This window comes from Pan paniscus, chromosome 22 (assembly GCF_029289425.2).
Source record: "Pan paniscus chromosome 22, NHGRI_mPanPan1-v2.0_pri, whole genome shotgun sequence".
Taxonomy (NCBI): Eukaryota; Metazoa; Chordata; class Mammalia; order Primates; family Hominidae; genus Pan; species Pan paniscus.
In genome coordinates, this window is record NC_073271.2 from 10,064,316 (window position 1) to 10,136,404 (window position 72,089).

The 72,089-nt window shown below is 38.6% G+C and overlaps 1 non-coding gene and 1 pseudogene across 1 annotated transcript; both read left to right on the forward strand.

The window, feature by feature from the left end:
- The first annotated feature begins 19,333 nt into the window (after nt 1-19,333).
- LOC134729748 (POTE ankyrin domain family member B3-like) lies at nt 19,334-54,295 on the forward strand (annotated as a pseudogene).
- Nucleotides 34,163-34,269, forward strand: LOC134729759 (U6 spliceosomal RNA). Its single transcript, XR_010111167.1, has one exon. It is a non-coding gene; the product is annotated as a U6 spliceosomal RNA (small nuclear RNA).
- Nucleotides 54,296-72,089: the final 17,794 nt, after the last annotated feature.

Sequence of the window (72,089 nt, forward strand, 5' to 3'; positions counted from 1 at the left end):
GTCCATGTTTGTCTACAGAAATGTCTTTGCCCCTTACAGTGATTCAGCCTTAAATCTGTCCTGTGAATTCTCTGGCCCTTCAATACTTCAGCTGTTAGGAAATTGGACTGGCTGGCTGATTTCCAAAGACTCTCTTGTAATAAAAAATCTATTTAACATGATCAATAATATACCAAATTAGGGAGAATCATGCTATGTATTTCTTAAATTCTTTTTTTCCTTTCTTTCCATAGGTTATATTATGTTGAAAATTAGACACAAAGCTTCTTCTAAGACTAATAATATGCTGCAATATTTATTTTGGAAATGAAAAACTTATGATTAATTTAATAGCTAATATTTTTCCCAAATATTGAGTCTTGGTAGTAAATAAATTCATCATACTTATAATTTTCAGCCCGATTTTGAAAGCCAGTCAGATTTGAGTAGTTTACTGTCTATGATTTAAACTTTACAAATTATTATTTGATTATTTACTATATTAATTATGAAGTGTGATAGTGGTATAAACACCTATTAAGAAACTGTATTGTTAAATTTCTGAATCTTTGCACTGTTCTCTTATTTTCAGAGTTGACACAGAACTCAAACAACTGAACCCCTTAAATCAAGATTGTTGAACATTAACTAAAAGAATCTCTTCACAGTATAAATTTTCCCATAAAACTATTTCCAGTGTTATACTTGTTTTGTCCTACACTGCTAATTATACTTCTAAATTAATCTAAACACCATCAGAGTACCACAAGGCTGTACAGAATGGGAGTATTCTGGATTAGAAAACAGGAGATTCATATTTTATCTCAGGTTTCTTTAATTAGTCTTAATCCAAGGTATGTTTGTAGGATCCAGAGGTCTATGAAGTCCTGAATTTATGTTCACAATTTTGATGATATGTTCATTTTTCTATGAAAATCACCTTTACATTTCACCAGATTATCAAATAGACCCATAACTCAAAAGGTTTGTAAACACCGCGCTAACTTTTCGTCAAGATGTCGCACATTTCTTACCCCTGACTTCTTTTCATAAATTTAAACTAAATTATTTGAAAGGTAAATTCTAAGTTTAATTTTTTGATTGCTCTAAGAACATAACTGTTGATATTATATCTCACAAAGGAGATCGCTATTGATTGCATGAAGTATCACGGAGCAGTTTTCCCAAGACTGAAATACTGAATATTCAGTTTCTTCTTCATTGCTGTCTTCACTTCCTGGTTTCTCAAAGTATAGATAAGTGGATTCAGAAAGGGAGTGAAGATGGTATAGAAAACAGAGAGAATTTTGTCTACCAGGAAGTTTGTGGAAGGCCACACATAAATGAAAATACAGGGCCCAAAGAACATTAACACAACAATAAAATGTGCTGTACAGGTAGAAAGAGCCTTGGAGGATCCTGTGGAGTAGTCCCTGACAATATTAAGAACAATGATGTAGGAGGTGAGCAAAAGCAGAAAACTTATAAGAGCAATCACACCACTGGTTGAAATCATGGAGGTCCCAAGAACATAAATATCTATACAAGCTAACTGGATGACCAAAGGAAGATCACAGAAAAAACTGTCTACAACATTGGGAACACAGAAGGGCAAATAGAGGGAAAAACTAATTGGCTCATTGTATGTAGAAAGCCCACTGTCCAACAAGAAACTGCCACAAGCTCAACACACACTCTTTGGCTCATAATTGTTGAATAGTGGAGAGGTTTACATATGGCAATATACCTGTTAAAAGACATGGAGATCAGCAGCACAATCTCAGTCCCATTGAAGAGGTGTAAAAAAAAGAGAAATGCAGCCTTCAAAAGAGATGGTCTTACGCAGAGCAAAAAAGTCCATAATCATCTTTGGTGTGGCAAAGGAGGACAGGCACATGTCAGTGAGACAGGTTGCTGAGCAGGAAGTACATGCGAGAGTGAAGGTGTGAGGTGGATAGGACAGTGAGCAAAATCAGGTAGTTGCCCAACATGGTCATTAAATAGAAGACAGAAAACACCACAAAAAAGAATATCTGGAGTTCAGGAGAATCAGTAAGTCCAAGTAACAGGAATTCAGTTACTCTGGAATAGTTGAACCCCTCCATTCATCTGCAGACTCGGCTTTATAATTGTAAAAGGAACAAAATTACAGAGTTTGAAAATGTGATATTTCTACAACCACATATTAACTTATCATTCGCTTAAAGATTGATTACTAGAATCCAACTAAAAATTCTCAGGGTAAACATTTTTTGGGGGAATCACTTAACAGTTGCTACCAGATATAATCTGAAAAGTTTAACCTCTTGGTTTTGACTAGCATTAGTACACATTGAGCTGTAGTCATCACATGCCCATACAATTATACACCTATCTGAATACTACTTAACGAGTTATGTAATACACATTTATTGAGGCAGATTACATTACATTTGTGTGCTCTACTGAATAAGGCATGTAAATAAAACTAAAAATAAAATAAGTGTTGAACTCTCAAAGGTTTCTCTTACACACAAAAATGTGAATATTTTGAGTCAACTATTGTTAAACACTATACTTAACTAAGACTTTAATGATTTCAGAAGATCCATTTAATATCTTATGAGGGTGATAAATTATTTAATTTTTAATTTCTTAATTCCATAAGACAACTGATAACCAAAAGGCATTCTTGTAACCTACAAGAGTTATTCTCCACTTTTGGTAATTTATTATTTCATAGAAACATGTTTTAAAAAGAGAATCTCCCTCATTTAATTCTCTTCATTCTACCCAAAGCTATATTTTAAACTAGAAAAAACAAACAAAAAAGATACATTAAGAACTCAGAATTATTTTTCAAAATTAATTTTTTCATTTACAGTGCTTCCCAAGTTCTAGAAATTTTATTTCCTATGGAATATCAATGTCTTTACCAAACAGTCAAAAGTGTGGTACAAAACAAGTGAAACTTAGTCCTAGTAAATGAAAGCTAATTTTGTGACCAGGTAGGGTTTACTTTGCCAGCCACCTAATGAAATTTAAGCCTTTGACTACAGAAATTTTAGCTGCGTAACTGGAAATTTGTCCAGGTTACTGGAAAATTTGATGAGACCAAAATTAATTAAGTAAAAAAATATAGTGTTAGATCAGGCATTTATAAATCTATATGCATCTAAATCTTTTTTTTAGTTAAATTGCTTTTTCCACATGTAAAACTACATGAATTCCCTTGTTATATTACACATTTGAATATTTCACTTTATATATTTGAATATTTATCTAGTTTTGATAATAATTTAATTATAATAGATAATGCAATTTTATCTAATCCTGTATTCTAACTTATCCGTCTTTGAAAATGCAATATTTCATTCCTTCATCAATAAAAGTTTACAAGGTACACTAAAAAAGATTTCATTATGTCAGTGAAACACGGTGGACGAATGTCAAAAATTTTAAAATATCAGTATACTAATATTTAAGTTATAGTCAATATTAATATGCTTAGAAAAGAATAAAATCATTGTTACAAACTCAAAGAATGAACAAATGGAAAAAGAGTCAAAAATGGGCCAGGCACAGTGGCTCATACCTGTAATCTAACATTGTGGGAGGCTGAGGCAGGCGGATGGTTTGAGCGCAGGAGTTCAAGACCAGCCTGGTCAACAATGGTGAAACCCTTTCTCTACTAAAAATACAAAAATTAGCCATGTGTGGTGATGGACACCTGTAATCCCGGCACCTGTAATCCCAGCTACCTGGGAGGCTGAGGCAGGAGAATTGCTTGAACCCAGGAGACGGAGATTGCAGTGAGCAGAGATCACACCACTCACTCCAACCTGGGAGACAGAGCAAGACTCCATCTCAAAAATAAAAATACAAATAAATGTTACCCTCAGCAATATTTTTCCTTTAGATGACCTCATGTTTTCCCATGTGGAGGAAAATCTGGTTACATCTCCATTTATTTGCACATATTTAAATTGTTTTGTCAATATTGAAAAATTATTTTGGCCGGGTGCAGTGGCTCACACCTATAATCCCAGCACTTTGAGAGGCCGAGGTGGGTGGATCATGAGGTCAGGAGTTCAAGACCATCCTGGCCAACATAGTGAAATCCCATCTCTACTGAAAATAAAAAAATTTGCTGGGAGTGGTGGCACATGCCTATATTCCCAGCTACTTGGGAGGCTGAGGCAGGAGAGTTGTTTGAACCTGGGAGGCAGAAGTTGCAGTGAGCTGAGATGGTGCCATTGCACTCCAGCCTGGATGACAGAGCTAGACTCCATCTCAAAAAAAAAAAAAAAATTATTTTTAAATTTTGTCATGGAATGATATTTGAGAATTCTTAAAAGGAGTCTATTGCCCGGTAGTTAAGAGTAGTTACGGTATTCTTGACTTCACTTATGTCTCAGTAGCCTAAGATTTGACCTCTACTTGTGAGAATTATATTAGATGGTCTATGTAAAGCTTGAAGCATATTTTCTGGGCAAAATTTAAGGAATTTTCTAGGTTTCAAAATCCAAATTTAACAATGCTGTTCAGAAATAATCAGTGTGTTTTATTATTAATAACATATGCAATAAAAATTCTAATCTATTTAACTTCAGGGATTTAGAAAAAGACCATGTACTACCAAAATAATTTCATCTGTTTGAAATTGCATTTTTCATATGAAAATGGCACAAGTTCCTTTTATATTAAATGCATTGAAAACCCTCAGCTTCACACATTTGAATATTTCTATTTTACTGACAATTTATTTACTATTGGGAACTACTCATATTGATTTAAACATATACATAAGTTTATATTTACATTTTTTTCTCCTTTTCATCACTAGAATGTTTTAATTCCTATTTAATGGAACCATTCATTTTTATGTCTTTAAGTTATATATAATTTTTTCTTTACTATTCCTCCATTGTTTCTGTTTTATGTAATTATTAAATAAATGTCAATTGTTTTGCTATCTGAAGAATGCAAACCACAACTGCTTCTGAAGACCCTATCATATCTAGCTTTTAACCTACGAGTTATGCACCTAGCATCAAAAACACCATTTCCTCCGAGATTCACAAGCCTACTGAAATCACCATAGTTCTTTAGTAAGCATCAGAAGCCTGTAGTATGGATGTATATTTTTCTCCTGTCTTTATTATAAAACCCCTTAGAAAGCAGTGACATTTACTAGATCAAGGATTAAACACTATAATCTACTTGCAGTGGGAGTCATTAAAATGTTGACCCAACTTTTCACAGAGTTGCAACAAGAAATGTGAAGTGTGTCTTTGCTATTTAAAGTGGGAATGCACACCTGTGATGTAGCAATGTTCATTGGAGAAAAGCACAACTGGGACTGGCCTAGGAGAAGAAAACATTGAAGCAGTCAATTACAGAGCATATGGGGAACAAAAATTACTTATTTAGTTATGGAAATATTCCCATATTTATGACCCAGTTTTCAAAATACAACAATTGGAAAATTATTCTTTTAGGCTAAGGCAATTTGTCTCCAGCAGATACTTGCTTACTGGAAGTTGCGTATTAAAGGAGGTATCATGCATTAAAGTTTCTGACAATACATTAAAAATTAGCACAAACTAATACTGATAGCTGTTTCGAGGGATAGGTGAATCATAGAAAGGAGGGAGACGTTGGAAAGTCCAACATAGCCAGGAGGAGAGAAGAGAGGTAGTATGGAGTACCTTAGACGAATAGTGTAAAAATTAAATTATAGAAATAAACTTTAAACATTCAGTTCAATGCTTACTACAAGGAAAGTACTTAATAAAATATAGTAGAAATAATAGCAGGGATGTTTGTAATAATTATCATTATTTTTGAAGTGTTCATAATGGATTATCCAGGAAGACACAGATGTGGATACACAACCCAAAACCATAAGCCAAGGGTCTTGCCATATTTACCTGCAGGTCAATCATTTATCTGTGGCTTGCTCTCTAAGCACGACTTGTTTCCCAAATACCTGAAAGACTGAACTGTTCACAACTGTCATATCCATCCTACATTCCCCACAGGTCTGGCAATAGACCCCAAGAAAATCTTCCCTAGCTGACCACATTTCTAGCACTCTTTGAAATAAGGAAACAAATTTAGTTTTAAGATGTTTTTTCTTCTACGAAGAAAAAGGAAACGACTTTTTAAAAACTTAACAAAACTGGTATAAAGATTTAATAGTTTTCTAGTTGTCCCTTGGTATCCATAGAAGATTGGTTCCAGGACCCCCGCTGATACCAAAATCCATGGATGCTCAAATCCCTGAGTTAAAATGGCATGATATTTGTATACAATCTAAACACATCCTCCCATATACTTTAAATCATCTTAGATTACTTATGATGCCTAATGCAATATAAATGCTATGTAACTAGTTGTTATACTGTATCACTTTCTGAATTTGTATTATTTGTATTGTTTTTTATTAATATTTTGGATCCGCTATTGGTTGAATCCAAGAATATGGAACCCACAGAAAAAGAGGGCTAGCTGTAAATCTAAAATATGTATCCAATTGTAAGACAAAAAATAAGGATATATAGTAATTATTAGAGTAATCCTGGAAAACTGTATAAATCCTGGAAAACAGGTATAATTATTATTAGAGTAATACTGGAAAAGGCAAGAGAATAAACAGAAAAAGAATAGAAATAAAAATAATTCAGAAAGAGAGAGCATGAAGGAGTTTTTTGGTATTAGTAACCTGTTCTATATCTTGGTTGTGGTGCTGATTACATAATCTATATATATGCTAAAATTAATGGATTGTTTACCAGAACAAAGAAAAGGTCCATTTTACTTTAAGATAATTTTATAAAGTAGAATTTTAAAAAGTAAACCCAGATAATTCAGTACAAGGGAAAATTTCAAAATGAGAAAATAAATTCAATAACCTTCTTATAAATTATTCAACAATTAAATATATTGAACTTAAATATATTGAACTTAAATATATTTAATTGTTAAATAAATATATTGAACTTAAATATATTTAATTGTTAAATAAATATATTTAACATTATATTAAATATGTAATATATTAAAATGTAATATGTTAAAATGTAGCCAAAAAGAACCTATTCAGATGAACAATAGGCTATATAAAGTAAATAGGAATAATCTTAAACAGAAATGTGTTGTTTATAAATGACAAAAACTATACTATTCTAAAAAAAGAAAAAAGTTGACAAATAAATTTAAATACTTATTATGGTATTGGAGAAAAATGCAACATCGTTCAACACATACATTTTCCCTCCTATAAAATGAAACTCAATAAACCATGAGATATTTTTGAGTTCACAAAATAATTTTCAAAATTTGTCTGAAGGAAAATCAGATTAAAGTAGTCAAGAATTAGAAATATTATTTCATTTTGTTTGTTTGCTTTATGTTTTGGTTTTAGCTTTTTTTATCGTACAAATTTATGGGATACGTGTGGAATTTTGTTACGTGTATGTAATGCATAGTGATTAAGTCAGGATATTTAGGGTGTTCGTCACTCCAGTACAATACTTTTTAAAGTATAGTTATCCTACTCTGCTATCAAACATTCCATTTATTCCTCCTATCTTATCCTTTAGTGCACTTCTCTTTATTCTTTCCCCTGCCCTTTCCACTCACTCTTCCCAGTCTCTGTGATCTATTTTTCCACTTTCTACCTCCATGTGATGAAATTTTTTTAGCTCCTGCATATAAGTGAGAACATGGGATAGTTACCATTTTGTGCCTGGTTTATTTCACACCGGTTTTATCCATGTTGCTGCAAATGACATTATTTCATTCTTTTTTATGGCTGAATAATATTCCATTGTGTATATACACCACATTTTTTGTTGGTTTGTTTTGTTTGCTGTTTTATTTTTTCATGATTTTTATTGGAGGATATCTTCATGAAATATTCTGTATTTTGTATGTTACTGGCTTGATAATAGATCATGCTCGGAAATTATTTCAGAGCTTCATCACCTCTTCCAAGCACCACTTGGGACCTGAGTACCCCAAACATTGCTGGGTACACCTGCACATCATGCTACTGCCCCTGCACACCAGCACATCCCTGGCTGCTGAGCCGTCCACCTTGCCATCTTCACTGGTCAACAGTTCTGCATGCAGTTTGAAGAGCTTTGCAAAATCCCTCACCAACTTCACAAACCCTGAGTCTTTTTACTATCACCTTCATAAGCCCAAACCCCCACTTAGGTTGGTCTCATATCTTTGCATTGTGAAAAGTACTGCAATAAACACGCGAGTGCAGGTATCCCCTTGGTATATTGATTTTTTTCCCCTTTGAGTAAATACCCAGTAGTAAAATTGCTGTTTCCAATGGTAATTCTATTTTTACTTTTGTGAGGAATTGCCATAATGTTGTCCACAGTTGCTATACTGGTTTACATTCCCACCAACAGTGTAGAAGAGTTCCTTTTTCAATCTGTTATATTTTGTTTTGCTTTGTTTTTGTTTTTAGTAATAGTCATTATGACTAGGGGAAAATAATATTTCATTGTGGTTTTGATTTGCATTTATATAATGATTAGTGATGTTGAGCATTTTTTCATATATCTTTTGGCCTTTTGTATGTCTTCTTTTGAGAAATGTCTATTTATATCCTTTGGCCACTTTCCAGTGGAATTTTTTTTTTCCTGTTGAGTTGTTTGGGTTTTTGGTAAATTCTAGGTATTAGTCCACTATTAGATGAACAGTTTGCAAATATTTTCTTCCATTCAGGAGGTTGTCTCTTCACTCTGCTGATTATTTCTTCTGCTGCTCAGAAGCTTTCTAAGTTAATTAAGTCCCATTTGTCTATTTTTATTTGTGTTGCTTGTGGCTTTTGAGGTGTTAGTCATAAATTCTTTGCCTAGACAAAAGTCCAGGAAATTTTTCCCTAGGTTTTCTTCAAGTATTTTTATAGTTTCAGGTCTTCTGTTTAAGTTTTTAATCTACTTTGAGTTGATTCTTGTACATAGTGAGACAGTGGTCCAGTTTAATTCTTCTGGATGTGGCTATCCAATTTTCCCAGCACCATTTATTGAAGAGTGTGTCCTTTCCCCAGTGTCAGCTTTGTTGAAGATCAAATCTGCAAACAAATTATAAAACTGTAATATCTAAGTAATATTGGAGAAGCACAGAAAACAACTGACAATATAAGGGACTTGAGAACAATGAATTATATATAGACCAAGTATATATAAGACCTTACAACATTATAATGTGAATATGTTAACCTGAATTGCCAAAAGGGACTTTGTAGATGGATTTAAGGTTGCTAATCAGCTTGCCTTCCAAATGCTACCGGAGGTACAAAGAGGAGCTGGTACCATTCCTTCAGAAACTATTACAAACAATAGAAAAAGAGGGACTCCTCCCTAACTCATTTTATGAGGCCAGCATCATCCTGATACCAAAACCTGGCAGAGACACACATAAAAAAGAAAATTTCAAGCCAATATCCCTGATGAACATCAATGCAAAAATCCTCAATAAAATACTGGCAAACCGATTCCAGCAGCACATCAAAAAGCTTATCCACCATGATCAAGTTGGCTTCATCCCTGGGATGCAAGGCTGGTTCAACATACCCAATCAGTAAACATAATCCATCACATAAACAGAACCAATGACAAACATCACATGATTATCTCAATAGATGCAGAAAAGGCCTTCGATAAAATTCACCCCTTCATGCTAAAAACTCTAAATAAACTAGGTATTGATGGAACGTATCTGAAAATAATAAGAGCTATTTATGACACACCCACAGCCAATATCATACCGAATGGGCAAAAGCTGCAAGCATTCTGTTTGAAAACCAGCACAAGACAAGGATGCCCTTTCTCACCATTCTTATTCAACACAGCATTGGAAGTTCTGGCCAGGGCAATCAGGGAAGAGAAAGAAATAAAGCGTATTCAAATAGGAAGAGAGGGAGGTAAATTGTCAAAGTTTGCAGATGACATGATTGTATATTTAGAAAACCCCATCATCTTAGCCCAAAATCTCCTTAAGCTGATAAGCAACCTCAGCAAAGTCTCGGGATACAAAATCAATGTGCAAAAATTACAAACATTCCTATACACCATTAATAGATAAACAGCCAAATCATGAGTGAACTCCCATTCACAACTGCTACAAAGAGAATAAAATACCTAGGAATACAACTAACAAGGGATATGAAGGACCTCTTCAAGGAGAATTACAAACCACTGCTCAAGGAAAAAGAGAGGACACAAACAAATGGAAAAATGCTCTGTGCTCATGGATAGGAAGAATCAATATCATGAAAATGGCCATACTGCCCAAAGTAATTTACAGATTCAATGCTATCCCCATCAAGCTACCATTGACTTTCTTCACCGAATTAGAAAAAACAACTTTAAATTTCATATGGAACCAAAAAAGAGCCTGTATAGCCAAGACAATCCTAAGCAAAAAGAACAAATCTGGAGGCATCACACTACCTGACTTCAAACTATACTACAAGGCCGCAGTAACCAAAACAGCATGGTACTGGTACCAAAACAGATATATAGACCAATGGAACAGAAAAGAGGCCTTAGAAATAATGCCACACATCTACAACCATCTGATCTTTAACAAGCCTGACAAAAGCAAGCAATGGGAAAAGGATTCCCTATTTAATAAATGATGTTGTGAAAACTGGCTAGACATATGCAGAAAACTGAAACTGAACCCCTTCCTTACACCTTATACAAAATTAACTCAAGATGGATTAGAGGCTTAAACAGAAAACCTAAAACCATAAAAACCCTAGAAGAAAACCTAGGCAATACCACTCAGGACATAGGCATGGGCAAAGACTTCATGACTAAAACACCAAAACCAATGGCAACAAAAGCCAAAATTGACAAATGGGATCTAATTAAACCAAAGAGCTTCTGCACAGAAAAAAAAAAAACAACTCTCATCAGAGTGGACAGTCAACCTACAGAATGAGAGGAAAATTTTACAATCTATCCATCTGACAAAGGGCTAATATCTAGAATCTACAGGGAACTTAAACAAATTTACAGGAAAAAAACAACCCCATCAAAAAGTGAACAAAGGATATGAACAGACACTTCTCAAAAGAAGACATTTATGCAGCCGACAAACATATGAAAAAAAAGCTCATCATCACTGGTCATTAGAGAAATGCAAATCAAAACCACAATGAGATACCATCTCATGCCAGTTAGAATGGTGATCATTAAAAGGTCAGGAAACAACAGATGCTGGAGAGGATGTGGAGAAATAGGAACCCTTTTACACTGTTGGTGGGAGGGTAAATTAGTTCAACCATTGTGGAAGACAGTGTAGCGATTCCTCAAGGATGTAGAACCAGAAATACCATTTGACCCAGCAATCCCATTACTGGGTATATACCCAAAGAATTATATATCATTCTACTATAAAGACACATGCACATGTATGTTTACTGCAGCACTGTTCACAATAGCAAAGACTTTGAACCAACCCAAATGCCCATCAATCATAGACTGGATAAAGAAAATGGGTCACATATACATTATGGAATACTATGCAGTCATAAAAAAGGATGAGTTCATGTCATTTGCAGGGACATGGATGAAGCTAGAAACCATCATTCTCAGCAAACTAACAGAGGAACAGAAAACCAAACACCACATGTTCTCACTCTTAAGTGGGAGTTAAACAATGACAACACAGGGACACAGGGAGGGGAACATCCCACACGGGGGCCTGTCACAGGGTCGGGGGGCTAGGGGAAGGATAGCATTAGGAGAAATACCTAATGTAGGTGACAGGTTGATGGGTGCAGCAAACCACCATGGCACATATTTACCTATGTAACAAACCTGCATATTCTACACATGTATCCCAGAACTTAAAGTATAATTTTTAAAAAAGACTTCACCAATATTATTTATTTTTCCTGTTGCCTCAGGTTCCAACGTGGCTCAACATGGCAGTTGCTGATCCTGACTTTGCTTAAAATTTGGTACTTTATCACAAATTTTAAAATTAATTTTGATTTCTCAAAATATTGATTAAAATGTTTGTCTCTACTATTGAGTTTTTGGGCACGCCTTTAAATTTTGCATGCAAGATAAGCACCTTACTCAGTTGTAGGATGTTGACGGTGATAAGGGTATTAGCAAAGGAAATATTGAAAAGCTCATGAATACTGTTGCATAATTCTTCTTAGAGAAAATAGTTTCTTGGTATAGGATAGAACAATTGCTAGAGGGAAGGTGACCTCCTACATAGCATGAAAAGATGTGTCATGATCTTGGTATTTGTAATTTGTTCCCTTTCACTCTGCTCAACTAAAACAAGGATGACAAACATTTTTCCATTAAAGATTATTAATTTTAAAACTTAATTGAGTCAGAAAAAATAAATGCAAATTAATTTTATTTTATTTTATAATTATTTTAATCTTTTGCTTTAAAGAAAACACTGAGTTTATGGGTCACTTTACAAGTGAAATAAGAACACAGATTTGGGGGTAATAAACATAATTTAGCACCAAATATATTTGTTCTAATTTATTTCACAGTTCAAAAACAAAGTGTAAGAGTAGAAAAAGGAAAGAAAGAAGAAAGGAGAGAGAGAGAAGTACAGAAAAAGTTACAATAATCAAAATAAAAATCAAGAGAAAAGGGAAAAGAAAGACTAGCAGAGGCATAAATGGAAAGATAGTCGTATGACTTAAAAAAAAAAAAGGTGAAGAGACAGAGAGATACTAGTCCACGAGGAGAGCAAGACCATCCAGAGGCAGAACTCCTTATCCAAGGAATTCAGAAGTTATTAGACATCCCTATTATGTAAAGCTGGCATCTGGTATGAGATTTCTTTTCCAAAAATTTGTGAGTAACCAGAATTTCTATGCATCTCTGGAATGCATGTATTCTAAACTCATTGTGCAACCCTTGCTGACATCAAGGCACCAAAATGTCTATAAATGTAATTGTTTACCATGACCTATGTGGCTAATATGGTAAAAATTACCCTTAAGCTCCCACTTTAAGGTCCATAAATACCCTAAGGAAAAATCTACTGCAGTGGCGTACTCAGTCCTCTCTTGCTGAGGAGCCCTGCTGCACTCCTCTGCAGCGTTCTTTCCATCTAATACAGCTTTCCTTTCCAAATCTATACAATTGTTGGTAAATTCTTCTTACTACCCACAAGCCAACCACACTCCACTGCCTGGGCTGTGACAGCTCGCATGGCAGTCCATATAAATGCACAGTCTACAAATCCATATAACCACAAAAAGAAAACAATGATAAAGAGAGCTGCACAAAGGAAAATAGAGAAAGGAAGCAAAATGAATGAGGTTAGATACATTCTTAGGTGGAATAATAACCCCATCTTGGAGTAGGTTAGTCTTGCCACCAAAACTTTTAAAAACATGATTTTTTTCATAATTGTGCATATAATCCGGGATCTTATTCACCTCTTAATGTTCACTCTAATACATAAGATAAAATTAATCTGAAGATCTAAAATAGTTCTCAAAATGGAGACTTTTTAATCCTTCTAGGAAAGTTTTATCACCTTGGATAGATTTTTTTCCTCTAGATAATCTTGAATTAATTTTACAATGAAAAGTATTACTGGTATTTTATTAAATTGTATTCAATTTATGCATTGGCATGTATATATTCAATAATATTACTTTTAACCAACAAAAGAGTTTGTCTCTGAATTTATTCATTTTTTTCTCAAAAAATATTACCACTTTTTATATGAACAGATACTTCCCAAAAGAAAACATGTATACGGCCAATAAGCATATGAAAAAAAAATGCTCAGCTTGACTATTCATTAGAGAAATGCAAATCAAAACCACAATGAGATACCATCTCACACCAGTCAGAAGGACTGTTATTAAAAAGTCAAAAAATGGCTGGGCACGGTGGCTCACACCTTAAATCCCAGCACTTTGGGAGGCCAAGGTGGGCAGATCACGAGGTCAGGAGATTGAGACCATTCTGGCTAACACGGTGAAACCCCGTCTCTAATAAAAAATACAAAAAAAAAAAAATTAGCTGGGCGTGGTGGCGGGCGCCTGTAGTCCCAGCTACTTAGGAGGCTGAGGCAGGAGAATGTCCTGAACCTGGGAGGTGGAGCTTGCAGTGAGCCGAGATCGCACCACTGCACTCAGCCTGGGCGACAGAGCGAGACTCCGTCTCAAAAAAAAAAAAAAAAAAAGAAAAGTCAAAAAATAAAAATTCAAAGAGAATTTTTTTTCTTTTTTTACTTTTATGGCATGACTTCTAATATTTTTATATCCTTAACACTTTATACAAAAAAATCAAAGGAAGAAGAAGAACATTTAAGTTTACTTTGTTTCATTTTTCAGAGTTAATAGTTGTTTCACATTCTCACCAAGATTTGATTTTTAAATGTTGATCTTGTATCCTGCAACCCTTGATAAATTTCCTTGTAAATTATAGTTATTTAAAGACACCATAGTATGCTTTACACATATATTTCTTCTATGAATAGATTTTTATTTTTTTCTTCCTAATATTAATACCTTTAAAAAAAAACTTTATTTCAGTGGTTAGCACATGTTGAATAGAAGTGGTGAGAGCATGAATACTTGCATTCTTCCTAATCTTAAAGGGGCATGCATTCAAGATTTTATCATATGTTATAATGGTTGCTATAGGTTTTTCATAATTGCCCTTTATTGGACTGGAGAGGTTCCCTTTCATTTCCAATGTACTTAGAATTTTTACAGACATGAATGGATGTTAAAACAAATGATTTTCTGCCTCTATTGGCGTTCACCACCACATCCAGCTAATTTATTTTATTTTATTTTATTTTATTTTTTAGTAGAGTTGGGTTTCGCCGTGTTAGCCAGGATGGGCTCGATCTCCTGACCTCCTGATCCGCCTGCCTCAGCCTCCCAAATTGCTGGGATTACAGGAACTAGCCACTGCGCCCAGCTGAGGACATGTCTTTAAAAAGGTAGCATAACTCCTATTTCTAGCTGCTCTTGCAACTAAAGGTGGCTGTGTACAGAATAACTCTATTCCTCTATATCCTGTTTGGACAAACCATCTTTCCATTGATTTAAGCACACTTTCAGAATAAAACGTAATTTCTTATCTCAGGAATTCCAAAGTCTAATGGAAGAGGCAAGCTTATATTGAATAATTTAGCAAAGCAGATAGATTATGCTTGGCAATAATGAAGTAATTCAATATATAAAACATAAGAAAAGAAGGAAATATCTGTTTCATAGTTGTAATTAATTAGAACTTTACTATGCAGAACAGGTAGAGAGGCATTCCTCAAAAGATTAAGAGAGGTATAAAGTAAATGTAAATGTCAGCTATAGGGGTTTTCTTAGGCAGAGAATCATGCTTTAGAGTAAATGAAGGTGACGCTGGTATTCAGGTTCCTTTGGAGAAGGCAACAATAAAAGTAGAGTTATCATTTATGAGATCCAAGAAGCCCAAGAAAAGATAATAAGAGCCCAAGCCACAGCAGGCTCAGACTTTTTTTCCTAAATAAAAAGGAACGAATAGCTAAATATGACAAAAGTCAAGGTATCTTTTAAGAAAGTTACACTTCCTCTGAAGCACAACAGAAATCAAAGATAGTCACCCTTACAGCACTCCTTGCCTCTCTTCCAAGGATATAGCTATGTATTGTTTTTTAAAAAAGGTAAAGGGAATATATCACTTGACCATGTCTCTATCCAAGGTGAATTTCTCCAAAAGCACAACTTTGGGGCACTTGTATGAGATATAGTTTAAACCCCACTGAATTTGATTTCCCACCCTCCCAGACACTTACCTTTATTATTTTCTCATATTTGTTTGCTTTTGTTTCCTTAATATAGTCCAGGAAATGTATTTGTGGGCCGTCCTACAGGAGAAGTTATAATGAATGGAAAAATGTGAAGAACCTTCTATTCTCCCAAGAGTATATGGCAAAGAGGGTGCAATTGCACCCAAAATATCAGTGTGGAAGGGTCACATAACTGATACTATAAAGTAACACATTGTCTTACAGAATTCTCATTCTTAGGCTGAAATATTACCTTCTTCATCAAACTTACCTGACTGCATGTTTGATGTTGAGTAAAATATAATACTCTTTTATTTCCCAAATGCACACACACACACACACACACACACACACACACACACACACACACACACATATTGTGTTTTGGGAAATATATGTGCTATAGTATCTATATTTATTCACTTCTTAAATTTGTACTTAATTAAAATGACAAAATGAATTTGCTGAAAGGAGTTGGTAAAATGATCAGCTGTATTCAGTCACATAACTATTGTTTAGTCTTAGTAATGAAAATAGAAAAAAAAAAAAAACAGTCAGGTGCAGTGGCTCACGCCTGTAATCCCAGCACTCTGGGAGGCCAAGTTGGGTGGATCACCTGAGGTCGGGAGTTCAAGACCAGCCTGGCCAACATGGTGAAACCTCATCTCTACCAAAAATACAAAAATTAGCTGGGCGTGGTGGCACGCACCTGTAACCTCAGCTACTTGAGAAGCTGAGGTAAGAGAATCGCTTGAACCTGGGAGGCGGTGCTTGCAGTAAGCCGAGATTGCGCTACTGCACTCCAGCCTGGGTGACAGAGTGAGACTCCACCTCAGTCAAAAAAAAAAAAAATGAAAATAGAAAAAACCGACCGACACTAAAAGCTAAGAAAATAGTGTGTTCATTTTGGAATCTAATTCAAAATTCATTATAATGAATTTTAACGGGCCACCAAAGGCATGTGTTGAAGTTCACTGAATATTATTCAATGTTTGAGAATTACAGACAGCACACATATTTCATTTGTAGCAATGTCTGATTTGTTTTGCATCTATATATTTGCATTTATTTAAAACAAAAAAAGTCAAAATATATTTCATCTGTTATTTGGAAAAAACATTGAGTAATTGTCCAAATATAGCTCTCTATTTTCTAATTTTTAATTAACAATGCTTCTTATTTAAAAATATAACTTATTTCAAAATAACTGACATTTAATGTTTTTACATTTTTTAAAGTGTTCATGCACATCTATTTAATTTCTAGATATCATGAGGGAATCGTCACTGTATCTGGAAGCCAGATGCCAAAGATGTTCAGTTATTATCAATGTATCTATGCATAAACGATTGAAACTGATTCTTCATGCCATAATTTATCTAAATATTCATTCCTTTGGAACACTGTTTTCCACCAATAGTAACAAGACTTGGAACAAAATAAAATAGCAATATCATGTGCATTTTCTATTTCTGCACTTTTCCACTTCTGGAAATAGTCATAGAATCATTTTCTGACAGATTAATATCATCCATGATCCTAAGCCACTAAGAATAAGTGTTAGATTCTTTGGGTTAAATTGCCATAAGGACTAAATTTTTTTTTAACAAATTCCCTAAAGAATCAACTGATTTTTAGTTTTACAGCATATGTATGACCTCTCCATCCATTTTGCCTTAATTCTAGTTCTTTTTATCCTTCAGTGGTGAGAATGAGAAAACCTGGATGCATATGGGTATGGTTGATTTGAAAAGTACTTTTTAAACATTTGGAAGTTTTTCAAAACCAAAAGCATATTTGCCAAGTGATCTTTTCCCCCTACATTTTAAATCCATGTGCAACCTAAGAGAAATTTAGACCATATGCTAGTTCAGATTGACTTACATTAAAATCATGAAAATTTTATTTAATAGCTCTTTGACACACAGGGAGTGTTTAAATTAAGCTTCTCTAAATTTTACATTTTTCAAAATACACTCTGTTTTCTATCTACCCTCAACTACTCCTCACTACTCTCCAGGAAAATATCAGATTTAATTCAGGAGATGTAAGTTGGATGTTTTCAGTCCATCAACAATGATTAAGTAATTTAAAAAGCATTCTTTTTTTTTTCACTTCTTCTCTAGTTTTTGTTTGTTTAAATATCTCTGTGCAAGTTCAGAACAGTTTTATTTATATTAGGATCAATAATCTGAGGAATGAAATAAATTGTTGCATTTCTTGCAATAAATGAGTTTATGCTTTCTTTACAGAACATTAAGGACATGAACTTTTAAGAACATTTTAATGTTTCACTATAAATGATACTTGAGCCTTGCATTAGAATACATAAGGTAAACTTATATAAAGAAAAAATAAAAACCTTCTCCTTCTCATCTGCATTTGCAATCCCACATGCACTGAAGTAATCAATGTTAATGGTTTTCTGTCCATTCGGCCACACCTCTAATGGATGGAATTTATGTAGTGTAATTCTTTGTCAGGTACAACTACACATGAGTAAAACTATGTGTGATTTAGAACTCAAGATTAGGATTTTAACTAGTAGTGAAATGGGAAGGGAAAAGCAAAAGTAAAATAGACATCAACTAATGGCAGAATGGTGTATAGAAGGGAGTCATCTGTATATATGACATCTGATGGCCCCGCCACTCAGCTAACCCATCCACACATGAAATAATAAGTAGACAAGTGCATTGAAAATTGTAAGTGTGACAGAAAGGTCACCACGTGATTGCTACTATTATATCGTTTTACTATTTTGTTCTCCCAACAATGTATAGCTCAAATTTATACTATAGGCTGTTCATATCCCTTAACAAAATATCCATTAATTTATGAATTTGATAAAATTCTAACTTACTGCAGTGCCCTACAAATAATAGTTTGGCCCATCTGTGGTGATGACTGTTCTGGAAGATCTTTCTGATGTTGAATAACTAATATTGTGTTTCAATGTTACTATTAGGTTGGTGCAAAAATAATTGCGATTTTTGCCATTAATCACAACTACATTTGTGCGAACCTAATAGTAATTTAACATTCGGTATCTAACATTTGTGGACACTGATCGAATATGCAGTATTCGGGGGAGAAGTTGGTGGAAGAGATGTGTGTTGTTTTGTGAAAGATAGTATTCTGAGGGAAGGCAGAAAAGGGATATACGTATAAGAAAATAGTGGATCTTGATCAGATGCACACTTGTTCCTATTTACAAGAAGTCTATTCTGTGTTACTGAACAAATCAACTTACATGAAGTCAACTAATTCCAAAGAATTTACCATCTAGAGAAATTCACATTTGTAATAATAAATAGTTTTCTTAATGACAGAAATTTTATAATATGTCTTTTTTACTTTATAGCTATAACCGTAGAGTTATAAAATCTAAATACAGACAAGCCTACCCAGTGTTTGATTATATTCAATGATGTTTAAAAGTAATGGCCTCTCTTTTGTTCTTACTGGGAAAATTATCATTAGCACAGTGCTTCATGCAGGCTCTTATTACTTCTATCTCCCATTGTTATGATTGGCAAAGCACAAAGCCATGCTCAAATTGGAATGCTTGGGCACATTGCAGTATTTATCACAGGGTGGACTGGATACTGAGTTTCTTAATTTTTAAATATTTCTTTCCAATGCAAAATTCATGAAGGCTTAATGTTGGGAAATGTCTGAATGGCTATAAATTCCCTTCCTAATTCCCTCCCCTCAATGCATACCCATTTTTTTTGGCTCATTCTTAGAACTGTAGCTGTTCTTGAATCTTTGATGGGTTGAAGCTAATCCACATTCGGATTTTACAATCTCATATAATTGCCAAAATTCTACCCCTCAAAACACTTGTTTCTTTCTTTTTTTTCTCTTACATTTCCTCAAAGAAAATTAGTGAAAAAACAATTTTTTATTTGGTCTGAAACTTTATGGTGGAAATCTGAGGACAGGAAGAAATTTAGGGACTTGTTCGTGCACTTTTGATTTGGCGAATGCCTGGAATATATTTTTTTCTCTCTGCACAATGCAAAGTAGTTGCACTCACAAAGTATCAATTAGAAAAAGAAATTCTTTCCACATTTCATCAGAGTTTTAAGTGGTTACACTACAATAATCCCCAGCTATTTGGGAAATGGTAAAAAAAAAAAAAACTTTGAAGATCAAGCCATCATTATTATTTTCACTAAAACCTAAAAATTCAGCCACAATATGTCAAACCAGTTGGGACAGGACTTCCTTCCACTAATTTAGTTTTTACTGCTGGATACCTGATGGGCTACTTACTATATCAGGTGTCTCATAGGGCAAATTGTACCTGGAGATAAAAAAAAGAAGAAAAAAACAGGCTCCACCCCCTAGCAGCAGAATACAGCAGAACATTTAGGTACCCACAGAACATAAACCAAAATGGACTGTATCCTGGATTTTAACAAACATTAAGAATTTTTTAAAAACTGAAATCCTGTAGAATGTATCCTCCAGCCAAAATGGCATCAAATTAAAAATAAAAAAGTAAAATAACAGCAGAATCTTAAATACTTGAAAAATAAACAGCATACTTTTTTAGTTCTTTTTTTTACATTTTTATTTATTTTAAGTTCTGGGGTAGGTGTGAAAGATGTGCAGGTTTGTTACATAGGTAAATTTGTGCCATGGTGGTTTTCCCTACCTATCAACCCATCACCTCGGTTTAAGCCCAGCATGCATTAGAGATTTTTCCCAATGCTCTCCCTCTCCCTCCCCCATCCACAGGCCCCAGTGTGTGTTGCTTACTTCCCTGTGTCCATGTGTTCTCATTGTTCAGCTCGTACTTATAAGTGAGAACATTCGATGTTTGGCTTTCTGTTTCTGCATTAGTTTCCTGAGGATAATGGCTTCCTGTTCCATCCATGTCCCTGCAATGGACATGATCTCCTTCATTTTTATGGCTGCATAGTATTCCATGTTGTATGGGTACTGCATTTTCTTCAGCCAGTCTATTACCGATGGGCATTTAGGTTGATTCCATGTCTTTGCTATTGTGAATAGTGCTAAACAGCAAGCACACTTCTAAGGAGAACGTCTCAAGGGAAACAATTAAATATATTAAACTGAATAAAAATAAAAATACAACATACCAAACTTGATTTAACACAGTTGACGTCAGTGCTGAGAGGAAAATGCATTTCACTAAATATATATAATAGAAAAGTAGAAATCTCTCAAATAAAAATTCAAGCTATCACATCAAGAAAGTAGAAAATAGTTGCAAAATAAAATCAAAACAAATATAAGAAAGAATATAATAAGGATAAGAGCAGAAATAAATGAAACAGCCAAAAGAAAACAACAAAGAAAAGCAAAGAAATAAAGCTGGTTCTTTGAAAATATCTATAAAATTGACAAACCTTAACTAATAATGATAAAGAAAAAAGGGATGTCATAAATTACCAATTTCATGAATGAAATGGGCTAACATTAGCAGTAGAACTCAGCAATGTACACAAAGAATTACACAGCATGTCCCAGTGACGTTTACTCCAGTGACTGCACACCTAGACATTCATCCCACTGAAATAAAAACTTTTTTTTTGCACTTGTAATTGGCTTCCCCTCTGCTTTTGTTGGCAAGAGCAGGTCGGTGTCCCAGGCTTAGAATCCATTTTTCTCTCTCTCCGTCTGTCTCTCTGTCTCCGTCTCTGTCTTTGTCTCTGTCTCTCTCTGTCTCTCTTTCATTTTTTGACAGAGTCTTGCTTTGTCGCCCAGGTTGCAGTGATGCGATCTCGGCTCACTGCAAGCTCCGCCTCCCGGGTTCACGCCATTCTCCTGCCTCCCCAGTAGCTGGGACTACAGGCGCCCACCACCATGCCCGCTAGTATTTTGTATTTTTAGTAGAGATGAGGTTTCACCGTGTTAGCCAGGATGGTCTTTATCTCCTGACCTTATGATCCGCCCGCCTCAGCCTCCCAAAGTGCTGGGATTACAGGCGTGAGCCACAGTGCCTGGCCAGAATGCATTTTTCCTCCCACACCAAAGCACCTGCAGTATGGGTGAAGCAGCCTGGAACCTGGCTGCATAAGCCTGCACAGCAGGAAGGTCCCAGCAGGAGGGTTGAGGTGCCACTGCCTGGGTCCAGCTCACAGGCTGCCAGGGAGGCTCTGATCTGGCTCCCTGGTGCTGGCAGTGTCCTGTTCCCAGGATCTGCACGTGGGGGTGCCTTCCTGCATCTCCCCATCAGTGGTAGGTGCTCCTCCCAGCCCCCCCTCTTGCAGGCCTGGAGACAGCGGCCTGCACCTCAACCCTACTGCATGCCAGTGAAGCGAAGCACCCCGGGCCAGAAGCCCCACAGCTGTTGGCCCTGGTTTGGACACCAGGCAGGGGGCACCACAGCAGGAGCTAGCAGCCCAGCCCCGATTCTGTGGCCCCGAGTGCCCCGTTGCTGATGGCCCTGTGTTCTGGGTGCGGACCAAGGAGGAGCAGGTGTGGAAGGCGCCTCAGGCAGGCCCTGGGCTCCGTGGGCGTCTTGTGGTCGGAGATTTTGAGGCCATTTGCATCCAGCTCCGCCAACCAGAGCTCTAAGCTGCAGCAGCGGCCACCCGCAACAGCGCCACCACTAGTGTCTTGGGGGCTTTCTTCAGAGGAGGCTGTCAGCATCCTCGAGTTCCAGGCGCTCTAGCCCCAGTCCTGCTTCAAGAGGCTTTTTCCCACCACAGGCTTCTCCTCAGTGGCCAGAAAGCTGGGCCAACTCCCATGAACTTTGCCAGTAACGCAAGGCTGTCACTGACATTTGTGGCGCCAAGACTTGCGCACGCGGATTGCACACATCGGCCACTTCCTGCACCACGTGCAATGACACGCGCACGCTTCACGCGCACGCCGCATAACGTCTGAGGCGCGCGCGCCCCGCACGCGCGCCCCGCACGCGCATAACGGCTTGGCTTACCTGTAACGGGTACGCTTCGCTTCGCGTTCCTCGCTTGGCCTTGCGTTCCTAGCTTGGCTTGGCTGTTAGTCGCTTTGCCTGGTGTTTCTTGCTTGGATTGGCGTTTCCTCCCTCGCATTCCTTTGCTGGGCTTGACCTTTTCTCTGCTGGGTTTGGCATTCCCTTGACTGGGCTGGGTGTTTCCTTGGGAGGGGGGGCTTGGCCTTTCCTGGGGTGGGCGTGGGGTCCCCCTGGTGGGCGTGGGCTTTCCCCGGGTGGGTGTGGGTTTTCCCTGGGTGGGGTGGGCTGGGCTCCCTTGCTGGGGTTGGCAAGTTTTGGCTGGGATTGACCTTTCTCTTCAAACAGATTGGAAACCCAGGGTTTCCTGCTAGTTGGTGAAACTGGTTGGTAGACGCGATCTGTTCGCTACTACCGGCCTCCCCTGGCTGTTAAAAGCAGATGGTGGCTGAGGTTTGTTCAATGCCCGCTGCCTCTGCTGTGAAGAAGCCGTTTGAGCTCAGGAGCAAGATGGGCAAGTGGTGCCACCCCCGCTTCCCCTGCTGCAGGGGGAGCGGCAAGAGCAACATGGGCACTTCTGGAGACCATGACGACTCCTTTATGAAGACGCTCAGGAGCAAGATGGGCAAGTGTTGCCACCACTGCTTCCCCTGCTGCAGGGGGAGCGGCACGAGCAATGTGGGCACTTCTGGAGACCATGACAACAACTTTATGAAGACACTCAGGAGCAAGATGGGCAAGTGGTGCTGTCACTGCTTCCCCTGCTGCAGGGGGAGCGGCAAGAGCAACGTGGGCACTTGGGGAGACTATGACGACAGCGCCTTCATGGAGCCGAGGTACCACGTCCGTCGAGAAGATCTGGACAAGCTCCACAGAGCTGCCTGGTGGGGTAAAGTCCCCAGAAAGGATCTCATCGTCATGCTCAGGGACACTGACATGAACAAGAGGGACAAGCAAAAGAGGTAACCGGGCCTGGGATGGGAGGAGGCGGGACATGGAGGGATGATGGGGACATACCCTCCTGGCACAGGGAGGGAGGAGCCAGGCTTTCTCTTCCTCCGCAGGCCCCACACCACCCTGGGTGTGGAAACCTCAGAGAGGTCAGGGCCCAGGTCCCTTTATAAACAGCAACACAAAAACAAAACTTTAGCTGATTTCCAATCCAATTATAATTTCCCTTATAGAACACTAATAGACGGTTTTAAAGTGATTTAACTCGCAAAATTAAGTCGATGCAGCAGATTATTTTTAATGTACACATTTTAAAACAATGTTCTATACACTATAGAAAGGTGTATATTGAGAACTAAGTCCCATAATATATCAACTTCTGGGCTAAATATTTTTCAAATAAAATCCAATATGGATTTTATATCGATGTGTACCCTATGTAAATACGTTCTTTACTGAGTAACCTTAAAAGGAAACTGAAATGGGAAGTATGGTTCATATCTTTGAATAGGAGGGTTCGTTTTTCTTAAGATGTGAGCTTTTTCTGTGTTTATCACTTTTACATAAGCCAAATAAAAATAGCAAAGTCTTAGTGTCTTTAAATTGCACATGATGTATTTTATCATTGTGATAAATTGATTTTTTGTAACAGAATGGAAAAAGACTTGCTTTTCCAGATATCAAAATGTGCGTGTGTTATTTCCACAAATTGTTTACTAACAGCTGAAAAGACATAAATGAACAGAACAGAATAGGAAATCCAGAAATACCCAAATATATGTAAGAATTTAGCACTTGATAATGGTGATGTTTCATATTGGTAAAACAAGGTGAATTATTCATAAATTAAATGCATGCTGTTTGGAGAAAACTACCTAGATTTTTATGTCACAAAAATAAGTTCCTGGAGTATAGATTAAAAATTTTAAAGATACAAAAGGAGAAAAGTACCAGAAGAAAACACAAATGCCTATTTATATGTGCAAATATTTATTTATTTTTCTGAGACAGACTCTCACTCCATAGCCCAGGCTGGAGTGCAGTGGTGCAGTATCAGCTCACTACAACCTCTGGTTCCTGGTTCAAGTAATTCTCTGCCTCAGCCTACCAAGTAGCTGGGATTACAGGCACCCACCACCATGCCTGGCTAATTTTTTGTGTTCTTAATCAAGATGGGATTTCACCATCTTTGCCAGGCTGGTCTTGAACTCCTGTCCTTGTGATCCACCCACCTCAGCCTCCCAAAGTGCTGAGATTACAGTCATGAGCCACTGAAACCAGCATATATATGCAGATATAATAAAATAAGCTCAATTTAAAATTGGGCAAGGTACTTTTTTGCATGTCTACCAGTGACCTGTGCACACAGGAAAACATAGCATTCCTGCTAAGAGAAGGAATTTAAGTTAGAAGAGGAATGAAAGACTATTTTCTGTTTAAGTTAGAAGAGGAATGAAAGGCCAGCCATGGTGGCTCATGCCTGTAATCCCAGCACTTTGGGAGGCCAAGGCAGGTGGATCACGAGGTCAGGAGTTTGATACTAGCCTGGCCAGCATGGTGAAACCCGTTTCTACTAAAAATACAAAGAATTAGCTGGGCATGGTGGCATGCACCTGTAATCCTAGCTACTCAGGAGGCTGAGGCAGGAGAATTGCTTGAACCAGGGAGATGGAGGTTGCAGTGAGCTGAGATTGCACCACTACACTCCAGCCTGGGTGATGGAGTGAGACTCCATCTCAAAAAAATAAATAAATAAAAATAAATAAATAAATATAAAGGAATGAAATACTGTTTTGTGTCCACAAAGTTTGTGAGGGTGAAGAACAGTGGTACTTATATACTTGCTGAAAGTTTAAGTTGCTGCGACTTTTCAAGTAGACACTTTGATGGTAAGAACCACATTTTTAAAATGTGTATGCCTTTTACCCATCTATTCCATTATACTGAAATATCTATATGAAACAGACACAGCTGTTTTTCTTAGTATTGCTTAAAATAGCCATGTATTGAGAAGAACTCATATAAAGATTTTATGAACAAATTTCAGTGCATCCATAGGATGGAATAATATGTAACCATTGAGGGTGTCAGTAGATACAGAGATATGTCGGCATGCAGAGATGTACTTTGCTATATCAAGTGAGAAAAAATCAGTTTGTTATACATATACACAAACAGAATCTGCTCTTGTGTTAGCTGGAAATATGTGGAAAATATAATCAAACTTATTTCTGGGGATTTGTAAGTGAAGTTTTTCCCTTTCTCTTATCTGTGATTTCTGCAATGAACATCTGAAAAGTTTTCGTTAAGTTTCATTAGTAATGAAATAATTCTTGGGAAGAGAAGGAATATGCTACTTGCATAGGTACGAATAATTTCTCACATTCTATTATTTATTTTTATACCTGTGGATGGCTATCTTCTGTGAACTTTTACCCTCTTCAGAAGTAGAGGGCTTCTGTTTACCTCTTCTGGTAGATTTTATTGTATATATATTTTATTATATATAGATTAACATGTAAATAGTATGGATTAATTAGTTTAGTTATATATTTATGAAAACTAAAATAGCAAATATAAATGATCATTACTATCGCAAATGTATTGCTCTACTCAACAGGAGTTTTCTTTTATAAATATTGAACTTCCAACCTATGTTTATCCATTCTTTCAATCCGTTTAGTCATCAAACATAAGCCAGACACCTATTATATGGCAGGCATATTCTGCTATCTCTCAGGATCCTTCCACCTTTGAAAACTTCATGTTTACCTGCTGCGCCTGAGCAAGCTGAGAGAATCAAAATTGGGGCATTAGGACTTAATCTCAATTGAAGCTTTTCCTCCCTCCTTTCAAACAAAAGCACTTCTGAAGGTGGAAAATAGTAAAAGATAACCCTTAACTGCCGTTTTGAAAATTTATAAGACTTGGGTAAAGGCTGTTTTAGCTGTTTTAAGAACTTAAATGTGGTACATAAACAGCATGGAATACTATGTAGCCATAAAAGAAAGAACAAGAGCCTGTCCTTTGCAGGGACATAGATGGTGTTGAAGGCCATTATCCTTAGCAAACTAACATAGGAAGAGAAAACCAAATACTGCATGGTCTCACTTATAGGTGGGAGCTAAATGAGGAGAACACACAGACACCTAGAGGGAAGCAACACACACTGGGGCCTATCAGAGGGTGGAGGGTGGGAGGAAGGAAAGAAGCAGGAAATAGAACTAATGGGTACTAGGCTTAACACCTGGGTAATGAAATAATCTGTACAACCAACCCCCTTGGAACACGTTTACCTATGTTAACCAACCTGCACATCCTGCACCTGTATCCCCGAATGTAAAAGTTGAAAAAAGCTCCACAAATAGTTTCCTAAATCCATTTTAAAAAGAGAAAATTTATAACAGTCTTAAATCCTAATATGAATGATTGGAAATATCTGATGTACATACATTGTATAAATCTAAGTATTGAAAAAAATGAGCCCATGCTATTCATTTGAATTTCAAATTTTCTTTGGCTTAAAGTTTTTGAAAACCAAAGTAAGAAATAGATTATTTTAGAAAATTGTTTTTGTTTTCACCTCAGCCCTCTTATTCCATAGTTCTTTTAAGAACTAAAATTTATCTAAATGCTAGTCATCTGACTGGAACTGCCCCAGACCTGTTATATTATAACATATTCTACTTAATGTAAGGCACCAGGGATTGTATGATGCCCCATTATTTTATGTCTCACTAAGAAAATTATTTAAATGCTGCCAATTATAATTATAGTAAATCATGAATTATAAGTGGTATTTCAGTGTAAGAAATGTTAAAACATGGAGACAATGATCATCTTAGACTCAATAAAATACAGTACAACGCTACCTGTAATCTTTAAAATGTACCTGAAAGTGTAGGTATAATTGTATCGTTTCACTTAATTCAAATGTTGTCTTTAGTGGTATTAGTAAAAATTATAATATCTTACAATTTTTGAGCTGTTATTTGTGTTAGGAACTATTCTATACTTTGTGTAGAGTCTTATTTAAGCATTACAGTGGTTTCCTCTGAGAAACTGACTATTTTCATTCCCATTTTATTGATGAGGAAATTGAGACACAAAAAGGCTAAGCAACAGCTAGGAAGCGACAGAGCTTCAAGTAGGATTCCAGCCCAAGTTGAATGTCATCCAAGAGCTATGCTCTTTCTATTCAAATAGGCTGCTCTTTCATTAATACAGTGACTAATGAGAGGTAATAAGTAGTGTGCTTTCTTCAAAGGAAAATTGAGTTTGTTTTGAAGGCAGAGTAATAGGCTATTCAGTGTTTGCAACTACATGAATCATTAATGTGGCATTAGCTAGTGCACTACAATTTCCTGAAGTCTTCTCACTCTCATAGGACTGCTCTACATTTGGCCTCTGCCAATGGAAATTCAGAAGTAGTACAACTCCTGCTGGACAGACGATGTCAACTTAATGTCCTTGACAACAAAAAAAGGACAGCTCTGATAAAGGTATGCAGTAGTCAACTATATCAGCGTGAGATGGGTTTGATTTCAATAGATAGCATAAAAATGAGTTTTCTCATTTAAATATAACTAGTTGGTGAAAGCTGTGGAATGTTATTTTGAATTCCTAGGACTTATAATTTGTTTTTGGTCTAATACTGACAGGCCGTACAATGCCAGGAAGATGAATGTGTGTTAATGTTGCTGGAACATGGCGCTGATCAAAATATTCAAGATGAGTATGGAAATACCGCTCTACACTATGCTGTCTACAATGAAGATAAATTAATGGCCAAAGCACTGCTCTTATATGGTGCTGATATTGAATCAAAAAACAAGGTATAGATCTACCAATTTTATCTTCAAAATACTGAAATGCATTCGTGTTAACATTGACCTGTGTAAGGGCCAGTTTTCCGTATTTGGAAGCTCAAGCATAACCTGAATGAAAATATTTTGAAATGACTTAATTATCTAAGACTTTATTTTAAATATTGTTACTTTTAAAGAAGCATTAGAGGGTACAGTTTTTTCAGTGCACTTGTGGTTAATGCTTTTTTTTTTAAAAAAAAAACACTGAATTTGTAAAAGGTAATACTTTTTTTTTTCAATTTTTCCCTGCCAAGTTTTTTTTCCCTAACAAATGTAAAATGACAAAATTTGCCCTGGAAATAGGTTTTACATTAAAACTCCAAGAAAACTTAAACATGTTTCAGTGAATAGTAATCCTGCTACTTTGGCAAATTCCTAAAAAAACACTAATAGATATGAGGTGATGTATCTCTCAGTGGCAAGGCTTAAGATATTTCTGATTGCTCATGAGGCAGAAGTGGAAAGGGAAAAATGCAGCAATCAGAAATATCAAGGCCAACTTGGAAATTAGGTAATGGGGGAAAAGACCATGAAGAGGTTTTTTTTTTTTTTTGTGTGTGTGTGTGTGTGTGTGTGTGTGTGTGTGTGTGTGTGTGTGTGTTGTTATTGTTGTTCATTCATTTGTTTCCTTTATATGGTGAGACAGGGTTCTTTTCCATTTTAGAGAATGACAGTTTTCAGTTTGGGAGAGGGAGTTAGTGGGTTGTAAACTGCCTAGAGATCAATTTTAGGAGGCCTCTGAGATTGGCAGTGAATATGTGGTAATGTAGTGGGAAACCCTTGAGTAGAAGGAATAACAAGTAATTAACCAACTTAGTATCCTATTCTGGTAGAAATGGCCAATTAGAATCTCAACTCTGCTTTCAATTCTAGAATGTCTCGATGGGAAGGTGGGAGATAAGGGGCTTATAAGTAAAAAGATCAGGTTGGATTTTGAGTTTACTAGACCTTAGACCTTGTTCTACTCTTACCGGGGAAAATCTTGTGGTGTTTTCAGCAAATGAGTCTCTCTCCTACTCTTTCCTCTTTTTGGCCAAATCCTCAAATGATAAAGGGAATTGTTTATGTGGATGAGAGATGAGACTGAAATAATTGTCTATTGCACTAGCTTCCAGCTAGAGTTGTGCATTCCAGTTACCTCAGGAAAATTTTTAAATAATCTTCAAGTCTAGGTTTTCCCCTGAAGATTTTGATAGAGTAAGTCTAATAAAGCCTGGATATGTACGTTTAAAAAGGTTTCCTTGAAGCCAGGCATGGTGGTGCATGGCTGTAGTCCCAGCTGCTAGGGAGGCTGAGGTGGGAGGATTGCTTGAGCTTAGGAGTTCTAGTCTAGCCTGGTCAACATAATGAGACCCTGTCTCTAATAACAACAACAACAACAACAACAAATTTCTCAAAATCCGGATACACTCCTGCTTAACCACTGAATACATAAGTGTAATATGTAAATTCTTATATCTCAGAAACTTCAGATATTTCTAGAAGAGTTGGAGTTGGATATGTGCTAATTCCTTTAAATCTTTCCTTTCCAATAACATTAATCTAAATTTTTGTTTGTTTGTTTTTGAGATGGGGTCTCACTCTGTTCCCCAGGCTGGAGTGCAGTGGTGCGGTCACAGATCACCACAGCCTTGACGTCCCTAAGCTCTGGTGGTCCTCCAATCTGTTTTTGTATTTTTTTTTTTAGTAGAGATGAGGTTTTTGCCATGTTTCTCAGGCTGATCTTGAACTCCTGGGCTCAAGTGTATCACCCACCTCAGGCTCCCAAAATGCTAAGATTACAGCTGTGAGCCACCATTCCTGGGCTAGTCTGACTTATCTCTGTCATTGGGACATTAAAATGAATATTATTGGCACTATCTATCAGCTTACAGAATAATACCTTTTCCTTTCTACCATCAGTTATTCACTGCCATTCAGAAGGTCTTTAGAAATTTGCAGTGAGTAGTCTTCCAATAAGTAGAGGATGGCTCTCTCAGGACTTTGTGTCCCTTTGTTCAATCATTCAAGTGCTTAGGTCAGTAAGTCATTTTTAAGAGCAGAGTTTTCTCAGAATTGTAGCAAATTCTAAACCTTTTTTGTCAATTGAAGCTGTATTATGGGCTATCCAGTATGTCTCTTAAGTTTGTAGAGCTTTGGCTTAATCAGGATGGCAGGTTTAAACACTAAAAACCATGGAGTTATTAAGAATACAGATAGGAAATCTCTTAGTTTCAGTAATCCTATGAACTGATTATCTATCTAGTTAACAATCTGGAAAAATTAAATACAAATAGATTTTAAATGAATAAATGTTGGAAAAATTCTTGAAATGGGCAGTGTGAGTATTAATAGCAATATTTATTGCACGTTGGAGCTTGAACTTTGGTAAAACATGTGAAACTAAAGAAATATTTTACATTCAAATTCTTGCTTTATACACAACAATTTTGTCTTAGGGTTGGATAATATAGAGATAAAAGATACAGCCCCTGCCCTCAAGAAGCTTTTTGTTTAAATGAAAAAAAAAATCATCCAAAAGTGCCATGCCAAATGCTCATTTAGAAACAAAGAGTCTTGGAAACAGTAAATGTTTAAAGTGAGTTTTTGAGATGATCAGATTTAATGTGGTGAGGCAGAGAAGGGATGTTTCCAAGGGAAGGAGTGGCATGTGGGAAAGTACAGAACAGTGAGAAGGAAGCGACCAAATTTTATTTACTTTCTGTGAGTGTAAGTCCATAAGCTTCCAGTTCAGTTGAGAAATACATAATTTTTTGAATTAAATATTGTTTTTGTTTTATATTGTTTTACAGTGTGGCCTCACACCACTTTTGCTTGGCGTACATGAACAAAAACAGCAAGTGGTGAAATTTTTAATCAAGAAAAAAGCTAATTTAAATGCACTTGATAGATATGGAAGGTATGGTTATTTCTTTTAATCTGTGTGTTGTTCTAGATTGATAGCAGTCACTCAAGTCATAAATAATAAATTAATAAGATTAAATTATACTTATTGGGACATAGTGATCAGTATCAACACAAATCAGTTAAGTAGAAAAGCAATTATTTGGACTGGGCAACATAAAGAATTGTTTTAGTAGGATTCATCTTCTCTTATTATATTGACTGATGTTACTTGTTGTATGATGTTTTTGGTTACATGATCTTATGTTAGCTAAAGGGATTTCATATTAATTTTATGAAGTTTGAACTTTAACTTTCAGTTTACTTTATGACTCAGTATTGAACTTCTTAACCCTTTCTAGTAGGTTTTAACCTCTATATCTTATATGCTTTTCCACTAAATATGCTGTATTAAACATAAATAGGAGTTGAAAATCCTTTTATCTTTTCAATGACTCTGCTTTAAGTTGCTTTCTTTGAAGAATGTTAATATTAGCTTATCCCTACATGACAATTAATTGCTATTCCCACATACTGTGGGTTCAACAGCTTTTTTCCTTTTTTATTTCCAGTGTATTTTGATGTTTTTATTTTTAGTTGGTATGGAGAGAGGGAGTGAAGATAGTTTTAAGTGGATACACTTTTCCTTTAATGAAGGCAAGCTGTAGGTGGGTGATAAAGAGAAAAGAGCTAGGCTTTGGATTCACACAAGACTGGGTTTAATTCCTAACTTTCTTACTTGCTACGTGTGTGACATTGGGAACGTTATTTACCACCCAATATGTTGTCATATGTGAAAAGTAGGAGAATATATCCTTCAAAGTTGGCTGTGCATAAGCAAGAAAGATATATGTGGCATTTAATTCAGTGCATAGCACATGCTTATTGGCATCATTAACTGAAACTCCTGTGACTACTATTCTTACCATTATTATTAATATTACTGCTTTCAGCATGCAGAGAGCTCTTATTTATCTTAGCCCCTAGCTAATTTTCTATTACAGCATATCAGTCTAGGGAAGCTGTGACAAAATCTTCACTTAAATCTTTGTCCACTTCAGATAAGTGGCCCTAACATTGTTTCTTGCCCATCAAAGGACTTTAAATTAGTAGATTCTGCTATGCAATACCCCACTGAGATAAGAGGTTTCCTTTTTGTCCCTTCCTTTTAACCTTGGTGGTATTTTACAAAGATGAACTCTTGAGCACCCAAGATGCTTATGTCTTTTAGCGCATGTAAATGTTTGATTCTGCATGGACAGGCAAGATGTTAAATTGGTAAAGTATATCAAATTAGCTTTTAAAATAACTTTATTACAGTTCCTAAAGGAGAAATTATCTCTGTAATTTTAGAACTGCCCTCATACTTGCTGTATGTTGTGGATCAGCAAGTATAGTCAATCTTCTACTTGAGCAAAATGTTGATGTATCTTCTCAAGATCTATCTGGACAGACGGCCAGAGAGTATGCTGTTTCTAGTCATCATCATGTGTAAGTGTTTACATGAAAAGGCTAGTTAATGCTAAATTGAGGTTTAAAATAATTATAACAATTGCATCTTACATATCAGGTGAGATGTCATAGTTTGGTTCAGGTAGTTTTAGAGTGGCAGTGAGTTAGTCCCCTGCATCAGCCAGAAATCAGACAAAAAGCAAGACAAGTTAGAAGTACCAATGGGTGCAGGATTCTTTACCTCAGGACTTTTAAGACCTTTATCCTTAGAGATCCCAATATTGTTCATTTCATCCAAGTATAACACCTATGCATGGGATAAAAAAGAGTATCACATCTTTGATTTTTCTGATTAGTTATTTGGGTCTTGAAATGTCCAGTTTAGCAGAAAGCCTTGTACTGTCTTCTGGGGACTATCTCCTACATACTCCTTGAATTTTTCAAGAACCAAAGGGGTTCACTAAATCCAAGGAAGACAGTCCCTTTTATCAAGTCAGAAGGAGGAGAAAAAAAAGGACATTCCAATCATTCTGTTGTTTCCATTGTTTCTGTTGCTGCATTGTTGCCACTCAAACTGGTTCTGCTGCCTGGTAATTGTTGACCTTTGACACCAAGATGCCCTTACTGATTCAAATCCCTCAAGTCTTCATGGGGATTCATACAGTGACTTTGAAGTTACAACATTTTTTAGTTCCCTTACCTATGCTTATATGCTCAGCCATTGTTCCCAAAGCACCAGCACCCTGCTCTGGCCGCTGGGCATCCTGACTTTATCCGCACACAAAGTGAGCAAATTGACCCTTCCTCCTGTATTCAGAACCTATTGTGGAACCCACATCTTAGCCAAGAATTAGCTGAGACCTTCATGGTAAGAGATCCTTTCAGGCCGTTGTTGGTCTTTTCTCTAGCAGCTATTAGGTGGGCTTGTTATAAAGGGTCAGAGTGGTTCAAATAATGTGACAGAAAGAGATCAGTGTTTGTTTCTTCTTCTTTGCTACCAGATCTACACTGTGAGGCACCTTTATATCTTGTGTAGAACCTTAGGCAGTAGAAAGTCCCATATGAGCCTTCCCCAAGCAGTGGCTCCCAGCTGTGGTTGGCCCCTTGAGTGATCTGATTTACATGATAATGAAAAATTGTCCAAGCTACTTCCATCTCTAGCTCAAGATTTTAAAATATTTTCAAATTGTACCTCACAGGAAGCCATTGAAGAGAATTCTCAGAATCTCAAGTAGGTTAAGTAAGTAGTGATGAGTCATGGACAAGAGCCAAGCCTTGTCCATGACTCATCACAAATCATGTGTAAAGGTAGGGCTTTGTGCCTGCTTTGGCGGCACATATCCTAAAATTGGAACAATACAGAGAAAGTTAGCATGGCTTCTGCATAAGGAGGCAGCACAACTCTTTGAAGCATTCCATATTTTGTGCAGTCACTGGAAGATCGTTTCACTATTTGCTGACTAGCTCTAAGGAAACAGTGTGAATCAAAGCAAAATGGGTGCCACCAAAATATCAAAATGTGATTTGTGCTGCAAAAATAGTCATGGAAGATGGTCTGTGAGATGATTTAGAGCTGAATAATGTGTTCGGTGCAAAATATGTTATAACTATGTACGTCAAAAATTAGAGAATGTCAATTTGCAGCTTCTTCATGAAAACGGAAAAAAAATAAAAGTAGAGTTTTGGTCTCCCATGTCAGCTGGAATTGAACATCAATATAAAACATTATCCTAACAAACATCTGCTGGCTCAGAGTTTGAGTCTGTAGAGAAGGATCATTGCTCCAAGCCAGGTCTTAACATCCATTGGTTTTTCTGCCCTTAGCACAACAAATTGGTCAACTCCGTAATAGTGGACAATCACATTATCTACTTTAATGAGAGATTTATGAAAAAATTTAGTTACAAACTATGACACAGTTGAGATGCCCTGAATTATGAGCCATAAGGAGTAGGACAACTAAGAAGCAAAATTAGGACTTAATAACATTTTCTAAAAACTACAGCATTTGCATATTAGAACCTATGAACAAAATACACATGGGGTTTTATCTGGGATTCCAAGATAATTTTAGTCATAAAGTTTAGGAACAGATTATTCCATTGCTTTACTATTTCTCTGAGCATTTAAAAAATGTTACCTTGTTAAATCTTTATAACAACCTAGTGAAATAAGGCAGCAAAGTCCTCACTTTGTAGAAGAAGATATTGAGCCTAAGAGAAGAAAGTTGTCCAAGAACAAATAGCTGTTCATTATGGAGCTAGGACTTATGCAGAGTTGGGACACTTTCTATTATGTCATGCTAATGCATGCTGATTTACTGGGTCACAGTGCCCTTGATTTATGAGCATTTCACCTAATTTTTTTATTCTTTAATTAGAAGCTTAAAGAAAAGTTTGTAGAATGTACTCATAACTGTATGGGATAATACTGTTAAATTCTGATATTATGATATTGTTTGAAATACTCTAAGAATTTTACATTTGGTAAGTATTTTTTATATCAGTATTAAAATAGTAATTTGGTTTCTTACATTTTTATACATAGAATTTGTGAATTACTTTCTGACTATAAAGAAAAACAGATGCTAAAAATCTCTTCTGAAAACAACAATCCAGGTAAGACTTGTGATAATGAATTACTTTAGGTCAGTTGTCCACAATGTTTTTGGCAGCAGGGACCGGTTTTGTGGAAGACAGTCTTTCCATGGGCTGGGGGAAGGTGGGGATGGTTTCAGGATTATTCAGCCATGTTTCATTTATTGTGCTACTTTATATTATTATTACATTGTAATATATAATGAAATAATCATACAACTTACCATAATGTAGAATCCGTGGAAACTCTGAGCTTATTTTTCTGCAACTAGGTGGTCTCATCTGGGGGCAAAGTGAGACAGTGACAGATCATCAGGCATTAGATTCTCATATGAAGCACACAACCTAGATCCCTCAGATGAGCAGTTCACAATAGGGTTCATGCTCCAATGAGTATCTAGTGCTATCACTGATCTGACTGGAGGCAGAGTTCAGGCGGTAATATGAGCCATGGGGTGTGGCTGTAAGTACAGTTGAAGCTTCCCTGGTTTGCCTGCTGCTCACCTCCTCCTGTGTGGTGTGGTTCATAATAGTCCATGGACTGGTACCAGTCTGTGACCTGGGAGTTGTGGACCCCTGCTCTGGGTGGTCCTACCGTAGATAAAAAAATAAAAGTAAGGAATTTTTGATCACAAAAGAACGCCAAAGCACAAGTCATGTTGCATATCCTTGTCCCAACAAGGTCTCACTCTTACTGACTTCATTCCTCCTCATTTGAAGTTGGAAAGAGATACATTTACTTTGTTGGAACAAGATGTGTTCTCTACCTGCTGGTCAATTGTCTTGATAACAGTAATTTTGTTAGAACAAGATGCTCTGCTACCATTTACCAAAAGATTGTCATAATAAATATACAAATTGCCCAACTCTAGGCTCAGCAGATTATAATAAAAGTAGAAAAATGTGAAGACATTAACAAAAATACTAGTATGCTACCTGGTTGTGGACACCTAATACATTGTATAATCCAAACTGGATGAGGACACCTTTAATTTAGCCATCTATTTATCAAAAAGCTTCTGTAAGTTAGGTTTTATAAGTTGCAGAAGACAAAGATGGAATAGATGTAGTTTTGATCTTTAAGGTGCTCATAATAGAGGTGTCTCTATTTCATTTCTGTGCTTTTTCAACAGAATTTACAAAGAAAACATTTCTATGTTTTCACTTGTCCACTTAACAAATAACTATCAAATGTCTTTTAGATACTAATCATTTTTCTAATGCTACAGAACACACACAATTAAAAATACAGACAGGAGCTTGTTATTATCATTGTCATTTTTATTATTTTACTACTTTATTCAGTGCTTACTGTGTGCTAGATGCCAACTGGAAGCTTATAATTATGATTTATTATGTATTATGTGCCAGACATACGTGATGAGGACTGAAAGTTTTGAAAAAAAGTAGGTATGATTCAAAGTAAGCGTGCAGAGTGAGAAGAATTTTTCTAGGTAAAGAAGCAGAAGAATAATTTTTGGCAGAAGGAACATGCAACAAGTTTGTGTGTTTGCCAGAAGAACATCTAATGAGATTGCCTGTTTGGCAGCAAGAGCAACAAGTGCAAAAGACAAGATGCCGAGTGAACTTTGCAGGGTTTCTGAGCAGTTCACTTTTGCTAGTACCAAAAGTGTGAGACACCAGAGGTTGGGAATGAGGTGAATACTTAGCTAAGGCAAGTTTATGATAGACTTTTTTAATACTATAGAAATGAGTAGGTCTTACCCTGTGGGCCATGGGAAATTTACCAGGTAGAATGCTTTGGACTGTAAATACTAGATGAGCAGTGGCTAAAACAGTAGGAACCAGAGTTGTTTTGGTTGTTCAGTGATATCCTAGGATCCCATTTGTCCCTCTTTCAGCTGTGCTGTTGGCAGTGTTTTCTTCATGTCTCCTTTCATGGTTGGCTAATCCGCAGCAGCTCCAAACATCTTGTTCTCACAACACAACATTTCAAGGACTGCTTTTCTTCACATGTGTCTTTTAAACAGGGAGAAAACTTAGAAGCATGCAAGGGGCTTCCTGTAACATTTCATTGGCTGGGTCACACCACATGCTCATTCCCAAACCAGGCAATGGGATGGCAAATACATGATTAGCTTAGAATAAACATTTCTCTTTCTGAGGCTGAGGAGGGGGATTGGGATAATAAATATCCCAATAGACTTGTGTTTCTTCTGCAAGAAAGAATAAGGAATGGCTATTGATAGGAGCCAACAATGTGTGCTGCAGGGGCTCATTGGAGAAATTTGAGCAGGGGAGTTACAAGATTAAATTTGAATATTAAGGCATATTCTGCTTATGGTGTAAAATGGGTTAGCAAGCTTTTTCTGTAAAGGACCAGGTGGGAAATATTTTAGACTATGTGGTCTCTGTCATATCTACTTAACCAGGCTGTTGTCTGTTGTTGTAGTGTGAAAGCCACCATGATTATATGTAAGCAAACAGGCATGACTGAGCTCCTATAAAACTTTATTTACAAAGCCAAAAGGCAGATTGGATTTGGCCTGTGGCCTATAGTTTGCTGGGACTGATGGAAGATAACCATGTAAAGAAACCAGGAGACAAAGGAAGCTTTTGCAGTAGTCAGCTATAGTTTCCATGTCACACATCCTTGGATTAGTATCAATGTATTCTAAGGTTTTCACTTGCCCGTGGCGAAATAAAGTTTGGAATCTCAGTTACTCATTTTAATGTGTTGGCCTTTTTTTGGTGTTATGCTTTTTTCATTTGTTTTGCTTAATTTTTTTCATGTAAGAAATAACATTAATAGTTGGAAGGGTTGTTTGTAATAAAAGCCATTTTGTAAATGTTTATGTTCTCAGTGGCAGTGGTAATATAAAGCAGAGGAAGAAGAGAGGTGTAGTCAATATGATTTAGTGATAATTGAATGAGAAAGTTTTGGGGGACAGAGAGAAATGTCAGATAATTTACAGGTTTCCACGTTGTACACTAGTATTTAACCTGGACGTGAGGAAGGAGTAGGAAATTTTCTCCATGACCTGTGTGAGTCACAGCTTCCAGAAAAGAAAGAGAGCAAGGAGCATATTAAGGAAGCACAGCAAAGTCAGTCCTAGAGTGCCCTGCTTGACTTCATGTCATAGGTCTGACTTCTAAAAAATCATTTTCTGCAAAATGTGCTTTGTGTTTTTCCCCTCTTGCAGCCTGCAGCCAAACAGAATCCCTTTAGCAGGGTATTTTTGTGTTCTTCCTTTAAATAAAGCAACATATAACTAACAAAAAAGAAGTAAGAGAAAGAGTGTTTTTTGTATAGGCTAGCATTTAACTTAAACTTGAGAGCGAGTACTAGGATTATACTTAGAATTTATGGACTGGGTAGGAAGACTAGATAGAAATCTAAAGATTGCTGACTCAAACACAGTGTGATTTTTTTGCTTTATTGTCACAGCTCTGAATTCACAACTATTAGTTATATTCATATACACTATAACTTTATAAAGCACCTTCCCAAATATTAAGTGATTTATTATAATTTCTTTTTTTTTTTTTTTTTTTTGAGACAGAGTCTCGCTCTGTCGCCCAGGCTGGAGTGCAGTGGCGCGATCTCGGCTCACTGCAAGCTCTGCCTCCCGGGTTCACGCCATTCTCCTGCCTCAGCCTCCCGAGTAGCTGGGACTACAGGCACCCGCTACCACGCCCGGCTAATTTTTTGTATTTTTTTAGTAGAGACGGGGTTTCACCGTGTTAGCCAGGATGGTCTCGATCTCCTGACCTCGTGATCTGCCCGCCTCGGCCTCCCAAAGTGCTGGGATTACAGGCGTGAGCCACCGTGCCCGGCCTATAATTTCCATGACTTATTATAGAATTGACTTTCCAAGCGTTCATTAGAATTATTGAGAATTTGCTACATAGTATCATCTCAGCTGTGTCCACATGAGCTAGCTGTCACCTTGTCTTAATGAATAATGGCTCACTAGGAATATTGGTTTTGGCATTAAAATGATCTACATCTAAATACAGATAGGACCAGGGACCACTCTTGAACGTTAATGTCTAAGCATCTTAAAAGTACGCATAAGGCTTTCATAATCTGACTTCTGCCCTACTCTACATCTTTAGCCCTTTTCCCTGTGTGCCCTTTCTCTGGCATTACTGAGTGGCTCTTAATGCCCTACTCACTCCTCCTTCTATTGCAGGCAAATACTTTCACTCTTTCAGGCCTCACTCCTGCTCTTGCTGCTGTGTGGCATGCTGTCACCCTTTCTTGCCCTCTACCACTTTTAATCTAGCTAGCCTCAATATTTAAGTCTCTGCTTGGGCAGGTGTTCTAGAAAAGCCATCCCTGACAGGCTTTATTTTCATTCTTTTTAAACCCTAACACCTAGCATGTATGTAGCAGGACTCAATAAGAAATTTCTGAGTAAAATAAAGACTGTTTTTACAAAGATGATGTGCAAGACTGTCCTCTGCAGTCTTGGAGTAGAGAAGACAGACCTGTGGAGGAATAATGTACAGTTCAGGTGGTAAAGGTACAGTAGAAAAATCAGTGAGGTCCTAAGGCTACCTCAAGGAAGGAGTTACCTGTTTATCTGGGGAAAGATCTGCAGAATCAAGGAAGACTTCCCATAGCATTGTTTTAAAAGATGAAAATAAGGCTGGGTGTGGTGGCTCACGCTTGTAATTGCGGCATTTTGGGAGGCTGGAGCAGGTGGATCACAAGGTCAAAAGATCAGGACCATCCTGGCCAATGGTGAAACCCCATCTCTACTAAAAATACAAAAATTAGCTGGGCATGATGGTGTGTGCCTGTAATCCCAGCTTCTCAGGAGAATGAGACAGGAGAATCATTTGAACCAGGGAGTCAGAGGTTGCAGTGAGCTGAGATTGTGCCACCGCACTCCAGCCTGGTGACAGAGCAAGACCCTGGCTCAAACAAAAAAACAAAAAAAAAAGAAAAATGAATATAAATTTGTCATAATAGTGGATGGAAACATTTTAGATGTTAAGAAGACATTGTACACTAACAAAGGTGTCAGTAGTAATTTTGGAAATCATTTGTAAGTTACTATTTTTGCAGAAAACAGGAGGCAGGAGAGACCCAGTGGGTCAAACAAGAGGATTTTATTTAGGTGCACACCAGCTCAGCGGATTTGCGTCAAAAACCTGAGCCCTGAACAAAGACAGGGCTTGGCTTATATAGGCAAACTTACAGAAGCAGAACAAAGGCAGTTAATTGTATAGTGACAGTTTTGCAACCACTGCATAGCTTGTGACCTTGCAGCTGCATTGAAGGAAAACAAGAATTTGCAAAATATATGCATTTGTAAAAATAGCTATGAATAAATGCTGAGGGGGAGGGGAGATGGTAAAGGAATTTGTTTTCTTAACTTTTCTCTGGGATGTCTGGAGCCCATACCTGTGGGCTCTGGCTTCTCAGACAGGGTCACCACAACCTTTCCTGGGCCCTGCCTGATACTGTCCTTAGAGTCAGAGTAGCTAAGTGCAGGAAAACTTGTTTCTCTTTAAAACTAAATTTTCTTTTCTTTACATTTACTGCTTCACTATTAGGAAGTGAACAACATACTGAGTTACCTTATATGTTTCTACTGTATTTTAAAGTTGTGTTTCTGGTGGTTTTGTTCATTTATGTGGGGTGGATGAATTTGTGAGTGAATCACATCAGGTGTCTCCCCAAGTGGTTTGTTGAAGTTTTGGAGAATTATTTCCTAAGTAACTATTTCATGAAAGACTAAACACTCAATTTATGAAATAAAATAAAATGTTGTCTTCAATCTATTTTTATAAAGGCAATAGTTTTTAACTGTTCTAAGTGGTTCATCTTAACTGAATATATGGATTTCTCAACAGAACAAGACTTAAAGCTGACATCAGAGGAAGAGTCACAAAGGCTTAAAGTCAGTGAAAATAGCCAGCCAGAGGCATGGAAAATTTTAAATTTAAATTTTTGATTTAATGTTGTTTCCTTTGCTTTAATAATATTAGATAGTCCAAGGGAAATTACCTTTCAGACTAGGTTTTAAGAATCAATAGATTCTTTTTTTAAGAATTTTTAAATATATTCTTAAAATTTATTTTAATAAATTCAGCAATCTCATTAACAGAAGAATCAATAAATTCTAATTTAACATTTGATATTTAGCTTAAAAACATAACCACTACAAAATTTAAAATACTCTTATTTTACAGTATTCTTATTTAAAATATTCTTATCTGCCTTTTTGATTAGCTTATAGCTAATCTTTCCTTTTGGAATAGAGGCAAAAACATATTCCAGACCTTTGTTTGTTCTTTTTTTTTACAACACCCTAACATGATAAAGAAAGTAACATCAATTATTGGATTATATTATTAAGCAATAGAACTGTGAACAATGTAACACTGAAGGTCCCTGAGCTGGATTCATGGTTAAAGAATAATCACGGCCAGTGATTGAAAATCTGCAGTTTTATATTGTCAGTCACTGAAACCAAGGTTAAAGACATATTCTGCCTTGTGGTCTCTCACTGACCTCAGCATTTCTGTTCAGGGAGGGAACCAGGTCATAAAAGCAACCCAACTGCCTATTACAAGAATCATATCTTGCAGAATGGGACATTTGGTGTTAGTGCACAAACACAATAACCTTCTACCTTATTTTAGTTGCAGAAAATCAGTACAGATTATTAAAAAATTTTTATCCACTGTAATTAGTACACCTTAGAATATATTAGAACTGGACTTAAGCAGATCATCTAGATACATAACACTATCATATTACAGCATATAATTTCAATTAAAATTTAAGAATTTGCATTTCTTCCTGTTTGGTGTTGATTTCCGCTCCTAATAATTTAAAGCGTGCCTACAATCCAATTAGGAATCTTTTAAAAAAGCACTTCAGTGCACTATAGGGGCTCACTAGTTAGGGTTTCATGAGATATACTCTTTTCAAGTGAGGAAGCCCTTGGAACACTACAAATCATCTGCTAATTCATTTTTGGTAGATTTAACACATAACAAATTAAGTTTAGTCCAAACAAATGGTAACAAAGTTAAGTTTGCTGGTTCATGTTTTTATTCTCCCTTTGTCTAAGGTGAATTATTTTTCACATGTTAGTCAGAAGCCAATGATGTGGCAGTAGCTAAACATAGATTAAAAAGTTAATTCTTAATTTTAATTATTTATTTATTTAATTATTTTAACAGTTAAATTTTATTTTATTTTCTAATTTTTCATGTCCATACTTGATTACTTAAGAATAAAATTATTTTAACATGCATTCCAAAAGAGGAGACATACACGGAAATACAACAAGCAAATTAACCTTCTATTTTTGCATCTGCAGAAAATGTCTCAAGAACCAGAAATAAATAAGGACTGTGATAGAGAGGTATACCTTTATGTTCAAATGTTTCTGTGGAATTAGATTTTTATGTTATGCTGTTTAACAAAGTGTAGTAAGTGTAGGCATACATGATCCTATCATGTAAGTAGCATAAATCACCAGTGAAAAATTTAATATTTAACTCAGAAAGAATTCTGTACATTGAGTTTTCAAGAGATACAAACCCTAGAGAGATTCTTTCATTATTATGGAACAATCCTGAATGGTGCCATAAAATGCTAGATAATGCCACTTCAGGAGATTTGGACCAATCATTTTATCTTTCTTGGTTTTAGTCTGATTATCACTAGATAATGTGGCTAAATAAGATAATTACTTATTCTTTCTAATTTCCAGCTGGAAAATTGTATAGTTATTGAATGTGAAATTTGGGGAGCATCTAATTTTCTGGAATTCCACGCTTGCACCTCAGCAGTTTCACTCTGCTCCTTGTGTTGTGGCAGACTTTGGTTTTCATGTTTCAGTGAGCACCATCATGTTTTTGATATCCAGGAACCAAATGAAAAAAGAACGATCAAAGGCAGCGGGGGAGGAGAATATCTTAGTGCAGAAAAGGGCCATCTTCCTTTCTATTCCTGAAGCCCCCCAGTGTCTCATCCTCTACATCTGAGTGTTTAATGTAAAATCTAGGTGGTAAAGACAGAAGACACATTTTGTGTCTATGTCGTTTTATTTTTGTGTTCCCATGAGTCAAATGGGGTAAATTCATATATAAGATTTTGAAGAGTTTTTGGGAATAAAAGCACAAAATGAAGGAGGGCCCTTTTTGAATTTTGGAAAATTCTGTTTTATTCAGTCAAACAGCAATCAAGCAAACTTTACAAAAATTTCAATGATATACTAATGACATGATAATTACATCTTAAAATTATACGGTAATAGTTCTGTATATATGATCAAATTTAAGTGTGAGATATTTTTAATGACTAAAATAATGGCAAACTGAGTAAATTGATAAAATCAATTAAAAAGGTTATTTTTATTCAATAAAGTGATAACCATCCTTAATATCAAACTTCCACTCAAGGTTGAAGAAGAAATAAAGAAGCATGGAAGTAATCCTGTGGGATTACCAGAAAACCTGACTAATGGTGCCAGTGCTGGCAATGGTGATGATGGATTACTTCCACAAAGGAAGAGCAGAAAACCTGAAAATCAGCAATTTCCTGACACTGAGAATGAAGAGTATCACAGGTAAGCCTATGGCAACATTTAATAGGAGATAACTATATGCTGTCAAACTAATCCTAATTTGGGCTTTCATAATGAACAAATTTTATACTTTTACTAGAATATTCAGCCTTGCCCGTTAATCAGAAAAATGAAAATCAGTAAACAATGAGTTACCGTTTTTTCCAGTCATTAATTTATTTGAAAAATAACCAGTATTGGCAAATGTGAGGGAAAAGGCATTTTCTTTTCTTTTTAATGAACTTTTATTTTAGCTTCAGAAGTTCATGTGCAGGTTTATTATATAGGTAAACTGTGTGATGGAGGTTTGGACTACAGATTATTTCATCAGCCACATAATAAGCAAAATACTCGAGAGGTAGTTTTTTGGTCATCTCCCTCCTGCCACACTCCACCCTCAAGTAGACCCTGGTGTCTGTTATTCTCCTCTTTGTGTCCATAAGTTTTCATTGTTTAGTTCCCACAAATGAGTAAGAATATGTGGCATTTGATTTTCTGTTCCTGCATTAGTTTGCTTAGGATAATGGCCTCCAGCTCCATGTGTGTTGCTGCAAAGGAAATGGTCTCATTGAAAAAGACATTTCATACACTGTTGGTAAATATATTTTGAACATTAATTTAGTAGCATATTTGCACACACACATATATAACATAGTAAGCATATATAGGTATGTTAAGGATATTTGTATAGATTTGTCACATATGTACTTATGTATAAGGACATTTCTTACAGCATTATTATATCAAAAAGATGGATCCTTATCAATAGGAATTTATCATTATCAAAAGTAAATCCTTACCGATAGGAAATAGCTCAATTTTCATACCCAGAAAATAATACAGTATGCAAACATTTTTTACAAATGAGGTTAGATCTAGAGTATACTGATTATTTCACAATTAAAATGTATTTAAAGCATTTAGCTTGGTAACATATCTTAAGATAATTTTGTTAGAATTCTTGTAATATCTGCTGTGTTGCAAATGGAAGCTACATGCTACATTGACACTGTACCTTGTTAGCAACGAGATTGCTAGTTATTAAATTTTTGTTGTCAGTGCCTGAGTGCCAAAATATTGGACCTTCAATCTGAATATTGCCAAGGGATTGTACATGGGGATCTATATTTAATATAAACATTTGAGTATATTGAGTAAAACTTTTATTAAAATATATCAAAGTATCTTTCATCTGCTAAACCAGGAGCTGGCCAGCTTTTTCTGCAAAGAGCCAGTTAGTAAATATTTTAGGCTTTGTGGACTATATATATATATTTTTTTTTGAGACAGGGTCTCTGTTGCCCAGGCTGGAGTGCAATTTTGTGATCACAGCTCACTGCAGCCTTGACTTTCTGGGCTCTAGTGATCCTCCCACCTCAGCCTCTCTATTAGCTGGGACCCCAAGTGTGCAACATCACACCCAGCTAATTGACTCTATGGACTGTAAAGTGAATAAGCATGGCTGTGTTCCAAGATTCTTTACTTACAAAAACAGGCAGTGGGCTGGATTTGGCCCACAGGTGCTAATTTGCTGACCCGTGTGCTAAAAGGAAGGTGCTGCTAATGCAGTAACACTTATTTGTAAAAGTGCCCTGCATGTGTGACATTATCTTTCCTTTGAGAAAAGGATATATTTCAGTATTCACCTCACCATATTTTTCCACAGTGACTTCATATAATTTTAAAAATTTCATTTGTAAAATAAGATTATTTTCTGCATTTCTGCCACTTTATTCCTGTTAATAGAACTCAGTATTTTACGGTGATCAATTACTTTGTATATTCGATGAGTATCAACTGTCCTAGAATTGGCTGATTTTTATCAAGCAAGAAATACTCTCCTTGAAGCTTTTAGTTTTTCTTGGTCTTTATGTATAAGCATGAACAAAATGATAATTAGCTTATGTAATCTAGAAATGGTCAAGGCAAATTTTAGTTCTATAGTTTTAAGAATTTAACACCTTGGTCTGGCATTTTTAATGCCACATGTGTATAATTTTTATAAGCTTTAAAATATATAATTGTTATATAAAATTTGAAAACTACACCTGTTATGTAAAATTTGAAACTATTTGTCTATTACTTTTCCATGACTGTGGAAGAAAATTACAACATTCTCAGCCATGACTCCTAAGTATGATGTCCTTAAAAGAACTGTCTACACTCACAAACTCAAATTTTCTTTTCATTCACTCTTGATCTCATGCCAGTAAGTCTTCAATTTCAGCAGTCCTCCAACATTGTTTTTCCTCAAGATTATCACTAATTTTTTTCTGTAATAAATCTAGGCACTTTTCTTCCACCTCATTTTATTTAATCTGTCAGCAATATTTGAGCCAATGGAGGGCATCTCCTCCCTAATGGCATCTTCACTTGGCTTTCAGGACCTCACTCCCTCAGGCTTTTCCTCCTGCCTTTCTAGTCCATTCATCATGGTCTGTTTTGCTTGCTCCTCCTCATCTTTCTCCTTTTGGACGTTGTTGTTTCCCAGGGCTCACTCCTCAGTCTTCTTTCTCGTGACTTTTTCTTTTTCTTTTTTGGAGACAGAGTTTCACTCTGTCTCCCAGGCTGGAGTTCAGTGGTGTGATCTCGGCTCACTACAACCTCTGCCTCCTGGGTTCAAGCGATTCTCCTGCTTCGGCCTCCTGAGTAGCTGGCATTACAGGTGCATGCCACCATGCCCAGCTGATTTTTGTATTTTTAGTAGACACAGCATTTCCCCATGTTGGCCACCCTGGTCTCAAACTCCTGACCTCAGGGGATCTGTCTGCCTTGATCTCACAAACTGTTGGGATTACAGGTGTAAGCCACTGCACCCAGCCCCTCATGACTTTTTCTACTGTGTATATGCTAGTGATTTTTGAATGTATGTCTCCAGCTCAGATCTTTCTCCTTAATTCCAGATTTCTATATCAGCCTGCCTACTTGACGTCTCTATTTGGTTAGTTATTGGGTATCACACACTTGTCAGATCCAAAATTGGGCTACTGATGTCCTTCCTGAAATCTGCACCTCATGTAGTCTTTCCTATTTTTGGTTAAGGGCAACTCTTCCAGTTGCTCTGCCAAATATCTCGGTGTCATTCTTGACTCATCTCTCTCTCTCTCTGACACCTCACATCTAATCTCTCAGTAAATCTTGTCAGGTCTACCTGAAGAATATGTCCAGAAGCCAGTCATAACTTGTACATCTGAGCCACCCTCATCTGCAGTCTAGATGAGTGTCATAGACTGGGAATTGATAGTCCTGTTTTTTAAAAACTTCCCTTTTCATCAATTCTTAACTCAGTGGATGTATTTAAAACATAAGTCAAATTGTGTCATTCCTCTGCCCCAGCCCTTCTGATTATCTCCCATTTCACTCAGAGTATGTGTCAAAGTTCCTCCTCATTATCTCCCTTGCTCTGCTTCAGCCAAACTGAATTCTTGCCGTCCCTTATCTACCCCTAGTTCTTAAAGACGCCAGGCACACCTCTGTGATTCGCAGTTCCCTGTGTCTGGAGTGCTTTTTCCCCAGTTATCCTCCTAGCTTTCTCTTTCCATTCCTTCAGTTCTTTATTTAAAACCCCCTTTCTAAGAAGAAGAGGAAAAAGGGTAAAAAGAAAGACATTAAGGAACAACCACTTTCTGAGGAAGAACAGCGTGCTACCTAGACGCGTCATGCTTGAGGTTCAATTGGGTGCCTACCAGGGATGCTCTCTAACGTAATGAAGGGAAGGTTCAGTGAAACCAAGTGATTTAACATCTCTAACTTCAAACCCATTTGTATCTTGACATCAACGCTGTTAACCTTATGTCATCATTTCTTAGAGTCTTTGATATACAAATAAAAGGTTTTTTGTATTAGAAAAAAAAATCCCCTTTCTCAGCAGGGACTTTTCTGACCACCCCAACTTTCCCACCACCCTCCCCACCAAACACATAAACATTTCATTTTCCTACTTTAGTTTTTCTCCTCTAACATACTGTATATTTTGCCTTATCTGTCTGTTGTTATTGTGTGTTTTTCTCACTCTCATGAATAGGGTTTTTATTTTTTCACTACCATATCCTCACTGCCTAGAAAAAGGCCTAGCATATTGGATGAAGCTACCTAATAAATACTTATTAAATGAGTGAATGGAGTTTATCCTGGATATATTGTTTGATTAATTCTCACTTTAAAAATGTTTGACATGGTTCATTCTAACAGTTTTGCCCGGTAATTACATGCATTTTAAAAATGGTTTTGGCTCTTTATAATAAGCTACATTCTTTATATTATTTTTTTATTTAGAGAGAAAAGCCCAATATTGTGGTTATTCACTATTTATTCTTTTACTAGTAATCATAATTGTAATTATGGTAAACTGAGTCAGAGGAATTGCAAACTTTACTGGTATTTTATTTTATTTTGAGATGGAGTCTCGCTGTATCCCCCAGGCTGGAGTTCAGTGGTATGATCTCAGTTCACTGCAACCTTCGCTTTCTGGTTCATGCATTTCTCCTCCCTCAGCCTCCCAAGGAGCTGGGATTACGGGGGCATGCCACCACGCCTGGCTAATATTTGTATTTTTAATAGAGATGGGGTTTCACCCTGTTGGTCAGGCTGGTCTCAAACTCTGTACCTCAGGTGATCCACCCACTTCGGCCTTTCAAAGTGCTGGGATTACAGGCATGAGCCACTGCGCCTGGCCACTAGTATTTTATTTAAAAAAAAATTAGGGTGGCACATTTAATGGACTTACAAATTCTTTTCAAGGGATTATGAACCTTTGGTATTTGAAATAAAGATACAGAGTTGGAATTTTTTGCTTCCTATAGTAAGAGGAATACTGGTCAGGCACTGTCTATTCTGATGGAGCAGGTGCTGCTGCGTGGCTGTATTTCAGAAGCAAGCTGCTCACATTGATATTGGTTGGTGAGCAAGAGCAGTGGTCATTGATTGATTGACTACATTTCAAACTGGCTTTTGGGTGGCTTGTTGTTACCATTGGTACAAGTCATTTCTTTCCTAAGTTAGAGTCAACTTTAACCAAAAATTTTCTGTATAAAAGTTGCCTTCAATTAACTATGTTCAAAATGAAAGTATTTTATATTCCAGAATTGTAGACTTCATTTGAAAATTTTGGTCAAGATGAATTGGTTAATAATAGCTCTCAGGAAGATCTGTTTTCTTTTTTAAAAAAATACATATTTCTCTGTATAATTTATTCCTTAAAATTAATTATTTTCTTTCTGTTTTTGGTATTTTTAGAAGCTTTTGCTCAAGTCCTAACATAATCTCCAGTAGGAGATTTTAGTCTCTTTGTCAGTTCATGTATGTATATGGTAGTGATACCCTCTTTTTAAATTCCTTTTCTTGTTCACTTTCTTCTCAGTACAATAACAGTGATATTCTTATATATCTTTACCTCATTTAAAAGTAATTACAGTTTTCTGCTGGCAAATTCAGCTTTTTATATTTTGACTAAATACTAGGCTAAAATTGAAGAAAATTTACAAGGTCATTTTATTTTCAAACAAAATCATTACTAATAAAAATTGCTACTTTTGAAATATAAATAATGACATTTTGATATTTTAAAAGTAAGGATACACACCCCCCCCCAATAGTTTGGCTTTGTGTTTCCACCCAAATCTCATGTCAAATTGTAATTCCCAGGTGTTGAGAGAAAGACCAGCTGGGAGGTATTGGATCATGGGGTTGGTTTCCTCCATGCTGTTCTCTTGATAGTGAGTTCTCACAAGAGCAGATAATTCTATAATGGGCTCTTTCCCTTTCACTTCTCTCTCTCCTGCCACCTTTTGAAGAAGTTGCCTGCTTCCCCTTTACCTTTTGCCATGATTGTAAGTTTCCTGAGGCCTTCCCAGCCATGTGTAACTGTGAATCAATTAAGCCTGTTTCCTTTATGAATTACCCAGTCTCAGGTGTGTGTATATATATATATATATATATATATATAATTTTCTTTATTCCACTCATCAGTTGATGGACACTGGCTGATAACATATCTTTGCATATGTGAATTATGCTGCAGTAAACATACGTATATAGGTGTCTTTTTGAGAGTATGATTTCTTTTATTTTGGGTAGGTATCCAGAAATGAGAATGCTGGATAGAATGGTAAGATCTACTTTAACAGAACTCTCCAGAATGTTTTCCATAGATTTGTACTAATTTGTATCCCCACCAGCAGTGTATAACTCTTCTTTTTTCACCACATCCACACCAACATCTGCTGTTTTTTTTATTTTAGTAGTGACCATTCTGGCTGAAGTGAGGTGATATCTCACTGTTGTTTTATTGTACATTTCCCTGATGATTAGTAATATTTAGCATGTTTTTATATTCTTGTTCACCATTTGTACATCTTCTTTTGAGAAATGTCTATTCATGTCATGTGCCCACTTTTTAATGGAATTATTTGTATTTTTCCTGCTGATTTGTTTGAGTTTCTGGTAGGTTATGGACATTAATCCTTTGTTAGATTCATAATTTGCCCATATTTTCCCCATTGTGTAGGTTGTTGGCTCACTTTGATGATTATTTCTTTTGCTGTGCTGAAGCTTTTTAGTTTAATTAGGTCTTTATTTATTTATTTATTTATTTATTTTTATTTTTGTTGCTTTTGCTTTCAGGGTCCTCATCATAAATTATTTGCCTAGGCTAATGTCTTCAGGTCTTAGGTTTAGGCCATTATCTTGAATTAATTTTTTTACATGGTGAGAGATAGAGATCCAATTTCATTCTTCTATATGTGACTATCTTTTTTTCCCAGCACCATTTGTTGAATAACGTGTACTTTCTCCAGTGTATGTTTTTGTATCCTTTCTCAGAGATCATTTGGTTGTAAGTGGCCTTTCTTCTGAGTTGTCTATTCTGTTCCATTGATCTGTGTATCTACTTTTATACCAGTACCATGATGTTTGTTACTGTGGCCTTAGAGTATCATTTGAAGTCAGGTAATGTGATGCCAACATGTTTGTTCCTTTTGCTTGGTATGTCTGTTGCTATTCAGGCTCTTTTGTGGTTCTACATGAATGACAGCTTTTTAAAATAACTCTGTGAAGAATGACATTGGTACTTTGGTAGAAACTGTATTGACTCTGTAGACTACTTTGGGCACTATGGCATTTTCACAATATCAATGCTTTCAGTCCAGGAACATAGAATGTATGTTCATTTATTTGTATCATCTGTGATTTTCTTCAGTGGCATTTTCCAGTTATCCTTTGATAGATCACTCACCTCCTTCATTAAGTATATTCCTAGGTATTTTACTATTTTGCAGCCATTGTAAAAAGGATTGGATTCTTGATATGACTCTCAGCTTGGTTGTAGTTGGTGTATAGTGGTACTGTTCATTGGTATTTGTATATTTTGTAACCTCTGAGACTTTACTAAATTCATTTATCAAATCTAGGAGTGTTTTGTAGGAGTCTGTAGGGTTTTCTAGGCATAAGATCATATCATTGGTGAAGAGAGAGTTTGACTTTCTCTTTTCCAATTTGGATGCCCTTTATTTCTCTTGCCCAATTGCTCTGCCTAGGGCTTCCCAGTTTTCTTCTTAATATGCATGAAATAAAAGTAAAATTGAAAGCGATTAATGATCAGTTTATTTCACATCTCTCTCTCATACACAGATAAAATTAATTCAAAGTTCTATGTTAAAAACACAATATTAGACCCTGTCTTGTTCCAAAGGGAATTTCTAAGTTGTCTATAAATTACAGAGGAATCAAGAATATAAGTGGAAACTGTTTCCAAAAAAATAAACATAAAAGGTTTGGGCTAACACAGGGGTTTCCAATCCCCAGGCCACAGACCAGTACCAGTCCCTGGCCTGTTAGGACCTGGGCCACACAGCAAGAGGTTAGTGGTAGGTGAGCAAGTGAAGCTTCATCTGTTTACAGCCACTCTCTGTCACATTACCACCTGAGCTGCTCCTCATGTCAGATCAGCGGTGACATTAGATTGTCATAAGAGCATGACTTGAACCCTATTGCAAGCTGCTCATGCATGGGATCTAGGTTGTTCACTCCTTATGAGAATCTAATGCTTTATGATCTGTCACCATCTCCTGTCACCCCTAGATGAGACCATCTAGTTGCAGGAAAATGAGCCGAGGGCTCCCACTGATTCTACATGATGGTGAGTTATATAATTATTTCATTATATATTAGTAATAATAGAAATGAAGTGCACAATGTATGTAATGTGCTTGAATCATCCTGGAACCATCCCCCACCTCAGGTCCATGGAAAAATTATCTTCCACAAAACTAGTCCCTGGTGCCAACATGACTGGGAGAGCAGGGTTAACAGATGTGAGACCCCTTTGCCTTGTCTTGGATTAATGTGCAGATATACATTGTGTGAATGACATCTGATGGTGCCATCTTGCCCTGTAGATCATTTTAGGGACACCTCCAGTATTTCATGAAAATTAAAATTTCTTCTAGTGACGAACAAAATGGTACCCAGAAACAACTTTCTGAAGAACAGAACACTGGAATATCACAAGATGAGATTCTGACTAATAAACAAAAGCAGATAGAAGTGGCTGAAAAGGAAATGAATTCTGAGGTATTTTCTTTAGTCATTATCAAATGTTTTCTTATGTGTGTATATTTTTAAAAAGCTTTATTTTGGAAGGTATAAAGGATTTTTAAATCATATATATACACACACACACCCTGTATATCCTTGGTCATATATCTATATATGTACACATAGGATAAAGCCATGTTCTTAATTCAACTGCATTTGCCTGCAACAGTCGAGTAGTGACCTTCACAATGGCCTCAATCCAAAGGAAAAGCATTTGATATTTTTCATAAGAATTGATTATCTTTCCAATATCAAAAATAAGTTTTGCTACTAACAACAGATTTGCTAGTTTTGGGACATTAGTTCTTTTTAAAATATTAATAGAGAAGTCAGTTTGTTATTTTCACTAATAGGAAAGTAGGAAATGTACAGCTGGGTCAGAGGCCACATTGTGGATGTCATTATCCTTGCTTTTGAGGAGAGGAACAGTTTGCTCCGAGTAGTTTCTCATTTCAATGCAAAGAGCTTTGAAAACAATGACATGCCATGATACACATTTAGTGATAATTTATTGATAAGTATTTTCTTCCCAGATGAATAGTTCAGTATGTTTCCTGTATTTCACACTTACTACTATAATGTTTCAAACATTATGAAGAGGAAAGAAAAGTTATTGCAATGGCAAATAATCTCATGATTTCTAAGAAAAGCCTTGTAAGTTATATCTTATTTACCATTTGTATTTTGAAATAAAAGGCTTCTTTTGTATTTATATATTTACACCACAGAAGCAACTGATTTTGTGGAGGATCACTAGCAGTAGCATCAGAAGACCTGGCAAAAATCTTGCACGTTGCATATATACGTGTGTGTGTGTGTGTGTGTGTGTGTGTGTATTCTAGATGGAGTCTTGCACTGTCACCCACGCTGGAGTGCAATGGCACAAACTCAGTTCACTGCAACCTCTGCCTCCCAGGTTCACACGATTCTCCTGCCTCAGCCTCCTGAAGTGCTGGGATTACAGGTGTGAGCCACTGGTCCTGGCTGCATATATTTTTTGACCTCTCCTTTTAAGAATCGTGATCTTAAATGAGTTGAGTGTTGTATATAGAAGTGCAATGCTTAGATGCCGGTGTGTACATTGTAGAAGGGTACAATGCTTAGATTTAACAGTTATGAATAAATGTAATTCTTATAACTGACTGTAAAAATATTAGAAAAGCAGTATATTGATAAAACATTCCTCAGAAAAAGGAACTTAAAGAACTTTGAGGAATTGCTTCTGTCCTAATATATGCATAGCTAAGGCTCTTATGATGGTGTGGTTTGTAGGTTAGATATCAGAGTGTAAACCCAATTTTAAAAATGTAGCCAAATGTATTAATCTTCTATTTTATGCCTCTGGGTTTTTTGTAATTCAGAGAAAGGCTTTTCCAATTCTGAAATTCTTAAAAATCCTCTAGTGATTTATTTTTCATGGTCTTTAGATAAATATTTCAACTTTTTGAAATTTACACTCTTTTAGATTTGAAGTTTTGTCCAACTTTTTTCCAGTTAAATATCCACTGTGGGAATTATTTCATTATACAAATATAAATGTCATTCTTTAATTTGAGAAGAAATCATGATATGTCATTCTATTGAGTGCTAAGTAAAAGTTCCCTTTGTTTACTTAGCTTTCTCTTAGTCATAAGAAAGAAGAAGATCTCTTGCGTGAAAACGGCATGTTGCGGGAAGAAATTGCCATGCTAAGACTGGAACTAGATGAAACAAAACATCAGAACCAGCTAAGGGAAAATAAAATTTTGGAGGAAATTGAAAGTGTAAAAGAAAAGAGTGATAAACTTCTAAAGGCTATACAATTGAATGAAGAAGCATTAACGAAAACCAGTATTTAAGTACAGTGGACAGCTTAGGATTTTGACAACTGAGAATGCTCAGTTCTGAACTGGAGAACGTAAGACACAGCTAGGAAACACTGGAAATGGAAATTCAATCATGTCATTGTAGACTGACGACTGCTCTACATGATTGTGATCAAAGTCAGATAGCTGAAAGGGACTTCTTTCCAGAGAACAAACATCAACAGGTTTATTTACAGGAGAAAATGAATTCTCATATATCTCACCTAAAAGATAACAGTGAGATTCTGAACAACTCTAATGCTGACAGTAAAATTAACAACCTAAAAATTAAGCTCCATCACACAGGATAAATTCTGAGAGAAAAGATGAGGCAGGCCACCATCTTTCCTGTTTGGGCAACTTAGTCATTCCAGCGTGTGGGCTTTGGAGAGTACAAACTCACCAGGGGCAGAAGAGATCCTGTGGCATAGCACAGCTGCTTTACCAAATCATGGCCAGAATGCTTCTGTAAGCAGGCCCCTGATCCTGTTCCTCGTCACTGGACAGGATCTCCCACCTGAGGCCTCCAGCTACACCCACCAGTGTTCCCTGGCCAATGGAGATTTGAAACCTACCTGGGACAGAGTTCCCAGAGAGAGGGGTGGGCCATGACCTTTGTTGTTTGGGCAACTAACCCTTCTGGCCTGTGGGCTTTGGAGAGCCCAAGCTGACCAGGGGTGGAAGTGGTACCTCAGCACAGAACAGCCACCCTGCGAAAACGTGGCCAGACTCTTGTTTAAGCCAGTCCCGAACCACATTTCTAATCACTGGGTGGAGCCTTTCAACCAGGGTCTCCAGCCACCTTCACTGCTGTTCTCTGGCTGACAGAGGTTTCAGGCCTCCCTGAGTCAGCGCTCCCAGGGGGAGGACCAGACTGTCATCTTTGCTGTTTGGATGACTCAGCCAGTTCAGTCTTAGAGTTTCAGAGTGTCTGAGGAGACCAGGGGCTGAAGTGAACCCCCAGCACAGCATAGCCACTCTACAAAAACGTGGCCAGACTTCTTTTTTAAACAAGTCTCTATTCCTGTTCCTCCTGACTAGGCAAGACTTCTCAACTTGCTTCCAGTCACATCCAACAGGTGTGTTCAGATTGGCAACAGGTTCATACCTCAGAGGTACAGAGCTCCCAGAGGAAAGGGCAGGCTATCGTCTTTGCTTTTTCGCAGGCTTCACTGCTGATACCTTCAGCCACTGGAAAATACGAGGCAATTGGCGACTGGAGTGGACCCCCAGCATACCACGGCAGCCCCACAGAAAAGTGGCCAGACTGTTATGTGGGTGCCCATTTCCATATCTCCTTGATGGGCAGGTCTTCCTGGCCTGGGTCTCCAGCCAGCCCCCCACTTGAGCTTTCAAGCCAGTAGCAACTCAGCAACTCCCTGGACAGAGCTTCCAGGAGCAACAGAAATCCTCTCTGCCACTGCCTCTGCAGTGGAACTGCCCTTGCTACCCTCAGAATATCAAGGGAGCAAAGACCCTAAGTGCCATATTGACACCTCCAACAAGCTGCAGTTGACACAAGGAACAAGTCAGTCCATCTTCCATGGGTACAACACACCCCTTACTGCTCATCACCAGACAAGGAACCCTGGCTTGGGCCCACAGCACAGACCCTCCATCCTGGGGTGATTACATTAAGTAACTGCTAACTTACACCTCTCTAGGGTGGAGCCCCCAGGAGACAAGGAAAGTGGTGGAGCCGCAAGTCAGCTGATGTGGAGCCCGGAGGGCAGGGACATCTATGTCTCTAGGCTCCACTTGCTCTTATGAGACACTTTATCCCAGCACTTAAGGAGTGCTGAGGTCAGACCAGCCCCATCTCATGTGCAAGATTGCCCAGCACAGATCGGGTCTAAGAGTTCTCTTCCTAAAAAACGGGACTTGCTTAAAAAAGAAGTCTGGCCGCGTTTGTGTAGAGCAGTTGTGCTGTGCTGAGGATTCACTTTTGAGAGAGTTCTCCTCTGAGACCTGATCTCTGCTGGGCAGTCTTGCACATGAGATGGGGCTGGTCTGACCTCAGCACCCCTTAGTCTGCTTGCCTCTCCCAGGACCCCAGCCAGGCCACACCTGCTTAGAGGGCACTTTCGGGTGCCCACACCATAGCTTCTGTACAAGCGGACCGTGGCTGATCAGTGGAGAGCTGCAGCAAGGTGACCTCTACAGCCACGTACCAGCCTGCACATTACCTCTCCATACTGCAGCCCTTTATATGGAAACTTCCTACATCACTTTGCTGTGTGTGTTTACACAGGTGGGTTTTGTTGTACTTGCCCTAACAGCATATGGGAATGCAGCACACACCCCAACCCACACCAACTGCCACTGAAGATGAAGCCATGGTGGGCACAGAACCAAAAACCCCACCCCTGCTAGCATCTCACCCTTGAGGTAATGCTGTGCAGAGGAAAAGGGACCTTCTTATACCCTGAGTGACCACTGTTGCTTGGGGGGGATCAGAGAAGGCACCTTCACTGGCCAGCCACCCACCCCAAACCAGCACTACCTCCAGTGCAACAGCACACACAGTCAGCAGGGGCCCCCTGGCCCACACCCCAGCTGTTTTTCCTCTACCACTAGGTGAATGCCCACAGGGAGGCAGGGACTTTTGCATCTGCTAGCATTCTGCCACAGCTGCCGCACTTTGGTCCCCTCAGTGCAGTGGACTCCAAACCTCGAGGAGCCAGAGAACAAAGTTGTGGCCCAATACAAGTTCCCCAGAGTTAAAGCACACAGTCCAAGAATTGGGAGCTGCATGTTGGCCCCTTAAAATCCTCCAAAAACAAAACCTGTTGGCTGAATCCACCTTACATCACAATCAAATCCTCAAGGTCATCAGATATAATAAAGGAAAAATACCCTGTCCAAAGTTCAGCAACCTCAAAGATTGAAGGTGGATAAGCCCATAAAGATGAGAAAAAGACTCTGTGCAAGAACACTGAAAACTCAAAAATTCAGCATGCTTTCTTTTCTCCAAATGACTGCATCAACTCTCCAGCAAGTGTTCAGAACTGGGCTGAGGCTGAGATGTCTGAAATGATACAAGCAGAGTTCAGGATATGGGTAGGAACAAAGTTCCCTGAGTGAAAGAAGTATGTTGTAATCCAATACAAGGAAGCTAAAAATCATTGTAAAACATTGCAGGAACTAACAGACAAAATAGCGAGTATAAAGAAGAAAATAACTGACCTGACAGAGCTGTAAATCACACTAGAAGAATTTTCATAATGCAGTCACATGGTGATTGTGTGTGATTGCATTATGAAAATTATTGTAGTATGTGTGGGCACCTGAGAGTGCCCTGTAAGCAGGTGTGGCCAGGCTGGGGTCCTGGGAGAGGCAAGCAGACTAGGGAGGGCTGAGGTCAGACCAGCTCCATCTCATGTGCAAGACCATCCAACAGAATAGACCAAGAAGAGGAAAGAATCCCAGAGCTTGAAAACTGGCTTTCTGAAATAAAACAGGCAAACAAGAATGGGGGAAAAAAGAATGAAAGGGAATGAACAAAACATCCGAGAAATATGGGATTATATAAACGACCAAATCTATGACTGATTAATGTACCTGAAAGAGATGAGGAGAATGGAACCAACTTGGAAAACACATTTCAGAATATCATTCATGATAATGTCCCCAACCTAGCCAGACAGGCCAACATTCAACTTCAGGAAATCCAGAGAACCTCAGTAAGATATGCCATGAGAAGATCATCCCCAAGACACATAATCATCAGATTCTCTGAGGTCAAAATAAAAGAAAAAGTGTTAAAGGCAGCTAGGGAGAAAGGCAACATCACCTGCAAAGGGAATTCCATCAGACTTAGCAGACCTCTCAACTGAAACTGTACAAGCCAGAAAAGATATTCAACATCTTAAAGAAAAGAAATTTCAACCCAGAATTTCATGTCCAGCAAAATTAAGCATCATAAGTGAAGGAGAAGCAAGATCCTTTTCAGACAAGCAAATGCTGAGGGAATTCATTATCACCAGACCTACCTTACAAGAGCTCCTGAAGGAGGCACTAAATATTGAAAGAAAAGACCACCACCAGCCACTACAAAAACACACTGAAGTACACAGATAAGTGATGCTAAAAACCAACCACATACATAAGTCTGCAAAAAAGCCAGCTGACAGCATGACGACAGGATCAAATCCACACATACCATTACTAACCTTAAATGGAAATGGGCTAAATGCTCCAATTGAAAGACACAGGGGGCAAGCTGGATAAAGAACCAAGACCCATTGGAGTATGCCATCTTCAAGAAACCCATCTCACATGCAGTGCCCTACATAGGCTCAAAATAAAGGAATGGAGAAAAATACTTCAAGGAAATGGAAAATAGAAAAAAGCAGGTGTTGCACTCCTAGTTTCTGACAAAACAGACTATACCAATAAAGATTAAAAAAAAAAAAAAAGACAGAGGGCTGGGCGCGGTGGTTCACGCCTGTAATCCCAGCACTTTCGGAGGCTGAGACGGATGGATCACAAGGTCAGGAGATCGAGACCATCCTGGCTAACACGGTGAAACCCCGTCTCTACGAAGAATACAAAAAATTAGCTGGGCATGGTGGCGGGTGCCTGTAATCCCAGCTACTTGGGAGGCTGAGGCAGGAGAATGGTGTGAACCTGGGAAGTGGAGCTTGCAGTGAGCCAAGATCGTGCCACTGCACTGCAGCCCAGGCGAGACAGTGAGACTCCGTCTCAAAAAAAAAAAAAAAGAGAGAAGGAGATTACAAAGGTGGTCCTGACCTTTGATAAATCTCATTATTGCTTGATACCAACCTGGGCTATCTTTATTGCCCAAACCAATAGGATAATGTGCTGAGGTTAGGGAGCTTCTCCCCTGCAGAGAATCCCTGATCTCCCAAAATTTGGTTGATATCTAAGGTTGATTGCCATACAACTCCTTTTCTGAAGTTTTTCTTATTTCCAACAAGGCAAGTTTTCCTGCTTCCATGATGATGGAGAGCAGGCACCTCCTTTCTTGAGTTTCAGCTTGCTTCTGACAGGGAAGGTGAGTGTAAGTTTTTTCCAGCTTCTAAGATGGCAGAGAACAAGCACCAGCCTGAGACTTATTTCCAGGTAAGTAGCTGAATTAGAGTTTTGTCTTAAAATTTTTCCTTAATGACTAAAATTTAAGATTACTCACCAGCTGCTTTTAATTTCTCGTTACCATTAGAACACTCAGTAATCATATGAATTGTGCATTTGTTTGTTTGCTTAACTCTTTTTGTTTGTTTATGTTTGGGGTTTTGTTATTATTGTTTCACTTTTCTCCCATCTCTTCCTGACTTGGTCAAATCCAAAGAATGCTCCAAATTGTGGGGAACAAGGCTTCTGAATTGGCTAAATGTCATGTGGCTGAAAAATTCCAGTTAGCAGAAATGATTTTTTTTAACTTTTTTATTTTTATTTTTTACATAAGTGGTTGCATCTTTTGCTAGCCAAGGCCAAACTGAGGGAGTAGTGGTGGTGACCCAAAGTTAAGATTCTGCCCTGTTCACTACAGAAACCTGAGTTTGGTTCCTAAGTCTAGTTCTTTCTGTTTGATATTTGTGTTACTTTTAAAATATCAGCAGTTTGTCCCAGCTATGATGTGGTAGTAAAAGATTCAGAAGTATTTTCTTTACAAGTTCTATGTTGAAAAGCTTAATTAAAAGCAAATTTCTTTTTTTTAAATTATACTTTAAGTTCTGGGGTACATGTGCAGAACATGCAGGTTTGTTACATACGTATACACATGCTATGGTGGCTTGCTGCATGCACCAACCCATGATCTAATGCCATCCCTTTTCTAGCCCCCCACCCTGACAGGCCCTTGTGTGTGATGTTTCCCTTCCTGTGTCCATGTGTTCTCATTGTTCAGGTCCTACTTATGAGTGAGATCATGTGGTGTTTGGTTTTCTGTTCTTGTGTTAGTTTGCTGAGAATGACAGTTTCCAGCTTCATCCATGTCCCTGCAAAGGATATGAACTCATCCTTTTTTATGACTGCATAGTATTCCATGGTGTATATATGCCACATTTTCTTTATCCAGTCTATCATTGGTGGGCATTTGGATTGGTTCCAAGTCTTTCCTGTTGTGAACACTGCCGCAATAAGCATACGTGTGCATGTGTCTTTATATTGGAATGATTTATATTTTTTTGAGTATATACACTGTAATGGGATTGCTGGGTCTAATGGTATTTCTAGTTGTAGATCCTTGAGGAATCATCACACTGTCGTCCACGATGGTTGAACTGATTTATACTCCCACCAACAGTGTAAAAGCATTCCTATTTCTCCACACCCTCTCCAGCTTCTGTTGTTTCCTGATTTTTTAATGATGGCCATTCCAAGTGGCGTAAGATTGTATCTCATTATGGTTTTGAATTCCATTTCTCTAATGACCAGTGCTTTGCTTCACATGTTCATTGGCTGCATAAATGTCTCCTTTGGGAAGTGTCTGTTCATATCCTTTGCCCGCTTTTTGATGGGGTTGTTTGTTTTTTTCTTGTAAATTTGTTTAAGTTTTTATAGATTCTGCATAATAGCCCTTTGTCAGATGGATAGATTGCAACAATTTTCTCCCATTCTGAGGGTTGCCTGTTCACTCTGATGATAGTTTCTTTTGCTGTGCAGACACTCTTTAGTTTAATTAGATCCCATTTGTCAATTTTGGCTTTTGTTGCCGTCGCTTTTGGTGTTCTAGTGATGAAGTCTTCGCCTATGCCTATGTCCTGAATGGTATTGCCTAACACAAGGACATTTCTGTGCCTGAATGCCATATCTCCCAAAGTAATTTATAGAATCAGTGCTATCTCCATCAAGCTACCATTGACTTTCTTCCCACAATTAGAAACACTACTTTAAATTTCATATGGAGCCAAAAAAGAGCTCGCGTAGCCAAGACAATCTAAGCAAAAAGAACAAAGCTGGAGGCATCACAGTACCTGACTTCAAACTATTCTACAAGGCTACAGTAACCAAAACAGCATGGTACTGGTACCAAACCAGATATATAGACAAATGGAACAGAACAGAGGCCTCAGAAATGACACCACACATCTAAAACCATCTGATCTTTGACAAACCTGACAAAAACAAGCAATGGGGAAAGGATTCCTTATTCAATAAATGGTGTTAGGAAAACTGGCTAGCCATATGCAGAAAACTGAAACTGGGCCACTTCCTTACACTTTATACAAAAATTAACTTAAGATGGATTGAAGAGTTAAACTTAAGACCTAAAACCATAAAAAACCTAGAAGAAAACCTAGGCCACCAAACTCAGGAGAAATGTACTTGTAGTGAAATGCATGGTACAAACACACATTCCCTGCTTCCTTAAGTGGGTGAGGTTGGTGGCTGGTCCACCTGCTCCAGGTGGATCCTTGCAGAGGTGGCTGGTTGCTCTTTGAGCCAGCTTGGCCTTGCCTGGCATTCACAAGCCTCAGTGCAACAACTGTGCTACAAATGGAGCCACGCAGAAAATGACCAGCAGGCTCAGGAGCAGGGTGTACACTGCCTTTGGGGCTCCAGTCCATGCCTCAGGGCTCATATGGCACTGTGGGCTTCATGGTTGCCAAGAGGCAGATCACAGGCCATCTTGTGGAGGACTTTATGTTCAAGTGCAGAAAGCAGCCAGGATTACAACCTAGGGGACTCAGCCTTTTGTGACCCTGGCCAGACTTAGAATTTGGCCCCAGGCATGACACACTCACTCAGAGCAGCGTGTCAGTACCTGGGGCCTGTGCATGCCAGGCAAAGCCAAGCTGGCTCAAAGAGCAACCAGCCACCTCTGCAAGGGTGCGCCTAGAGCAGTTGGACCAGCCGTCAATCTCACCCCCTCAACGAAGCCGGGATGGCCAGGTTCCCACAGCCTGAGTGGCTGCCACCTGATGGCTGATGGAGCAGAGGCCTGAGGAAAAGCAGATGGCACTGGGGCCCTACCTTTAGGGTAGAAGAACTGAGGTACCATGTCCGGCAGCAAGTGAAGTTGGTGGCTGGTCCACCTGCTCCTGGCACACCCTTGAAGAGGTGGCTGGTTGCTCTTTGAGCCAGCTTGGCCTTGCCCAGCATGCACAAGTCTCAGTGCAACAACTGTTCTACAAATGGAACCACACAGAGGACATTAGAGGCAGGCTTAGGAGCAGGGTGTATGCTGCCTTTGGTGCTCCAGTCTATGGCTCAGGGCTCATATGTCACTGCGGGCTTCTTGGTTGCCAAGAGGCAGACCACAGGCTGTCTTGAGGAGGACTTTATGTTCGAGTACAGAAAGCAGCAGGATTACCACCCAGGGGACTTGGCATTCTGTGGCCCTGACCAGACTTAGAATTTGGGCCAAGGCAGGACAAGCTCACTCACAGCAGCATGTCAGTAGCTGGAGACTATGCATGCCAGGCAAGGCCAAGCTGACTCAAATAGGAACCAGTCACCTCTGCAAGGGTGCACCTGGGACATGTGGAGCAGCCACCAACCTCAGCTACTCAAGGAAGTAGGGATGGCCAAGTTCCCACAGCCTGAGTGGCTGCCTCCTGATGGCTGATGGAGCAAAGGCCTGAGGAAAAGTGGATGGCACTGGGGCCCTACCTCTAGGGTAGAAGAACTGATGTGCTCTGACCTGCAACAAGTGAGTTTGGTGGCTGCTCCACCGGCTCCTGGCACACACTTGCAGAGGTGGCTGGTTGCTCTTTGAGCCAGCTTGACCTTGCCTGGCATACACAAGCCTCAGTGCAACATCTGTGCTAGGTAAGGAGTCACAGAGAGGAAATGAGCAGCAGGCTCAGGAGCAGGGTGTGCGCTGCCTTTGGGGCTCCAGTCCATGCCTCAGGGCTCGTGTGGCACTGCGGGCTTCTTCGTTGCAAAGAGGCAGACCACAGGCCATCCTGAGGAGGACTTGATATTCAAGTGCAGAAAGCAGGCAGGATTACCACCCAGGGGAATCTGCCCTGGACAGAGATAAAATATGGGCCAAAACAGAACAATCTCACTCAGAGCAGGATGTCGGTAGCTGTGGCCTGTGTATGCCAGGCAAGGCCAAGGTGGCTCAAAGAGCAACCAGCCACCTCTGCAAGGGTGCACCTGGAGCAGGTGGAGCAGCCACCAACCTCACCCACTCAAGGAAGTAGGGATGGCCAGGTTCCCACAGCCTGCATGGCTGCATCCTGATGGCTGATGGAGCAGAGGCCTGAGGAAAAGCAGATGGCACTGGGGTTCTACCTGTTGGGTAGAAGAAGTGATGTACACCGACCGGCTGTGAGTGAGGTTGGTGGCTGGTCCACCTGCTCCTGGCACACCCTTGCAGAGGTGGCTGGTTGCTCTTTGAGCCAGCTTGGCCTTGCCCAGCATGCACAAGCCTCAGTGCAACAGCTGTGCTACAAATGGAACCACACAGAGAAAACAGAGCAGCAGGCTCAGGAGCAGGGTGTGTGCTGCGTTTGGGGCTCCAGTCAATGCCTCAGGGCTAGTATGGCTCTGTGGGCTTCTTGGTTGCAAAGAGGCAGACCACAGGCCATCTTGAGGAGGACTTTATGTTCAAGTGCAGAAAGCAGCCAGGATTACCACCCAGGGGACTCTGCCTTCTGTGGCCCTGACCGGACTTAGAATTTGGCCTAACTCAGGACAAGCACACTCAGAGCAGCGTGTCAGTAGCTGGAGCCTGTGCATGAAAGGCATGGCCAAGCTGTCTCAAAGAGCAACCAGCCACCTCTGCAAGGGTGCTCCAGGAGCAGGTGGAGCAGCCATCAACCTCAGCTACTTGAGGGAAGCAGGGATGGCCAGATTCCCACAGCCTAAGTGGCTGCCTCCTGATGGCTGATGGAGCAGAGGCCTGAGGAAAAGCAGATGGCACTGGGGCTCTACCTCTGGGGTAGAAGAACTGATGTACCCCGACTGGCTGCGAGTGAGGTTGGTGGCTGGTCCACCTGCTCCTGGCACACCCTTGCAGAGGTGGCTGGTTGCTCTTTGAGCCAGCTTGGCCTTGCCCAGCATGCACAAGCCTCAGTACAACAATGGTCCCACAAATGGAGCAATATAGAGGAAATGAGCAACAGGCTCAGGAGCAGGGTGTGCACTGCCTTTGGGGCTCCAGTCCATGCCTCAGGGCTCATTTGGCACTGTGGGCTTCTTGGTTGCAAAGAGGCAAACCACAGGACATCTTGAGGAGGATTTTATGTTCAAGTGCAGAAAGCAGCCAGGATTATCACCCAGGGGACTCTGCCTTCTGTGGCCCTGACCGGATTTAGAATTTGGCCTAATGCAGGACAAACTCACTCAGAGCAGCATGTCAGTAGCTGGAGCTTGTGCGTGAAAGACAAGGCCAAGCTGGCTCAAAGAGTCAGCCACCTCTGCAAGGGTGTGCCTGTAGCAGGTGGAGCAGCCACCAACATCACCCACTCAAGGAAGCAGGGATGGCCAGATTCCAACAACCTGAGTGGCTGCCTCCTGATGGCTGATGGAGCAGAGGCCTGAGGAAAAGCAGATGGCACTGGGACCCTACATCTAGGGTAGAAGAAGTGATGTACCCTGACCGGCAGCAAGTGAGGTTGGTGGCTGGTCCACCTGCTCCTGGCACACCCTTGCAGAGGTGGCTGGTTACTCTTTGAGCCAGCTTGGCCTTGCCCGGCATGCACAAGCCTCAGTGCGACAACTGTACTACATATGGAGCCACATAGAGGAAACGAGCAGCAGGCTCAGGAGCAGGGTGTGCGCTGCCTTTGAGGCTCCAGTCCATGCCTCAGGGCTCGTGTGGCACTGCGGGGTTCTTCGTTGCCAAGATGCAGACCACAGGCCATCTTGAGGAGGACTTTATGTTCAAATGCAGAAAGCAGCCAGTATTACCACCCAGGGGCTCTGCCTTCTGTGGCCCTGGCCAGACTTAGAATTTGGCCCCAGGCAGGACAAGCTCACTCGGAGCAGTGTGTCAGTACCTGGGGCCTGTGCATGCCAGGCAAGGCCAAGGTGGCTCAAAGAGCAACCAGCCACCTCTGCAAGGGTGCACCTGGAGCAGGTGGAGCAGCCACCAACCTCACCCACTCAAGGAAGTAGGGATGGCCAGGTTCCCACAGCCTGCATGGCTGCATCCTGATGGCTGATGGAGCAGAGGCCTGAGGAAAAGCAGATGGCACTGGGGCTCTACCTGTTGGGTAGAAGAAGTGATGTACACCGACCGGCTGTGAGTGAGGTTGGTGGCTGGTCCACCTGCTCCTGGCACACCCTTGCAGAGGTGGCTGGTTGCTCTTTGAGCCAGCTTGGCCTTGCCCAGCATGCACAAGCCTCAGTGCAACAGCTGTGCTACAAATGGAACCACACAGAGAAAACAGAGCAGCAGGCTCAGGAGCAGGGTGTGCACTGCGTTTGGGGCTCCAGTCAATGCCTCGGCTAGTATGGCTCTGTGGGCTTCTTGGTTGCAAAGAGGCAGACCACAGGCCATCTTGAGGAGGACTTTATGTTCAAGTGCAGAAAGCAGCCAGGATTACCACCCAGGGGACTCTGCCTTCTGTGGCCCTGACTGGACTCAGAATTTGGCCTAATGCAGTACAAGCTCACTCAGAGCAGCATGTCAGTAGCTGGAGCCTGTGCATGCCAGTCAAGGCCAAGCTGTCTCAAAGAGCAACCAGCCACCTCTGCAAGGGTGTGCCTGGAGCAGATGTAGCAGCCATCAAACTGACCCACACAAGGAAGCATGGATGGCCAGGTTCCAACAGTCTGAGTGGCTGCCACCTGGAGACTGATGGAGCAGAGGCCTGAGGAAAAGCAGATGGCACTGGGGCCTAACCTCTATGGAAGAAGAACTGATGTGCCCCAACCGGCAGCGAGTGAGTTTAGTGTCTGCTCCACCGGCTCCTGGCACACCCTTGCGGAGGTGGCTGGTTCCTCTTTGAGCCAGCTTGGCTTCGTTCGGCATGCACAAGCCTCAGTGCAACAACTGTGCTACAAATGGAACCACAGAGAGGAAATGAGCAGCAGGATCAGGAGCATGGTGTGCACTGCCTTTGGGGCTCCAGTCCATGCCTCAGGGTTCATAGGGCACTGCGGGCTTCTTCATTGCCAAGAGGCAGACCACAGGTCGTCTTGAGGAGGGCTTTGTGTTCAAATGCAGAAAGCAGCCAGCATTACCACCCAGGGGACTCTGCCTTCTGTGGACCTGACCAGACTTAGAATTTGGGCCAAGGCAGGACAAGCTCACTCAGAGGAGCATATCAGTAGCTGGGGCCTCTGCATGCCAGGCAAGGCCAAGCTGGCTCAAAGAGCAACCAGCCACCTTTGCAGGGGTGCACTGGGAGCAGGTGGAGCAGCCACCAACCTCGGCTACTCAAGGAAGCAAGGATAGGCAGGTTCCCACAGCCTGTGTGGCTGCCTCCTGATGGCTGATGGAGCAGAGGCCTCAGGAAAAGCAGATGGCACTGGGGCCCTACCTCTAGGGTAGAAGAACTGATGTGCCATGTCTGGCAGGCAGCGAGTGAGGTTGGTGGCTGGTCTACCTGCTCCTGGCACACCCTTGCAGAAGTGGCTGGTTGCTCTTTGAGCCAGCTTGGCCTTGCCCAGCATGCACAAGCCTCAGTACAACAACTGTGCTACAAATGGAGCCACACAGAGGAAATGAGCAGCAGGCTCAGGAGCAGGGTGTTCACTGCCTTTGGGGCTCTAGTCCATGCCTCTGAGCTTATATGGCACTGCAGGCTTCTTGGTTGCCAAGAGGCAGACCACAGGCCGTCTTGAGGAGGACTTTATGTTCAAGTGCAGAAAAAAGTCAGGATTACCACACAGGGGACTCGCCCTTCTGTGGCCCTGGCCAGACTTAGAATTTGGCCCCAAGCAGGACAAGCTCACTCAGAGCAGCATGTCAGTAACTGGGGCCTGTGCATGCCAGGCAAGGCCAAGCTGGCTCAAAGAGCAAGCAGCCACCTCTGCAAGCATGCTCCTCATGCAGTTGGACCAGCCTTTAACCTCACCCACTCAAAGAAGCATGGATGGCCAGGTTCCAACAGCCTGAATGGCTGCCACCTGATGGCTGATGGAGCAGAGTCCTGAGGAAAAACAGATGGCACTGCTTTGTAATGCCCTTGTCTCTTTTGATCTTTTCCATTTAAAGTCTGTTTTATCAGAGACTAGGATTGCAACCCCTGCTTTTTTTTTTTTTTTTTTTTTTTTTTTTTTTTTTTTTTTTTTTTTTTTTTTTTGCTTTTCATTTGCTTGGTAAATATTCCTCCATCCCTTTATTTTGAGCCTGTGTGTGTCTTTGCATGTGAGATGGGTCTCCTGAATACAGCACACCAATGGGTCTTGAGTCTTTTTCCAACTTGCCAGTCTGTGTCTTTTTACTGGTGCATTTAGCCCAGTTACATTTAAGGTTAATATTGTTACATGTGAAATTTATCCTGTCATGATGTTGTTAGCTGTTTATTTTTCCCATTAATTAATGCAGTTTCTTTATAGTGTCGATGGTCGTTACAATTTGGTATGTTTTTGCAGTGGCTCATACTGTTTGTCCCTTTCCATGTTTAGTGCTTCCTTCAGGAGCTCTTGAAAGGCAAGAATATGGATTTATTTCTTGTAAGGCAAATATGTGGATTTATATCTGGGTGCTGTATTCTATGGCCTCTACTCCAAGAGTCATTACTTTTAAAAATGCAATTCAAATTAGCATAAAACATTTACAGCCTAGGGAAAGGCTTATGACATTAGAATCCTTATTTATAGGATTATTTTGTGTTTTTTTGAGATATGGTCTCTGTCTGTCATCCAGGCAGAAGTGGAGTGGCTTGGTCATAATTCACTGCAGCCCTGAACTCTGAGTCCAAGCCATCCTTGTGCCTTAGTCTCCCAACTAGTTGGATCTACAAGCATAAGTCACCATGCCTGGCTAATTTAAAAAAAATTTTTTTTTTTTTGTCGAGATTATGTTATCACTATGTTGCTCTGGCTGGTTTCAAATTCCTGGCCTCAAGTAATCTTTCTGCCACAGCCTCCTATAGTGCTGGGATTACAGGCATGAGCCACCATGCCTAGCATAGAGTATTACATTATTTTCAAAGTCTTATTCTAAGAGCCATTTATTGACTTTGGCCTAAATAACTCAATATTATATCTCTGAAACTTTTTTTGACAAATTTTGGGGCATGATGATGAGAGAAAGGGGTTTGAAACTTTCTAATAAGAGTTAACGTAGAGCCATTAAGGAGGAACAGACACAAATTATCAGAAAAATAAAAGAAAACTCAAGTGCAAAAGTTCTGTGGCAAAGATGATGATAGTAAAGAATATATCTGACTTATGGTGGCTTTTACTTTGTTCTTGAATTTCTGAGTAATTTAAGGGTTAACGTTTAAAGAATCTACATTATAGATAACATTTTATTGCAAGTAAATGTATTTCAAAATTTGTTGTTGGTTTTGTATGAGATTCTCAGCCTACTTCATTTTCAAGCTATATTATTTTATTAATGTAGTTTGATGATCTTACAGCAGAGCTGGAAGCTGTATCTTCAAAATATGTCTGTTTGACTCAAAACAATCAAGGTATTCAACAGGAGTTATTATGTATGAAAAAATACAACAGGAATGTAAAAAACTAGAGGAGGCTAAAATGATGTTGGAAGAAGTAATATTAAATCTTAAAAAACGTATGGAAAGTACACATTGGTGAAGACACATTGGTGAAGTACAAAAATATAAATTGGATCTAGAAGAAAGGGCAATGCAGGCAATGGAAAAATTAGTACAAATCCCTTTACAGGTTAGTTTGTAAAATCAGGTAAGTTTATTTATAATGTGCTTTCATTTATTTCACTGCAAATTATATTTTGGAGATTATATATATATATATATATATATATATATATATATATATATAGTGTTTCCTCTGCCTCTCTTATAGTAATTTGCCTTGTACAGTTCTAGCAAAGAGGTGGCATCTGTTTTTACTTTTATATGTTTAAATTTCCATCACTATAACAAAATCGATTTTTCACAGTAATGATTCTCAGTGTGGAGTCATTTAATTATTAAGACCCATTGACATGAGATTACATCCTCTGCCTATAAAAATCCTGGAAGAAAACCTAGGAAATATTCATCTGGACATTGCACTTGGCAATGAATTTATGGGTAAGTCCTCAAAAGCAATTGCCAGAAAAATGAAAATTGACAAGTATGATTTAATTAAACTAAAGAGCTTCTTCTGCACAGCATGAGAAACTCTCAAGGGATTGAACAGACAGCCTACAGAATGGAAGAAAATATTCACACACTATGCATACAGCAAAGGCCTATTATCCAGAAGCCATAAGAGACTTAGGCAAATCAACGAGCAAAAAATAAATAACCCCATTAAAAAATGGGCAAAGAACGTGAACAGACAGTTTTCAGAAGAACACATATGTGGCCAACAAACATATTAACACATGCATACCATCACTAATCATCATAGAAATGCAAAACAAAACATCAGTGAAATACCATCTCACACCAGTTAGAATGACTTCTGTTAAAAAGGAAAAATAATAAAAATATTTAAACATTTAATACTAAAATGTCATTTAGATTGAGATAAATTAATTTGTCATTATCATTAATTCTCAAAACATGGATATTTAAGAGTAGCCTTACTTCACATGTAATAACACAACAACTACCTTAAAAACTAAAAGCTGGGGCCTGGCACAGTGTCTCAAGTCTGTAATCCCAGCACTTTGGGAAGCTGAGGTGGGCCGATCATGAGGCCAGGAGTTTGAGACAAGCCTGGCCAACATGGTGAAACCCCGTCTCTACTAAAAATACAAAAATTAGCTGGGCATGGTGGTGGGCACCTGTAATCCCAGCTACTCAGGAGGCTGAGGCAGGAGAATCATTGGAACCTGGGAGGCGGAGGTGGTTGCAGTGAGCTGAGATCACACCATTGCACTGCAGCCTGGGCAACAGGGCAAGACTCCATCTCAAAAAAAATAAATAAATAAAATTAAATGAATAAAAACAAAAGCTGGAAGTTCTATGAAAACATTAATGCACATACCATTTTTTAAAAATGTTCATGGTTTCTCTAGAGATTTCAATACCTATTCTAGCTTATTACAGTAACCTATAATTTGTACTATACCAACTATGGTATAAAAACCTTAAAATGTATATTTCTGTTTCCTCTCTCCTTTATACTATTTATGTCATGCATTATAGTCTCAAATATTATGAATTCCATAATATAAAGTTACTCTTTTTTAAAAAAATTAGACAATTATCTTTAGAGCAATGTAAAATAATTGGGTTATATATCTTTATATGTTCTCTGGCATTATTTATTTCTTTGTTGTAGTTTCAACTTTCACCTGCTTCCATATTCCTTTTGCCTCAAGAAATGATTTTGACATTTATTTTAGTGCATACCTGTTAGCAAGGGACTCTTCCAATGTTAATCTGCAAATGTCATTTAATTGTTATTTTTGCTGTATTACAGTTAATGGATATAAGATTGGGGGTTGACTTTTCTTCAGTTATTTAAGAATTTTGTATCATTGGTTTCTGACTTGTAGAGTTACTGACAAGCAGTTCATTATAATGTTTGTTTCTGTTTATCTCTCTACACAGTGTTCCTATTTTTTCTGTGACTGAATTCAAGATTTATGCTAATCATTAGTTTTCAGCAGTTTGACTAGTGTGATTATTCTAGTGTTCTTTAAATTTTGTATTAATCTTTCTTGGATATTTTGAGGTCATTTGGTCTCCTTAGTCATGTTTTTCAAATTTTTCTTCTCTCACATTCTGTTTTTACTCTCCTTCTGTAATTCCAATTAATTGTATTTTAGTTAATTTCATATTACCAGAGAATTCTTGGATTGACTGGAGTATTTTATTTGCTTGGTTTATTGGTTTATTTGGTTTTTCTCTTTCCTCCCTTTGTGCTACCATTCAAATGATTTGTATTGACCTAGTATAAAATTTACTGCTTCTTTCTTTAACTCTGATGACCAGTCTGCTAATCAGCTTGCTGATGTAATTCTTCATCTCTGTTCTCATGCTTTCACTTATTTCTAGATTTTGCCTTATACTGTTCCCATCTTTGCTGAAATTCCTCATTTTTCCATACATGTTGTCTTTTTTTAACTAGATCCTTTAACATTTTGATCATTATTATTTTAAATTACTTGCATTTAGTTCCAACATCTGAATTATCTCTGAATTTGATTCTGTTGACTTTTTATCCTTTGAAAATATTATAACTCGTAACTCAAATTTCTAACTTGCTTTTATGTGTCTCCCAATTTCTAAAAAATGCAAATCATCTGATGTAGAAAAACAGTAGATCATGAGATAATTATGTATGTCGAGATTGTTTTATATTTCTGTTTCATTTTTATGTCATGCTATTAGTGTGGGCAGGAACAAAGGTTGCTTTTTGCTGCGGTGTCTGAAACATTCAGTGACCAATGTAACTCAGATTTCTCCAGCAGTAGGCTGCTATATGATGTGCCTTGTGTGCGGCCTTAGACTCTGGAGAGCATATGCCAATGATCCTGTTCCACAGTTAGCTTTCGGTAGTCCTTACAACCTATGTTATAGAGAGGGTCTCTCTCCACTTTCTTGTTCCTCTCTAACTGTAGAACATCATTTTGTGTGTGTGTGTGTGTGTGTGTGTGTGTGTGTGTGTGTGTGTGTGACTAGGCAAAAAATTCA